Raw genomic sequence first — 60,948 nt, 5'->3', positions numbered from 1 at the left:
GTGAAAAGATACCTAAGCATTTCCAAGGGATGCCTTGTTGATGACTTGTAATTTTGTTTTATATCTATAGAAATTTTCCACTTTACCCAGAAAAAAAAAAAAAAAAAGATACCTAAGCAAATGGATGGAAAATGCACGAGGATAAAGAATATAAAGGTTGATTGCTTGGATTTGCTTTAACTATTCAAAAGATTACAAAAATGGTTCTTAAAAAATCATAAAAATACTTTTACAAAATTAGACATTTTTAATTCAACTTTTGGCATGTGCTCAAATGGGCCAATGAATATTTAACATATATATATATATATATATATATTTTCTAATAATTTGGTAACAAAAACTGTTTTACAGACAAGCATGCTATAAAAAATAAAAAAAAAACTTTCATCAGTCAATTTATGTTCTATAAATAGTATGCCATTAGAGATTGATAGAGATGTATAACTGGGCAAATTAGGCTGACGACAAATGTTTCGCAACCCTCTTTCCTAAAACACCATTAGGTCGAATTGTTTGGTCCCAACCTCAAGCTGGGTTGAGTTAGCATCAACCAAAATATAGAACTTTGTTTTTTTGGTTTGATAAAAAAAGTAATGGTACATCATTCGAATCCGAAGAATGCTGTATTCACTATGATAAGTCGGTGCAAGTATCACTACTCTTTGATTAATTAAGAACATGAGCTAAAAATGAAAAAGTTTATTATATAGCTGGTCGAACATGTATGTCTTGAAATTAGAATCCTCCCTAATAATATTTTTTGCTATTTTTTACCTCCGTTACTAGGCACGGACTACCCACTGAATTTTTTATATTTTCATTTTATATCTTAATTTCTTTAAAATTTAAGAAGATGACCCCACTAAAATTATAATTCGCCCCATTGAATTCATTTTTTTTTTTCATTTTATACTTTAAACTTTGAGAATTTATAAAAATGCCCTCACTAAAATTACAAATCACCCCACTGAATTTTATTTTTTTGCATTTTATACTTTAAAATTTTAAAAATTTATGAAGAAAACCTCATTGAAATTATAAAAATAGATCCACTATATAAGTTTGCCCCTACAAATTAAAAGGCAACCCCCTCATAAAATTTTCTAGGTCCGTTATTGCTAGTGAATTTTACCACTTTCAATTGTGACTTTCACTATTATAATACTGAAATTTTACAAATAAATACATATAAATTAGTAAAATTTCAATTTATTATTATAGTTGTAAAATTCATCATGATAAATGTGGTGAGGAATACCTCATAGGATCTTTGCTCCTAGTCCACACATTATTCCAATATTCCTCATTTCCTCCTCAGTCCATACATTTGAAAACCTTTGGTTTAAACCAAAAAATAAATAAATAAATAAAACAAAAATAGTCTTCAAAGCTCAAGTAGCCCTTCCTTAAAATTAATCAACTTTAATATTGTCTCTCACAATGTTCGTCAATGGCGGGCCTTTGAAAAGACAAGTCAGCTTCTCTTCTAATAAAATTCATCTCTGAATCGTCTCAAAACCCTAAAAAAATTCGACCCGAAAAAACCGATATCCGATGGCGAAACGCACCGTACCAATCCTGAAACAACTCCTCCGGTCATCGGAAAACCCAGCCAATCTAGGGTTTAAGAGATCCGTGACCTACATGCCCCGACCCGGGGACGGGACTCCGAGACCTGTAACCCTAATCCCCGGCGACGGAATCGGGCCTCTTGTCACTGGCGCCGTCGAGCAGGTCATGACGGCGATGCACGCTCCGGTGTACTTCGAGCGGTATGAAGTCCATGGTGATATGAAGAAGGTTCCGGAGGAGGTGATCGAGTCGATCAAGAAGAACAAGGTGTGTTTGAAGGGAGGGTTGATGACTCCGGTCGGTGGAGGAGTGAGTTCGTTGAATGTTCAGCTCAGGAAGGAGCTTGATCTGTACGCTTCCCTAGTCAATTGCTTCAATTTGCCCGGTTTGCCGACGAGGCACGAGAACGTCGATATCGTGGTGATCAGGGAGAACACCGAGGGTGAGTATTCCGGGCTCGAGCACGAGGTCGTTCCCGGTGTGGTCGAAAGTCTTAAGGTATCTTTGTTATTGCGTTTTGAGTCTGTTTGATCATTTCATGCTAGTTTATATTGATATGCTTGTGGTTCATTTGACTGAATTTTGGGTAGTTTGAAATACTATATAGGTTGAATTTTCTCAGAAAGCTCTTAATTTGGAGTACTTTAGAGTATAATTGCATGTTTCAATGTCATGTGATGATGAATTGGGTGAATGTGTAGTATTTGGTTTTTGCGGAGGTCAAATTGCTTACAACTAACCCTCCCCAGATCCTGCAATGGTGGAGTCTCGTGCACTGGGTTTTCCCCTTCTTAGTATTTGCTTTTGGCAATGAGAACCATAATGCAATATATATTGGCTTCTACTTAGTTTGTGTGTCAGACTTGGACAGTAACATAGCGGACCTTGCCAATTGCTACATTTCTGGCAATATGTTATGGTGTCTGATCGTGCTATAAAAATGCAACTCTGAAATTGCTTACATTAGCATGTTAAATCCTGCAATGTGACCGAGTAATAAAATTCAAATCTTAAATACTTCAGTTGGGTACATCATTAATCAATTAATTATTTATTTTTTTGTTTTTTGTATTTGTTTTCATCCAACTATGTATTGACAATCTACATGTTGCAAGGAAATGACAACAATTAATTAAGTTATGATATTACTACTTTAATAGTGCCTGTTGTGTATATAGCCAAAATGAAAGGTTGATTTCATTTCTTTCTATCGATCTGAGGTTCTTTTATTTATCTGTCTAGAGAGAATATCTTGAAGAAGTTCTATTTTAATTTTCTAATCTCATTGTTTTCTGGAATGAGAAGGGCTTTTTTAATAAATTTATTTTTGTTTATTTATTTATTTTTTTTTTCTGTACTGCATGGTGTTGTTTCTCTAATAACACTACTTTGCTAGGTGATAACAAAGTTCTGTTCGGAGCGTATTGCTAAATATGCTTTCGAGTATGCTTATCTCAACAATAGAAAGACAGTGACAGCTGTGCACAAAGCAAATATTATGAAGCTTGCAGATGGTCTATTTCTAGAATCTTGCCGAGAGGTTGCGACAAAATATCCTAGTATCAAGTACAATGAAATTATTGTGGACAACTGCTGCATGCAACTTGTTTCAAAGCCTGAGCAATTTGATGTCATGGTACGTGAGTTAGCTGACGTTTAGTTTGCTTTGCAATTATTTTTCCATTTGTACTTTTATTTATTTATTTATTTTTTATAAGTATTTGTACTATTTATTTATTAAGTTACCTTATAGTATAACGACACCTGGGTGCTGAGAGTTTTGTCTGCTTTTTATCAATCTAATGCTTATTGATTTCTGTGAAGTACTTTATCTGTGACCACATAAATTGATGAAGGTGAAAAAGTGTAAGATGATAAAATGTTGTTTAATAATCACTTACTCATCACTACTCAACCAATAATTAGTTCCCAACTACTTTGGTTCACATACAGAATTGCTTTTAGGTGTATCCAAGACACCCAAAATAAGAAGGACTCATATATTTTCTCACTAACTTGGCTAATTTTCCCATTGGCATTCCCATTGTCCTCGTGACACCTTTAACATGAATCAGTCACTCCTTAGTGGTGATCTCATTAGTTCTTGCTACATACGACTACAAAATCTTGGACAACTTCCTTCAATTGTACTTGTTACTTCTCATGCTTCTATTTGTTTCCATCTTCTAAGTATTGCCCCTTAGCATCTTATCATTTTTGTTCCAGCTTCAGTCATTCATTGAAAGTATAGTCACTTGACTAGTCAACATTGAAAAATATTCTACAATCACATATCTGATATATATATTAAATAAGTGCTTTTTACCCCCCCACCCCCAGCACACACACACAACCACACCCACAAACAAGGAGAAAAAAGACTTTCTATTATGTAAAAATGAGATGATTTTTGAAGGATAACATAACTCTGTCATGAACGATGTGACACATAATTAGCTTGGGAAGGTTTAAATTTGGTCAGCATGGGTTCTAATAAGAGAAAGGTAATACAGGAAGTGTGCCTACTGCCTGCATAACTTCTGTGGTGGTGGTGTGCAGCTTCACTCCCTGGCTTTACACTATGATATTTTTTTCTTCTTTATTTTACCAAAAAAAAAAGAAAAAGAAAGAAGATTCTTAGCTGATGACTACTGGTTCAAATATTGCAGGTCACTCCCAATCTTTATGGAAATTTAGTTGCAAATACTGCTGCTGGTATAGCTGGGGGCACTGGAGTTATGCCAGGAGGTACATCAGTTAACATATTCCAATTTAAACTTCCTCTTTATTTTATTTATTTTTAAATTTTTTTTTGGCTATATTTTAGAAGTTAGGTCTGTAATGTAGTGATTCAACTTGTTTCTAACCCTTGAAAATCGACTACCACCATCAACATGGCTGGATCAAGCTAATTCAATAGAATTTAAGTGCCTGATATGTAATTCAAGTTAGTGCACCTCAATATTAATTTAAACCATTACTGGATGAAGCTATGGTTCGATGGAAGTGGTCGATGAGATTCAAAATACTTAACTGCCCCCCATGTTCCTATTTTAGGTTCAAGATTTTTTATCTTTAATATTTTTTATTTTATAAATTAAACTATTTTAACTGTCATCCTACTGAATCAGCATCAACCTGATGTAATAATAGCTATTAGATGTGCTTGGGAAATGAAGCATCCTTGCCAAGGCATTTTTACAAGATATTTGAATTGTGGTGTCGGCACAAAGGCATATTTAGCATACAAAGTGATATCTTTGCAATATGACGCACAATATTTCAACACAGTAAAATCTCATAAAAAAAAAAAATGTAAGACTGTCACACCATTCATCCAAGATATGTTGCACTGTTTATTTGTCAGAGCAAGTCAGATGACGCAACCTCTATTTTATGGATCATTGCTGACCTAGAGTACAACACTCACATTAACTGGAAGTGATTGGTGTTTGTTTTGTGGATGTTGGTGCATGGGCGGATGTATCAAGGGGGCCTATAGAAATGAAACAAACGTGAAGTTGAGGAAAGTTCCCTGAAGTGACACTAAGGGGTGGAGCCCGGGGGGGCCATGGGCCATCTTCTCCCCACTTCCTCCCCACCCCCCAAAAAAAAAAAGCCCCTCTTTATATATGGCCCAAAAATAGTTTGTTTTGTAAATGTGTAGACTTTGGCCCCAAAATAAAATTGACTTCCATTGGATCTTAGTTGGCTTTAGTTTACTAAGGTCAACACAGATCAAAATATACAATATCATCATCTTCTTTTTTTTTTTTTTTTTAAATAATACTGTCATAGTTGCAATTGTTAAAATCTTGTTTACTTGGTTTTATTTTTTATGTTTACTATATATGTATTCAACACCTTTTATAATGCTCTTGATCACATACAATATAACACTTTTTTTTATAAATATTTTTCTCCCTCTTTCTCACTTCTTTAGTTTTCCTTGTTCACAAATCCCAAAGGTGCATTGCATTGTTGTTCTCTTAATATACAACATACAATAGGATGAGCAGTTATTTACTAGATGTTCTCCAGTTAATTTTTCTTTTTTCTCTTATAGTATACCGCATTATTGTACGCTGCACTTTCACATATTTATATTTGTTGTTTATATACATATTTAAAACTATATTGTATGTTTTTGTTATGAATATATGCTATAACTGTTATTAATAATTGATAATTGGTATGAATCTTATGATAAAATTGTTATCTTATAATTCTCAACTTTTCAATAATTGATATTAGGGATAGTCTTGTTCTCCTATATATATATATATATATATATATTTTGCCTCTTCTTCACAAACAAGTCTATTTTCATTAATTTTTACGAGCTTACATGAATTCAGTGTTCTCAAGCCTATTTACCTACATGTGAACCGTTACATGTTAATTTTCTTGCCTCTTCTTCGCAAATATGAACTGTTACACATTAGTATTTTAGTATGTATATATATATATATATTTTTATAAATGAAAATCAATATTCTTTTTGTTTTTTAGGAAAATTTGATTAAAGACCTTTTTCAATGATTAAAGTAATTAATAAATAATTTTTCGTTGGCTCCCTAGTTATAGAATCCTGTATTTCTCTCCCTAGTTATTAAGTACATGATCGGGGTGTTTACACTGTTCTAGGATTTTGTCTATTCCATCATGTGGGTATTGTTTAATGTTCCTTACAAGGCTGCAAATGAAATGAACCAAGCGTCAAGTCTGTTTGGGCTCTGTTCATTTGTTTGTGGCCTTAGCTCAATCTCGGCTCATGATCGTGACAAGCTCAAAAAGGTGAGCTTGAGCTCGGCTGGCCAGGATTTTGAAAAGCTTGGACCCCGGGGCAACTTGGGTCGGGTCCACTCATTTCATAAAACGAGCCGAGCTTGATCTGATGTTCGTGTTCAAGCTTGGTGCTTGTGTTCAAAATGCTTGGCTTATCTATTAACATAATATTTGCAATAACAAAATTACAGATTTTAATTTTTTTACTTCTCATGAAGATATGACAAAATTAGAAAAAAATATTAGATGAGTCTATTTACCTACAAGAGTCGAGCCAAACAGTGTTCAAGATCAACGTGTTTAAATGGGCTTAGTAATCAAAATTGAGTTTGGCTTGTTTCCTTGACAGAGGGCTTGAACCAAGCTTAAAACGGGTTAATTCTGAGTTGTTCATTAACAGCTCGGTTCAGCTCTAGTCCCTTATAAGGTTGGTTTGTTTTTAAATTTGTAGGGATTATGAAGACTGAATTTGGGTTTTACTTGTGACCATCTAAACATGCAGAGAAAGAATTGTTAAGACTAAAAGTAGATGGTTGAGTGTTCAAGTCCCCATAATGGGAAAGTGGTGTGAGTTTCAAAAGGAAGAAAAAAATTTATTTAGCAACATAGTGAGGACGGAGTTCTTTTTCTTTCATTAAAAAAAAAATTGTTCATTGAAAACTGTCTGGTTGATACATTATTATTGGTATAATATGAGATAATACAAATTGATGGTCCCTATAATCAACTAATTATCTGGATTTGTTGCAGGAAATGTCGGGGCTGATCATGCTATTTTTGAGCAAGGTGCTTCGGCAGGGAATGTGGGGCACACGAAACTGGTGGAACAGAAGAAAGCAAACCCAGTGGCCCTACTTCTCTCATCGGCCATGATGCTGAGACATCTCCAATTTCCATCTTTTGCTGATAGATTAGAAACTGCTGTGAAACGGGTTATATCAGAGGGCAAGTACATGACAAAAGACCTTGGAGGAACCAGTCACACCCAAGAGGTTATTGACGCAGTTATAGCTGCTTTGGACTGATAGCTGCTCTCCCTACCGATCAGGCTTTGTATACCTGGCATATTTTTTTCCCGCAGATATTTTCATTTATTGTTGCTAAATTTTCTTCCCACCAAGATAAAGAACGCTTTGTTGATTAAAATGAAACCTGTAAAGGCATATGGTCCATTTCTATGATCGATGCTATTCTGAAGTTCCCATCTTTCATGCATAATGTTCGTGGAACAGTGTTATACCGGGAAAATTTGGATTTTTGAGACCTTAAGGGCCTGTTCACCAAGGCTTTTATTTTCTTCGAAAGTAAAATCATGATTTTCATTTATGAAGCTGAAATAAAGAAGAATCATGTTCACTAATTTTTTATGCTTCAAATATTTTGGAAGCAAGAATTTAGAAAGCATGTTCAATAATTATAATTTTTATTTTGTAGGTACAAAATTTCTTCAACCCTTCTCTCTCTCATTTTTGTAACTCGCCTGAGTTGAACCCAATTCACTATTAGTATGGCCCTGCCCATCATCACTGCTCAAATATATACACAAATGATTACACACACGTACAACCTCTGTAAATAGGTGTCATTCTGGTTGAATTGACTCCTAAAAAGTTCTATGCATCAATTTCATTCACTCCACCCACCTCTGGGCAAGTCAAAAGCCCATGTTATGTGATCCTTACGATTGAACTTTAGGAAGCCCCTTATAAGATCACTTAACCTCACTGACTTGGTTTGGTTGGTGCAAGATGGGATCTTGATGCTATCTCCATGGGTGTATAGAAAAAGTATAGAGAGAGACTGAGGCCACTGGTATTCACCTCCTAGAGACAAGTAGAGAGAGAAACTAGAGAGAGAGAGTGTTTCTGTCTTCTCTCCTCTCATCGGATGCGACTCGAACTCCATTGGTGGTGGCGGTTTGTGGTGGTAGAGAGAAGAAGAGAGGAAAAAGATGGTGGTGGTTTGCGGTGGCCAGGGGAGGAGGCAGCGTGTAGAGATGGGTGTTGATTTTAGAGTTTTTTTTAATAATGCTACAATGGAGAAAGTAATTCATGTGAACAGTGTAGAAATTAGAGAAAACACAGTTTTCTCACTTTCTTTTCCAATCACAAAATTAGAAAGTACTTTCATAAAATTAAAAAGTGAAAGTATTTTATTAAACATGATTTTTACTTTTGATTCTCAATTTTAAGAATTGACAATAGAAATCAGGAATCCTTCCAATTAGTGAATAGGCCCTAATAAACTCTCTTTCCTACTTTCTTTGCGTCTCTGTATAGTATATTCATTGACAAAAACTAATCCTTAAAATGGAGGAAATTGCAAGAAATAAGCTGGTACTTTGTTGATATTATGATAATATCCTGTAATGTCGAGAATATCTACATGTGAAATTTTGAATACGATCATTTAAATACACCTAAAAGAAAACAAAAGGGTTGTTGAAGAGTTGGGAAGCCCTCTTGTGCCTCATTTCTTCATCCAACCAAGGTACTTTCTCCTCCGTTTCTTTTCCTTTGTTCCCCACACCAATCCTAAGAAATTGTTAGAGATGTAACTTTAGAAACAAGTGCTAGTAATTTTTTTATGCAGTTTATATTTACATCACTTCAATTTGGGCCTGTTTGGGGATCTTTTGCGTTTTTGTTTTCATTTGACAAAGAAACATCGTTTTTATTGTAAAGTGTGTTCAATAGTGATTGGAAGCGTGTTTGGTAACGTAAAATTTGTTGTAAGATTTTTGGAAGCAAAAATATGAAAACGTGTTTGGTAAAAGTGTTGCGAAATTGAGAAACATGATAGGCTAGTTCAAAAATGGAGAGTTTTTTTTTTTTTAGAGAGACTGTTTACCACTACATTGTTTTTGCTGTAATTTGAAAACATTAGGAAATACTAATTTCATGTTTCGGATTGGAGCCTCTTTTCAGCAATTCAAATTGCAACAAAAGTTACCATGCAATACTATTCAAATTGCAACAAAAGTTACCAAGGGCCTCAGTGTTTTGACCCAAAACACAAAAGACAAAACAAAAGTGGTTGCCAAACACAACCAATCTATTTATAAAGGGAGTCATCTGAAATGTGACTAGTAATTTCTATACCCTCCTCAATTCACTTGGAGTAATATTTTATTATCAACATATGCAATTATTTGCTTCACATCCCTGCACCATAAAATGCATCAAGCAAAACAAATCCAATACAACGAATGCTGTCAATGATATAAACATCACTATCTTAAGGGCATGGCATAAATTCCTTCCATGACCAACTGCAACTGCAACAAGCCATGCTACCAAGCACATGTTTGGCCTTTTTTTCCTTTCAAAAGATCATATGGTAATTATCACAGCATTTCAGTAATACCTGGACTTGCATGTTCATTGAGTTCTCACGAACTTGAGCATTTCGGGGGAACAGCGATGGGCCGCCTCAAGGAAACAGAAACAATTAACTTTTACAACAACAACATTCGACGGTTTAGTTTTAGATAAATTTCTAGGTTGAATACATATGGTCTTTATCTTCTAGTTCTTATATCCAAGTCTGATAATTACATATAAATCCATGATTCTCATGTTCATTAGAATAACTACACAAGAATTAATGTGCTGTGAAAAACACTTCACTAAACAATGCATTGGAAATAAGTAGCGGTGGGCACACCAAGAAAATGCATAAAGAAAGAAGTCTGACTCCTGGAAATACTATTCGCAGCAAACTGTTGTGGGAATATTGCCACGTCGCTCATTGCCATTATTAGTATTCAAGTGAGCCCAAAGATGGTAGTCCTGAAACAAGATCTCGAACATCATTGCCACTGGCATTCATCATCCCACCGGCATTATGGTTGAATGAGTCAAACTCTTCCTTTCCCAGTTTGTGCATATCCTCGGGAGAGAGTATCTTGATGTACCAGACGTTATTCACGAATGCGCTGCAGACCGGATTTTGCATAGTGAGTATACAAAAACAAGAACACAAGTGTGTTTTTGGACAAGGAGGTGACATTGTTCCAAGAAAATGTCAATGAAATACTAATAACACCACTCAAATTTTAAAGTGGCTTTTTGTAGAAAGGAGAAAAAAATTATTCAAATAATTGCCATGAAAAAGAGTGGACTAAAAATGAAATTTGCATGAAAAAGAGTGGACTAATTTATAAAGTTGGCCCATATTTTTCAAAGAAGGGCAAGTTACTTGGTTGAGTTGGTAGTACGGTTATAAGAAATTAACCCAAAGCACCAGAAATACCACATTAAAAGCACTCAACACCATTGAAAGGTAAAAAAAATCCATAAAGAAGCTGACACCATGCAGAAAATAAGTTAAACAGATAATTAGGCTGTGTTTATAAATGAGTACTTACTCCCACGGGTCATCTCCAAGGAGAAGCACATCGTTCTCCCTATCAACGAATACAAGCTGCCAGCCTGATCTTTGAGGGTCTTGCAGTAATCCCTCAATCCCAAACATCCTTCCCAGCTCCTCTCGCAGCTCATGATAGCTGTTGAACCGAGATATGTCCAGTGACCGTCCAACCGATCCTGATTTGTAAACCTGCACATAAACAAAGAGCATCACTCACCAATAAATCTAATTCATAAAATGCCACTAACATAAGCACAATTTCACCATCTGCGATTTGCACCTTCACAAATGTACATGAGGGGTTTGGTGGGTCAACTTGCAATGCAGCATTCAACAACTCAGAAGAGTCTTGCGTGCAACCATACAGAGGACTCTGAAAACCTGCAGCCCCTAATCTCATCGAGGAAACATCAGTATCGATTGAAGTGCCAGTATTTGATACTGTAGTTGGAAGTAGGAGTCCACATGAGTCAATATTAGCACCGAAAAGAGCATGATTTGGGGAGTCCAAGTTACAATTTTCCTGCTCCACAGTACCACCGTTCCCAGGATAAGGGGGGAGTGACACTGAGTTGGCAGAAATATTGGACTGTGAACGTGCAAATTTTGATGCCCAGGGTTGTTGGGATGGCTGCTCACTGATCATGGACTGACCAGTTCTAGAGAATTTCGAAAGATTACCACTCCCCTCAAGACACTGTGAACCCAGCATGTTTTGTACAGAAGGACTCATAGACGCTAAATGTTTTGGGCTTGAATTTGGGAAATCAGTTTTTGGAAATGGAGATAAGGAATCGGTATGCTGCCTCTGCTGCAGCTGATCACTTCGACTGAGAAATGCCTCTTGATTAATATGGTGCTGCGAACGTTCTTCAGGTGGATTGTTAACTTGTTGCTGGAGATGTCTAGGCAGGTTCTCTGATGACAGCATTTGGTTTTGTGTTGGAAGAATATGCGGAGGGATTGACGGCTGCATTAATTGCTGCTGCTGCAACATTGGAAGGTTGCCTGAATGCTGAAGATATTGGAAAGGCTGCTGAAGCTGCATAAAGTGCTGTTTCGCAGAATCCCCGCTTCCTAAATTCTGCAAATTAGCTGCCAACATGGCCTGGTACTGCTGATTGAGATCGTTTCCGAGAAAGGTTGAATCCACTCTCTGCTGCATCCAGGGTAACATACCAACAGACTGAAAATTCATGGGGTGGAGTCCTTGCTCTCCAGTTTCTCCTCTGAACCACATCATGCCATTAGCTGCTTCATCTCTTCTATCTGTAAAAGCAGCACAAGGGAAGGAAAAAAGAAGAGAAAAAATGAAAAAAAGAAGAGCCTTCTATCCCAAAAAACCAAGCAATTACTGTGCCTATGGAGACATAGATATCATCAATGACAAAAAATCAGAGAGGGGCTAAGAAGATCTAGCATAAGAAAAAAAAAAAAAAAAATAGAGGAAAATTATGTTTGGATAGGGCTATTTAATTAAGCAAGTACCAGTTCATGTACCGAACACGAGCAATTGTTGGATCATAGGGCTATTAAAAGAAATAGTAAGGCCAATTTAGATATGCAATATAGCAAGAAAGGGACCATATTTACTATTGCAATTTCATATTGAATCACACAGCTACGGAAAAGGAGAAATTGACGGGATCAAGTTTAGTTTTATATTTTCTCAGTTGAAGCAATAAATAAATTTTAAGTTCAGGAACCAATAAAGACTTTCAACAAATGAAGAACAACCCTGGGGAGACTTCGTTTCCTCTGGTTTAAATGTCCATATTATTTTCTGTCACAACAAAGTGCTCTATCATCATGATAACCAGCTCAAAATCCCTTCAAAGAAAGGGCATGTTTGTACTTAGTACGCATGCAAGTAACCGCCAACTCATGAAACAGTAATTTAAACAAACGCCCTCCTTTAGACATAGACTATTTTTTTTTTTTTCAAAGAGGAGGTATCCCCACATTTAGACAGAGACTTCAATCATGTACAAATGGTATCCCATGCCTTCAAAGGATAATCTTGACCATCAACTTCAGACTCTCAAAACTTCACCGTAAACAAGTTTGAAAATTTGAGAGGCATCTAAAATAAAGGTCAGAAAATATAAATGTCAATCATCTGGTGAATCAACGTACTTAAAAGTATATTATTTCAATGCACTGCAACGTTCGTGCTGCCTAAACATGAGTATGAGATAGGAAGCATCACACGCTGAAAAGATCCCATTGGAGTGCCTAGCTTGCGGACATGCTATTGGACACGATGACTTTCCACCATATATGCAATGGAAAGACTGGGGGACTGGGGAATAGCAGAACTACATCTCTACAGTGATCACAACCCTCTACAGAGGAACTACTACTTCTTGAACCTCAATTTTTTACGGACGAGTTCATCTACAGAAAGCTGTGAGGTAACCCAATCCAAAACATTTTTCATTTTTTTTTTTTTTTTTTTCTCCTTTCAAGTTGGTAGGATTAATTAGTGTTATTTGAAATTGAAAGTTGTTAGGGTTTTTCAAAGTTGGAAACAAATGGGGATTTTTAAACTTAGGAATAAAGGGCTTTCTGAAAATGGGATTATTTGAAATCATAACTGAGGCTTCTTGTAATTATGAAACAATGGCTTTTGAAGTTGAAAATAATAAAGGGCTTTGAAATTGAGAAAATCAGAGACTAAAGAACCATTCTCTTGATTCCTCAGCCCACCAACTTGAATGTTGATTCATTGAGGAAAAGGGTGCACGCCAATAAGAAATATATCACAGTTAAATGATTAAATACTTTTTCATTTTTTTTTTCATTTTTTTCTTTTATTTATTTTTTACATTTCGTCTTCAATGTATCTTATGTTGTTTCTTTCTCTGCTTGTGAGGAGATCCTTTGATTCACTGTTTTGTGTCTTCTCATCAATTAAGATCCTACCTTCTATTTGAAAAGGAAAAATAAATCCTAAAAAATATGATGCCATATGAGATCAACCACTTCTTTTGTACATTACTTCAAGCATTTAAGACATTGTTCGCTTTAATTTTTATAACTTTGACTAGATCGTTGAAGACAAAAGGCCCAAACGACTATTGCCAATTTACTCAAAAGCTCAATTTTATCAAGGAAGGTATTATTCTTAACCTAAACTAAAGTTCAGTTATATCAAGTATACCAAAACTAGATACATCACCTGGTATACCCCAGCTTAACGGAAGAAAAAATTGTAATGTCCAACTACGGGGCTGAAGAAATAAGGCAGCAATATGTTAGCATAACATTTTAACAGGGCACATACCTTGAAAAGATGAGGCTCCAGGATACCAAGGCCGTTTCAGCCGGAGGGGAAACAATGATGGGTACATGGGAAAAGTGGTCAAAGGCTCAATTTCCCACAATGACACCCTTGGCTGCTTCTCACCTGCAGTTGATTCATCCCAGCCAACCTACATTTAAAAAAGGAATGAACATAAAATATAAATAGAACTAATTACAAGTGTTAAGCAAAGCAACAAATTTGTGAGGCATGCAATCATGATGCTAAAATTAAATTTCCTGACAACTATATGCAAGCATACGATAAGAAAAATATTTGATGAAGATACAGGAATTTGACTTCTAAATATGTCGCATAAAAAAGTCTACACCTATAATTGTCAACAAATATAAATCAATACTCAGAAACCTTTAGCCTTGGAATGCAGCCTTAACAGTTTAAAAGTTTCACAAACCTTGTAAATGAATCAAAGTTATAGGGCATAACTCAAGTTATGTAATTGGCATAGCTATGACACCCGTGGAACAAGGATGTATCGTCTAACAATGCTTTATCTACACATGATCCAGAAGTTAGCGGACAAACAAGTCATGGGTGTACCATGTGCCAATAAGTTGGTCAAACTTAGACCCCATTTCAACAGTCACTGCACCAGAAAAGTGCACTTTGTAAATAATTTTCCAGCAAAACTAGCAACTGTAAGCATGGGTCGTATCTTCCGCCAGTCCCAATGGAGACGTGTAGGGTTCAAGTCACAGTTGGAACATGAGTGTCTTGTTTTAAAAAAAAAGGAATTTGGATTTAGAGTTTCCTTACCAAGTTTTTTTTTCCTTAGTTGGTACTCACACACACATGCCTCCACTGAGGCTCGAACCCCTAACCTCCCTTTGGGAAGTAGGATCCTGGTACTGCTAGGCCACTGGCCTGTTGGTCTTAATTCCAGACCTAAAATGGCCTAATCTGGCTTCTTTCAACATATGAACACATTTATCAAGATTTGTATTTCTGACAAAATTTTTAGATAATTGATACAACTAATGAAGAAATTGTTTCCTCCTTTGCCACAAGATCAAATATACACTTGAGTACTAGAATGTAGAGGTGCATAATGTAAAGACAAATAAACTACATGCAAACATAAAGGCACCATATTCATGAGCAGGTTTACCTTGACAGATCTCCAATAAGAGTTTGGCCAACGTACAGGATCTAAGTCGCCAATGCCAGTTATTGTACCCATGTACCTGGATAATGCAAATCATCCGCATATAAGAAAACAAAATTTCCCAAATATTAAATATGGGATGCACGGGCAGAATCAAATGAATCCCACACCTTTTTAAGGGTATTTCAGATTTAATTGGGTTGAACTTGGGCAAACTACATTTTCATGCTCCAATACCCATTTACTATTGTGTCACCACGATAACAAATAATAATATAATATCAAAGCACAAAATGCAAGATCAATGGTTTTGAGTACATGAAGAACCAGCCACAGACCAAAAAGTAGGGCGCATACGCATACCACCTGTCCCTCAATAGTGTGACATGCAGGAAATATTGCAATAAATCAGAATTTCTTCTGGGGATGTTTGACTATCCTAGCAATAAATACTATTATAGCATATGTCAGGCAACAACTTATTAAGTATTATCAAACCAAAAAGAAATGAGTCCAATGTAAGCACAGTGAGATTTTGATGCAGTACTATGAGGTGATTAAAAAACAATTACCAATAACATACTAAAAAATAAAGAGGAATGAGTACAACGTAATGCACAGTAAAATTACAATGCAGTGCTAAGAAGTTCAAAAAAAAAAAAACTAACTTATCACTATGCTAGATGTAATACCAATTATAAAACTTTTGTTATGTTAATGCAAGAGATTCACAGAACATTTATCTATGTCTAAAAAAATGAATGGCATACAGAATAATCAATTACTGAAATACCTGCGGACACTTGATTCTTCAGTTTCAAAAAGCATCCTAAAGCGCATCCCAACAGAAACACGTGTATGAAATACAGCTTTCACATACTTCGAAAGGGGTATGACAAACTCAGATGGACTGGCCCTGATATGATAAATGTGTGAGTAAAAATAAAAGGGAGAAGCTATAAAAGATAGTAATTCAGTTGCCACCTTGGATTATAAAAAATGGTGAAACAGCTATTAGTTGCAGCAGCATGAGCTGCGGCTGCAAGTAGTCCAATGTGCATGCTATCACTTGATAGAACAGACGACGGCATCACAGTTTGTGGACGAGTAGCACGGCGAATTCCCAAAAGAAGCTGATTTTTCTCATTCCTATGATGGGAAAAAATAAAAAAATATCAGATAATAACCAATACTCAGGTATTCACACACAACTACAATATCTATAAAAAAAGAAGAAGGTAAAAGTAAAAGATAATCCATACCAGATAAAAAGAACGGAATCCCCAGCAACAAGTCTCTTGGCACTGACAAACACACTCCAGCCTGTAGTAAGAAGATGCCGTTTTGGCTGTCCTGCATGATGAATACAAAAAAAGGACATGTCAGCATGTGCAGAAAAAAGTTTTTACACAACTTACAACATTATTATTTTATTTCATTTAATAATCAAAAGTAAAAAGACACTGCATTTGAAGATCAACAAAGCAGTTCTAGTCGTCCTTTAAGTATTCCACAGGACTAAGTCCCACATAATTACACATGGGAGCAATAGGCAGAATGAAAAATACCAAACATATCTGCCAAGAAATGTCTCAAAAATCAAAATACATGAACCATCAATCAGCCAAGCAAATAAACGAAGCATCTACCAGTCCCCTTAATTAAACAAAACACTATTTAATGAAGGGGAAACTTAGGACTAGGCACATGCTGAAGATGAGACGTCATCAGTGACCGAGATGCAAGGTTCACAGGAAGATTCTGGATGGTATTACTATTATTCAATATCAAGATGCAACATTTCTCAACAGGAAATGCTTTCTTGCACTAGGAACTAGGAAGTGGGACACAGGTTACAACTGTTCAGATGCATATGTTAATTGTGTTACGGCACATTGGGATTTTTGTTTTATTGTGTGTGCGCGCACATGCGTGCTTGCATGTGTGAAAGAGTAAAATGAGTCAAGGCAAGAGAAACCAATCACAAAAATTTCCTCTCGTATCTTTTGTTCTTAGATCTTTCTACTTCCCATTCATATCACAACTTTTACACCCCATTAGTCACATTATCTCTTTAGCAAACATTTCACAACTCATTCGAAAGATAAATCATGGAACATTCCAAAAAAAGTAACATTCCAGATTTGAAGTTCTTCCAATCAGGCAGAATTCCTTGTCAAGTGTCCACCCATTCCACTTATGGCTAACACGAAAATTTCCTCAAAACCTGGTGTGCAAATAATATTTTATACTAACCACCACTATTCTCCACTGCTTCCAGTAAAGTTTCAACCTCCTCAAAAACATCAAATCCCGATCGCCTTGTAAAATGCCCCCATAAAGTTTCAACAGATCAAAAATCTCACCAGGTTCCTCATTCACTCAACTCATTTATATTTGTTGCCCAGTGCAATTCAACTTCTCACTTCCCTAAATTGAAAAGCAACCCAACAGATATTTTTTACAGGTTTATTTTGATACACGTACTAGGACCCCTACTTATGGTGCCCCTCATCAAACATTGAGAATCTGAACTATACTTGAAACTAAATTTGCACTTCATATTCTATACTATCAAGTTCATCAATCATCATAACGAACCACAAGCACTAGTGAACAGCTATATTGCCCCAGCGGCCAGCATCAGAATGGTTACTGGAAATGTGCCCCAAGACTACCTCAACATTGAAAATTAAATCTCCGAGGCTTCAGCTTAAACTTAAAGCACCTATAGGATAATGGTTTTCTTCTTGTGAGTACGCTACAATCTCACATATAAAACAGGGGCAATCCACGGAGGCCAAGTCCTGCCCCCAAATATCAATGTTTGCTCAACTTATTTAAAATTTCCTTGTAAATATATTGCTTTGCTATCATAATGCAATGATCTCACTATTATTCGTGAATGGTCAGGTTCCTCCTAGCAACGAATTGTCAATTGAGAGATCCTTTCTGTGACTAACTACTTTGAAGGTATCCCAAATGTTAAATCCACTTCAGCAGCGATTAACCAAGGTTGATTTGTTAAACTATAATATAAAGGCCTTAGCCATCAATCTCGACCAAACAAAGAAGCTCTCAAAAAAAGTCCTTCAGGCTTGTATTATTTTAACTTGACCATTCCTAACTTCATCACATTTTGGACCTTCTTCCCATACCATTTCCATCTAGTTTCTTATGACTGCTAAATTCAGTCAGCAAGCCACCATAAAGTTTCCTACTAAATTAGACTTGTTACTTTCCCTACGAATTATGTTTGCTACTTTCTCAAAGATATGGGAAGAAAAGAGGAGGATAAAGAAGGAAAGTAGAAAGACAAAGATGAAGATAAGGAAGACGAGTTCCAAGGAGGATGGTGCAAGATCAATCAATTTCAGACCTCTTGACCAAATCGGACAAAAGACCAAAAGGACAAAGTGAGGAGGAGGAGGCAAAGAATAAGAAGAAGAGGGGAGAGAAAGAGACCACAGAAACATCTACACCAATACCATATATGGCATGTCCTAGGAACATAACCACTCAGCCAAATCCCTTCTAAAATTAGACTCTAATCCCCTTCATTTACAAAACATCTAAAATATAAAAAAGTTTATAGTGACAGTAAAGTTTACATTCTTCCTAATAAATAAGACTATTACGATTCCAAACATCAACAATTTGATTAAATGTATTTTTATTAAGTAATACAACCTATCATCCATGCTTTACACATTGATATTCACACATTTTTTCGCACATTGATATTCACACATTTTTTCATAAAGCACCTTGGAAAGCCTATCTATCTTACATCTCCATGACTCCCCTTCATTTTTGGTACACTCACACAAGAGCTTTAAGGGTTTCCTGCTTTTGATGCGTGAACTTGTCTTTTAGCAAAATGGATTGGAGATGATAGAGAAACATAAAAGAAACGCGTTTCCTCACATTGAATAGTTCATTTATGTGGAACATATTATATGAATTCAACACTGGATAAAGTTACAACAACAAAGTAATTAATAATAAAAGCTAAATAAAAAAATATTAGATTTCCTTTCACGGTCAGACAGATAATGTGAGTTTAAGACGACACTTATTTCATGCTATAAAATATCTAAAACAAAAACTTCAAGTTAAACTTCAATAACTAAAGAAGAGGAGTTGATGCACAAAGACATATAGAAGTTAAAAGGGATGTCAGACTATGAAAGTGTGAAACAACACAGTGCTACAAGCTACAATTATACCTCAACACCAACTAAAAAATAAATGAAGGTAAGATAATCATTATATAATGTTCTCAAGTTGGCAAATTCCAAGAGGTTTTTGCTCTTAATAGATAGATATGTGGTTCGGGATGTAGTAAGACATTGCAATTGAGTCATTCAAAGTATCCCCATTTACAAACTACAACAAACCACCCAGTCCACAAGTCAAATATTTTTTTGCAGTTATTACAATTGTGTAGTCCAAAGGCTATATTAGTGGCTCAAGGTTTCTTGAAAGATTAAAATGTTTTACACAGGATGAAAGAAAACACCTACCGCGGAAAATATGCCTAAACTTCCACTCAGAATCATGAAGATCCCTTGCTATAAGCTCCTGAGCAGGTGGTTGCTGAGAGAAATCCTGAGGGGGCCAAGAAAAAGCACTTTCCATCAGCACAAGATATGTATCAGAACAAGCATAACACACAATCGGACATCACCAGAGGAGGGAAAACTTTCTCTGCAGCACGACGAGGAACAGAGAACCCTCCATGGGTACTAGTATCACTTGCTGTTAATGTCTTGCAGAAATAATTTGTTGGTTGCTTGCTTGGAATCCCCAGCTCGACAGGAATATATGTATCTTTTTGTTCTTGCTGCATATTCACCACAAAAAATCAATTTTGTTCTTCATTTCACAAGAATTAACCAAACAGCATTTTAATTAATTAAAATAAATAAAAAAAATAAAACTTAGGACTACCGATGTCAAGGGCTGTAAGGTCATTTGAGCATATACTTCATCTGTTTCCACGTCTGCCTGAAATTCCAGAAATGAGCAATTATTTCTTAATGGTCTATATGACATTCACAAGTAGTAGCTCAATTTGTAGAAAGGTAAATAATCACACAGAACAGACTCACATGCATTGTCACATTGTGGAGTTGACATATCAACTGGGGCGGCAAATTCGGGTAGTTGGGTATGTGCGCATCAATTTCTTTGTTAGTTGTAGCAGCAACCTGGCTTCCAATTCTAATTGGGGTTATTACAGATGGATGAAAATTGTTTTATTTCATCATCTAAATGCATGCATATGAATTTAGAAAAGAGAAAGATATACAGAGAGAGAGAGAGAGAGAGAGAGAGAGTCTATCATAAACAACAGAAAAAACCTGCTCACTGTGACCCTGAGGGAAGTAGACCACGCGACTACCAACTGTTGGTAAAGACACAAGAGGGCCAGCGCAGGCATGCCATAGCTCTGAATTGAGACATTTCTTCTCCCCTTCCATAACCAAAACACAAATTAACAAATTTCAGCTATTTTAAAAGTAGTCTTTTGAAGGCAATGAACAAAAGGAAAAAAAAAAAAATAATAATGCAATGCAAAGGCAAATATAAAATAGGAAAATAATAAAAATGATTAATGACAAAGACAGAGATACAGACATATGTAAAAGACTACAAAGAAGAAAAGGAGCTTAAAAAAAGGTGGGGATAAAGAATAATATACCTTCATGAGCTTGCTGACCAAACCCTGATGTTGAAAGCTTCATATTTCTTTATTTATATATATATTACAATCAATTATAGTATAAAAATTTCAGCTCAAAAACCCACACTTATGGCTGTCATGATCTCAAGCCCTAAACTTTTGTCTTCCTTGTCTTCAGCAAGCTCCTCCTCTCTTCAATTAAGCTCCGCTCTGCTAGTCCGAGCAATTCACATACATTTGATATATAACAGCGAAAAACACCAACTCAGGCCCTACAATTGGAAATCCCAAGCCACATGCAAAGCCTAAGCCATTGGGGATTCCCAATTTCAGTACTTGCTCAGCTTTATTCAGCAAATCAAAACCCTAAAAAGCGAAAGGGAGTGAGTGATGATGACATCAGCCGAGCTCTGAACACCACACGTCCTCCGACACCGCCATGACCGAGCTCGAAGCTTTTGCTGTGGCCAATCACTGTCGACGACGAGAGAAAAAGATAGATGCACAAGGTCTACACCTTTTTCTTTTTATAGGGAACACAGACCAAGCTAAGCTCGACCTGGTAGCAAACAGTGGAAGTTAGAGAGAGAAAGAGAGAGAGGGTAGAGAGAGAAAGAGGTGTGTGTCACTGTGGAACTAGGCTCCTCTCTCTCTCTCTCTCACTATTATATGTGTAATGTATATATCTATCGGCGTAAGGTATTGGAAAGGTGGAATCCGGGCCGTTCGGAGATCCGTACCCAGGAATCGTGGCCGTCCATTTCAGAGTGAAATGACAGCAGGCATGTGCCACCATCCTTCAGTGGTCGTTGTCAGAGTACGGAGCTTTCAATATAAATATATATACATACATAAAAGAAGGAGAGAGAAAGTGAAAGTGTGTCATATGAGAGAGAGGTGCTTTTAAATTTATTTATTAAATAAAAAATTAGTTGGACCAAAATCACTTAAAATGGGAGCTGATATGTATATGTATATATATATATATATATAATTAAGTTATATAGAGTGAAAATAGAAGAGGCAAATTACCCTCGAAGCCTGATAATTGCACCCATTGAGAATAATTGTGACTTAAAATCTGACTTACTATGTTACACGTGTATTATTTACAAATTTTGAATCTCGCAACATCCATCTTATAAAGCAATCCATTTCAAAATATACATATCATTTTAAATTTCAAAATTTGAAGTTATAAAAATTAAATCCGATCCGATTATACGGTTCACTTGAAGAGACTCATTATGGATAGGGTTGCAAATGAATTGTGCTATTTATTAACAGCTCAAGCTCGGCTCGAACACGTTCGTTAAATAAATGAGTCAAGTTCAAACTCAATTTCTAAACTTATTTAGTAAATGAGCCGATCTTGAGCAATACTGGACTCAGCTCGTGTAAGCTCGTGAATATGAGTTCGTATAAACTCATTTATATTCATGAACATAAGCTCATTTATGTTCATAAACCGTAGGCTCATTATACGGCTCGTTTCCATTTAATTTTATTTTTTAATAAAATTCTTCAAATTTTGAAAATATAAGATAAATATACAATAATTTACGAAATGAGTTAGTAAGCTTGAAAACGAGCTTGAAATTTTTTTGACTATAAATTCAATTTATTTTATTAAATAAGCCGAGCTTGAACTTTTGAACACCATGATAAGCCCGAGCCAAACTATAAACAAACGAGTCAAAGTAGCCTAAGGCTCGACTCATTTGTGGCCCTAATTGTGATTCCTCTTTATAATTTTTATTTTATATTTATATTTATTTATTAAATTATTATTATTTTTTGTTGTTGAGGATTTTGTATATTTTATTTCGCATGCTTTTGCATGCTGGTACTGTACCTTTTACCGGAAATAAGTAGTCTCTCTCACTCTCTCTCTTTCGGGTAATTTTCCCGCCAATAATTGTGGGTGGGTCCGGTCCGGTCCAGTTTGACAGAACAATGCTTCCGCTGAATTTCATGGAAATAGTTGGCCCCAAAAGATAAAAGTTACTACTTAATTCAGCCTTATTTTATGTATGTTATGTGAACAATTTGGATAATTTTCAGATAGTTTCAAAAATCAGTTTCATTAAATAAAGGCTTTTTTAAAACCGTCTTCAACAAATCAAATTTGAAAAATTATCAAATTTTAAAGTGTTTTCATCTTAAAAAGCTGAATTAAATAGCTTTTTAATTCTTTATATATATATATATATATTTTTTTTTTTCCTTCATAATTCTCTATAAAATTATCCATCACTAGTTGAAAGTAGTTTTGTAATTAATGATTTATGTTAACATTAGATTATATTTTATTTTCCTTTTTTTGTAATTTTATATATATATTTCTTTTCCCAACAAATAAGCTAATAAAAGGTCAAGTTAATTAAATCATTTTCAAATCTATGGTTGAGATTGAACAATATCTAATTTGAATTTGTAGTTTAAGTTTGTGACACGTGACTAATTAAAGAGTTTGAATGTAATAGTATAGTAATTGAACAAGACTTTTAATCAAAATTTTGGAATTTTGGAATATATTGGAGTTTAATTGTTAAATTAAATAAACTGCTTAATACCACCAAATTTAGGTTCAAATGATGTTTTATGAAAAATATAATGTGCATGAGTAGCTTATTTATTTATTAAAAAAAGAGAGGAAAATAAAATAGTTTAATGACTTGAGCTAAAATACTTTGAACTAAACTTGAATTTAAGTCAAATTTGAACAAATTCCATATTCCAAATTTTGAAAGCTCATGTAATAATCAGTTCGACTTTAATTCATTTACAACCTTAAGCATGACTAAGGGCTATTTATTTACGAATTCAAATATTCCTAAGATTTTTTTATCACCATTGAAAATTAATTTTAAAGCATCAAGCCATTTAAAAAAAAAAAAAAAAACAGAAATATTTGAATTCAACATAAGAATTTGTTTGTTTTTATTTTAAAAATTTTCAGAATAAGCAAAATAAAAACATACAAATATTTGAATTCAACAAAGAATATAAATTTATGAGTGTCAAAGTTTCATTCAAAAAAAAAAAAAAAAAAAAATTTGAACTTTGGACAAACTGGATATAAAAAGTTGCTTCTCCCTTAGGCAGTTTGAATAATTTGGACCGTTAATGTTATGGTGATTGCTTGTGCCTCCAAATACTTGACATCAAGATCAAGTCGCAGAGTTCTCTCTCTATTGGACCAACAATGGCTCACAATGACACAAATCAAGCAAATCCAGTCCAACCTCATCGTCTCCGGCACCATTTCCGACCCTTTCGCCGCCGGCAAGCTCATTGCCTTCTGCGCAATCTCCGACCGCGGCGACCTCCATCACGCTCACTGCCTCTTTCGCCTCCTTCCTCATCGCTCCGCTTTCCTGTGGAACACAATGATCAGATCTTTCACCGAAAGAAATGAAGGTTTCAAAGCTCTGTCTATGTACAAAGAGATGCTCAAAAATGGGGTTTTACCCAACAATTACACATTCTCTTTCGTTCTCAGAGCTTGTTCTGAATTGGGATTGGGGTTTATGTACCATGCCCAAGTGATTAGATTGGGTTGGGAAGCTTATGATTTTGTACAAAATGGGTTGATTCATTTGTATGCTACTTGTAATTGCATTGATTCTGCTCGTAAATTGTTTGATGGTTGTTTGAACCGTGATGTTATTACTTGGACCTCTGTGATTAATGGGTATTTAAAGTCTGGGCAGGTTGTGATTGCACGAGAGCTGTTCGATCAAATGCCGGAGAAGAATGTGGTTTCTTGGAGTGCAATGATTACTGGGTATGTGCAGATTGGGTTGTCTGAAGAGGCGCTTGAGCTCTTTAATGATATGTTGGTTGCTGGGTTTCGGCCTAATCACGCTGGGGTTGTAGGAGCACTGTCTGCTTGTGCATTTCTTGGTGCTTTGGATCAAGGTAGATGGATTCATGCGTATGTTGATAAAAACAAAATGGAGCTAGATAGAGTTTTGGGCACCGCGCTTGTGGACATGTATGCAAAGTGTGGGTGTATAGAAACTGCGTATCGTGTCTTTGATCAGATGCCATGTAGAGATGTGTTTGCTTTTACTTCTTTGATCTCTGGTCTATCAGATCACGGTCAGAGTGCAAGTGCAATTGAATTGCTCACAAGGATGGAAAATGAAGGGATTAAGCCGAATGAAGTCACATTTATATGTATTCTAAGCGCTTGTAGTCGAATGGGGCTGGTAGAAGAAGGGTTGAAAATCTTTGAAAGCATGAATAATGTTTACGGGATTAAGCCAGGGGTTGAGCACTATGGCTGCTTGGTAGATCTATTAGGTAGAGCAGGGGTCTTAGACTACGCAAAGAAGGTTGTTAGAGAGATGCCCATGGAACCAGATTCTTATGTTTTAGGCGCACTACTCAATGCTTGTAGAGTTCACGGTGAGGTTGACATGGGTAGGGAAACCGTTAGGGGTTTGATCGAGAAGAAGCTTGACCATAGTGGGATTCATGTTCTTCTCTCAAACATCTATGCCTCGGCCAACAAATGGGATGCGGTGGAAAATGTAAGGAAGGGAATGGAAGAAAAGAATGTGAAGAAGGTTCCTGGTTGTAGCTTGATTGAAGTCAATGGGGTGGTTTGTGAATTTATAGCAGGAGATAGGTCTCATGTGCTTATGGAGGATATCATACCATTTTCACTTGCTATTGAAACTCACTTGAAATCTCTGTGCTTTGATGATGATTTTATCGCTACTGAACAAGTTAATTTGTAACCTGAAGCGGGTCCACAATTCACTCTTAGAAGGACCAGTCTTTGAGAGAAACAAGCTTTTGGTCTAATCAGAGGACCTTCTTCTCCACCCACATCGCTCTCAACATGGTACATTTTTTAGGTAACATGCATTTACTTAAATAAATTATACATTGTATATGTGAAATTACTGGGTCCTCAGTGTTTTCTTTGAACTTATAAATTTGTGGCATTATGGACTAGAGCCTTCCGTATATAAATTATATATGTAAAAAATATTTCATCCTGTTATTATGATGACATGAGTAAACTACTATGATTTAGATTTACTTACAGAAGATTTTCAAATTTTATTTTTCAAGGAGATCTAGTGAGAAGATGAGTACATCTGCTATTGTTTGTTAAAGAATTGAAAAGAATACCTAATTTTTTTCCCCAAGAAGAAATGCAACAAGCTTCTGAAATTCTCCTTGTCATCACATTGTTCCTATGTCCTTCACGACTTGGTTTTTAGATTCACATCCACAGATGGAAGGGGTGACCTACTTTGAAGTATTTGTTCGTGTTGAAACGTAGAAGAAGGAAAGAAAAGCCTAATTCAAAGCGACCAAGACCGTTTTCTTTATGAAAAATAGATTATAAAAAGTTTTCTTTAGTCAATTTAAATAGACTTTGTACTCTAGCCCTACTACTAATTTTTATTGTCAGTGATACGACTGCCTTCTGGAATATTTTGCAAAATTTCTTGTGTCAAGTTACATTTTCTTTCTTTGATTCCACTGTTCTGTTTTAGATGATAGAGGCAAAGGGTTAACCTCTTAATGTGGATGAGAGGAGATACTAGAAGCCAATGCCAGCACTTCCTTAATATTTGGACGGCTGAAATATTTCGGTAGACGTGGCAGAAAATCAATCAGAACTACAAAGAATCGAACATAATCAGTACTAGGCGATATTTACAGCTTATTTCAGGATATGGGTGGTAATATTGATTTGCATGGTTTCATAACAAGTTGCTCCATTTTTGACCTGGAGGTCACGGATTCGAAACAAGAAACAGCCTCTCCACGTGCGGAGGTAAGACTGCGTGCATCTAACCTTTCCCATCCCCGCAGTGGCGGGAGCCTCGTGCACTTAGGCTAGCCTCTTATTATTTATTTATGGTTTCATAACCTTTTAAGTATCTTCAGCAATCATGCAGGGAAGATAATAAGCTGCTGCAGAGACATAAATGATTCAACCACCAGAAATGTATATTGGCATCTCACAGTAACACCAACAATATATCAAGAGCCATATCAAATCGAAATAGATGGCAGACTCAAGAGCTAAGTTTCCAGCATCAGTCTGTCCTCTCCCGTCAGAAATGTGGGATTTTCCATTGAACTATGTTCAGTCAGAAAATTGCACATTCACCAGCCAGTAAATTCACCAATCCAAGCAGTCACCAACTCGGGAAAAAAAAATGCAGGGGAGCTTGAAAGTTGCAGCTGCTTGGATTCCTCAATGTTAGCACGGACTTATTTCGCTGCATACTCTCATTAGAGTGCTCAATGCTGACACCTCTTCAATTGAATGCTGATTTCTCACCATTGTCTTGAGTTTCGAGGTTCTAGAGGTCTTTTTGATTCCAGCATGAGCTGTTGCTGCAACTGCCATGCATTCAAGATGGCCAATGTTTATAAACTAGTACATGTTCATATATTGAGTTTTTTTTTCCCCCTACAATGGTGGTGTCCAGCGTCTTAAAACACGTCGTAATCCACCACCGAACACGTGTGGAGTCTTCCATCCCACATGCAACAAGCAATTACCGGAAAACTTCCATTAGGTCACAAGATATTAAGGAGTTGGGCAGCAGTGGAGAGCCTTTTAAATCAGGTGACAACATGTCCCTGTTGATAGAAAGAAGCCTCAGAAGGTTGTGGTCCCCCAGGGGCCAGAGATACCTCATGCACATGGCATGTATTCCTCTGTTTACACACACACACACACACACGTATCTATAGAGAGAGAGGGAGTCTTTTTGGATACGATTCCATTTCTTTTACTCAAATCTGTTGAGATGATTGCAAGTGTCCTCTGGCTTTTGAATCATTCGAAAGCTTCATTTTTGTTGTCTAATTGTGAACGAAACAACAAAATGAATGGAATGTGCTCATTGTGTCACAGCCTAATCATGGAACACTTATTGGACCATATCAATTTGTTCACGACTGCGATGGATTCATGAGCAATGTGTACGTTTTTCACGCTGTTTTTATTATGAACTTTTCGAGATTCCATTTAATGTTGTGATTCAAGCTTTAGGTACATTATGCGTATTGTCACTTGACAAAAATTTATCACATTCCACAAGAATACACCAGATTTGTTGCTCTCTCTTGGTTCTTCATTTATTTCTTTTTCAGTTCTTTTTCAATTTTCAAAAGAATTATACTTTAATTTTCCAAGAACAAGACACGGTGATTTATTAAAATTTAATGGCTGGGTTTAAAGACGCAAAAGTAGTTATAAATTGATCAACTATTAACGAAACTTAGGACTTCATCCATTAACAAAAATAGAAGAGGTCACCACTTGAAGATTTCTTGATCTTTTCTGTTCATTATTCTATATATATTTTGAAATTTGATTTTCATGGTGTGCAATTTTTTTTCACAAGTCAACAAGCATGGTTTGCAAACACAACTTATTTTCATTTTATTTGTCATTTGTGTTTCTAATAAACAAATTAGAAAAGCTATGGTTTGCAAAAACAACTTATTTTCATTTTGTTTGTCATTTTTGTTTCTAATAAACAAATTAGAAAAGCTATGCACATAATCTGTGATGTTCTTTGTACTTGTATATATTTAAATGCTTAATTTTAAAAAATATATATTCTCCTGGCCAAAACGAGTTTGGGGTTAGGTCCACCACATCCTAAAACTGCCTCATTGCAAACCCCATATACAGCACATATGGTGCCAAAAAGAAAAGAATAATGCTACTCATGTAAAACATGAGCCTCGACAACAACAATAAGGTAGTTCCGTTCTAACAAGGTTGTCGATTCTGACCTCAGGGTTATAGGTTCAAAAAAAAGAAACAACCTCTCTACAGAGGTAACTTTGCCCACATTTAACCCTCCTAGGTCCGGCAACGGCAACGGCAACGAAGCCTTGTGCACCGGGTGAACTCGGACGTGAGACGTTCACATCGATGCCCTCATCGTAGCACTGCTCTAAAGATTCTCCCATACCAATACCAAGGGACTCTTGGGGCTGTGGGGGCATAAGCAGAAGGATGCTTTGTTGCTCTGATACAACCCTAACCTAATTGGATAAAGGACAATGTGCAGAACTCCAGAAGCCACCATGAAAAGCAACAAAGCCATCCAGGCTAGCATTGTATGGTTGGTATATAATCTACACATCAAAAAGTGGTCATGCGAAGTGTATCGTGTTAAAGATGAGCCCAAGTCATCTACATAGTACGATTCTGGATGCTACTCAATAAAGAACAAATTGGTGGACACCACCATTCAATTATCATCCTGAAAATGGTAGTACCACCTTGGCGGATTCACTTAAATTCAGAGAAAAAGATCAAAACTGACATACCAACAGACACGGTTAAAAGCGCTTCAAAACCGACAGTACCATTAAAAGCGCTTCAAAACCGACAATACCAACAGACATACAATATAGTAAGCAATATGGCATTTAATAGAAAAGAGTAGAGACTGCGGCCAACCCTAATCATGTGGGCATTAAGGCAAGGATGATGATAATGATGATGAAAACCGACATACCAACATAACAAAAGTCTGCTTTTAAACAAGCATCACGGGATAAAATGCTCCTAAAATCACCCAAATCAAACTATTTCCCAGTGAATTTTGGGGCTGATGCTTGGTCTGATATGAGCATGCTATTTTTAATTTAGTGTGCTAAAAAGTATTACAGGCCAATAACCAGTGCACACAGACATGCCATAACCAATCCCATGATTAAAAATCCACAACACAAGAAATTCAATGACAAACCTTAACCAATAAGGTGGTCAGTCCAGACAACACAACTATGACTCAGATATAAGCAAAACCAAATACCTGCTGATCTGCATTTTTAAAGATGGACTTGGCAGATACACATACAGATCACATAGACTAAACTGAAAATGCAACATAAGAAGAAAAGGATAGGCAAAAAGACCACAACTGTAACCGCAAAATGTTTTCCTCACCCGTAACCTCAGAAATCGACCACCCCTAACTCCTCTGTCTCGTATTTCCATTGTAAGGAACTCAAGAGTAGGGTTTCCAAGTGAAACTCACATTCATGGATAGAAGAAAAGGATAAGAAAAAAGACCACAACTGTAACCGCAAAATGTTTTCCTCTGTAAGGAGAGAAAATTTCAAGTTTTCACCTGAAATTTTTCTTCACCGAAACCAAAGTTTTGGAGAGTATAATCTGAATTCGAACAAGAAAAATGGGGGAAAACGTGTATCCAGAATATTTATTTCCTTTGATAAGTAAATCCACTGAAACAAAAGAGTATTAATGCATACAAATGAAATAAAGATAATAGCTTATAGAATTAATCAATATATACGCGCAACTTTAAAAGAAGTTGGGAAGCCTCAACTCCCCTGATGTTGATTATAATCATCATACAAAACTATATTAGGAGCTTGTAGCAAAATGGGTTATAAAATAAAACTTACGCTTGGTGAGCCTGAGCCTAGCCATGTTTAAATTGTCAAGTATGCATAAATGTACATCATTAAGAACTGACAAACCTCAGCAACATTTATACTGGAACTGTTCATTTTTCAAGTTCATATCTACAAGAAGACATTATTGCAGTGACTTCCAAACAGATCGAAACTAATGTCCAGCAATTTCAGATTACAATAAAGCCCTCATATAAACCTATTATTTTGAAGGTGTTCGATTTGCTGCCACAACTAGAACAGGGAAAAATCCAATGTTGCTCCTATAATATATAGTTGAGAGAAATCTTCAGTGCCATACTACTCTGTTAATTTTTTTTCCCCTAATGACAAAACTACGCGTCACAAAACGAAAAAATTCTGCAAAAGGGAGAGATTTAAATCCTTTTGGTAGGGTATAGCCAAGGTTCATAATCTATCAGAAATCTTAAAAGCAAACTACTCAAGTATTCTACAAAACCTTTAATTTTTTTTTTAAAGTGAAGATGTAATAGAAAGTGCGCATCCCATAGAATACACAAAGGCGGAAGCCAAAACAAAAGATCCTATGGGCCCAAGGAAACCAAACAATCAACATAGAGATTCTATTTGAATTGAGATATCCATCATCAATTATTGAGTCAAAAAACCTGCAACAATATCTAAAAAATCATCTCTTTCAAATATGGTCATCAGTGAAGTTAGGCAAAGAAGAGACGCAAATCTTCCAAGAAACATGGAAATCAAGTGGGTAAACATGTATGAAGTGGGTTAAAGAGGTTTCACAAGGGAAATCACATCAAATGAACTGAAGAGAGCACAAATATATTTATGATGGAGATCTACTTGACTTCTGTATACTAGAAAAACCACAAGGAAAAGCCTTCATTTTTATGACTCCCAAACAGCATAAGGTTGATTGTAATCTTTTTCAGAAATGGGGCTCACAGCAGATCACATCAAGGTTACCAGGATACGTAGGATCGTTGTGGGCTCCGTATAATAGGATCGAGAATCGTAAGATTCTACTAAACTAGTAGAAAAATAATTCAAAAAATAACTTCTCAAACAATAATATCTCTAATAGCAAGAATAAGCCCAAAACACAAAAAAGAAAAAAAGAAAAAAATGTATAAAAGCACCATTTCAAATTTTGTTACATACTTCTATCTAAGAGAATATAGCTTAAAAGGTAGAGCTCTCATGATAACTACACAACATCAATTCAATTAGAATTGCGAGAGACCGTACTAACTTGAAATAGATGCTAGGTAGTAGGTCCAAGAGGAATCGACCAATGTTTGTTAAAAAGTGAATCCAAAAATAATAATAATTAACAAATAACTAACAATATTTATATAAAAATTGGGTGATAGACGCTTCTATTTTTGTGTATAAAAAATATCTGCATTGTATTTAAGGAATGAATGAACAAATTTTCATCATATGAACATCAAAATTGAACCAAAGTCTACAAATTTCAATTCCAAGACTCCAATTCCATGCAACCGAACACACCCTAATAGTAAATAGTCTAATACCAAGTAAGAATTTACTAAATCAAAACTAAAGAAAATTAAAACCAAGAAGTCAAGAAAATAAAGTTAGAAACAGAACAAGAAGCCCACAAAACCCTTCCCCTATATTCACTACAAAATCACAATCAACCATGCATATCAAAACTCCAAGAAATCAAAAACAAATACAAAATATATATATATATATATATATATATATATATATATATATCAATTCTACCAACGATTCTACTGATTCTACCAAAGACATGATTTATGTGCGATTCAGATCAACTTGGGGTGTTAGGATATTAGAATCATGCGATTCTACAATCTAAAATCACAATTTTAACAACCTTAGCTCACATCAGTTAAAGTTCTGGAATAAGGTGCTACTAGTAGACAATTTTTTTTTTGGTGGATTGGTTATCAGTAGAGCTAGTTACTGATATTAGAAGAGGAATATGAACTGATGGTGTTAAAAACTACAGGAATGTAGCTAATATGTTATTCATATTTGTTGCTAAGGATATCTTAGTGTCTTGCTTTGCAGGAAAGCAGGTATTGCTAGGCAAAAATTTCAAAGGCTCGTGCCTTGAGTTGTGTGCACCAGAATAAAGCAGCCTCACTTATGGCAGGATGAGGTGCTTTGATTGATCCTTGACGAGCCTAATGGTTTTTGGGACTTATTTCAACGACTTACAAGTCTACAAAAGTCGTAATATTCTATATTAAAAAATGAAATATTAATTGAGAATTCGCAGCTTTGAAGCTCCTAATTAGAGGGTTAACATATTTTCTTCTTAATGACAAGTCAGGTTTTCCACATGCTATTTCACCTATTCCAATAACCCATAAACTATTTTACAGTCAAACATTACCCCTAGGACATCGATACAGTGCGGTATTCATAACTTCCCACATACACCAAAAATATTGCTACCTATGTCAACCAACATAGCAGAGACAAAATGGAAAATCCTTGCTTTAAGACCCCCAAAACCATGAGCAGAACCCTAATGCTCAACTAATAAGTAGGAAAGGCAAATTGGCCCGGCCCCTAATTGAATGGGTACAATGAGCCATTAAACAGAAAATGCGCAGGCATGGGTTAAATAGTGAAAATCTGATTCCGATTTGAGCTGGAAACAGGTATGTGAGTTTTCCGCCCTGCCAGACCTGATCATGTAATAATATTACCACTATACCCTTGTTTAGATTTTATATTTTTTAAATACCCCCAAGTATATATATGTCCTATGGTTTCTTCTCTAATATCCACCTTTCTCTCGAAAGCTGTCAGTGGCCACAAACACAGCCCCCCACCCCTGAAGCTGCCATCCACTTGTTGCACTCACTTCGGCACAGGCAATGACAATCAAGTCTTCTAGTCACTACATCTCATTCTCTCGGCAGCTTTGAGTTGTTTCTCTCTCTTTGAGATCGAATCTCACGATGCCAAAAAAGTCTTATTGGTCCTCCACAGCTTTGCCACTCTTTGATCTGCAGTAATAAACCTCAGTCGTTCAATTGGCAATCCTCTCTCTTCTAGGTTAGTACTTCATTTTAGATCTATATTTATATAAATCTCCAGACAAGTTTCTGTGTGTACAAACATAACTTAGGTTTCTGTATGTGTGTGTGTGATGGGACGGGCCAGGACGCGACAAGAACAAGAACAGCCCCGGATTTGGATGGGTATGGGACAGTTTATTGTTAAAAGGGCAGTGTAGGGCTTAGGCAACCCGTATCATAGTTAGTAAAATATGGTGAAAAAAATATGTGTCTGTAAAGGTATAGATATAATTCACTTTTCTTGTTTTTAAAAAAATTGGCGTAAAAAAAAAAGTAAAAATATAAATACATATATGCTCGAGAATAATACCTTTTTTTGTTTAAAAATTCGATCACATATACACTAATATTCTTCACTTATGCCTTATACATTTTCATTTCAATAATATATAAAAGACTAAATATAATAAGGAAGTATGGAGTGTTGTAGAGAGATGGAAGTTTCTACAACATTGAAGAATTTGTATAAATTGATAGATTGGAGAAGATTTTAGAAGTTGTAGGGAGTTTGTAAATATGTATATATTTAGGTGGAGAGTTCTGAATCTCCTAATACCATCCATTGTAATGTATCCTATCCGTTTATTAATCTATATATAGGTAGAGTGATCACCTAAGAGTTAAGTAGAGTCATTTTGAAACGTGTAGGTGTAGGTTTTGTGTAATGTTGGAGAAAGGTTTGGTGCCATTCCTACCCGTGAGAACTCAAAACCCTCCTCATAAGAATTGAAAATTAAAGAGATGTGGATCCACATACCAATGGGTGAATGTGTGAATGCTCGTGAAGATTCCGATTGCAGCAAGAAGCCGACTACCAAGGTTGATTAGGAGCTTCCAACGAGTATTACGATGGCCCGATTATTAGAAATGTCTTAAATCAAGCCGAACAATATTGTCCCTCCCTAATTTGTGATTAAAAAACCTTTCCATTATACAATTTATGAAACTTATATAAAAAAATAAATCAATCAAAGATAATCATAAACCAGATACAATCTAAAATAGGAATCAACACTCAAGAACATGTCACAAGATTCTAGACATATATAAATTCACGTGACAAGATTCCAGACATATATAAATCAATCCTAAACATCTCACAAGATTTTAGACCTATATAAATCAATGACAAGGTATTCATCCCTCCTGCCTTATTTGACCCAGAGCCGTAATAGCTCACTTCTCACACTCGGAGGAACTAGGAAAGGAAGGCAAACAAGCCAAGTCTTAGGTGGGGCACTTACAAATTGAAATTGCTGGCCTTATTTACTCCATGACATATTTTTTATCAAGTGGGAGCAAGGAATCCAACCTATGCCCCAAGATTGGTTTGAGATAACCAAGTGAGGTATGAGAGAGATTAGAGCGCTCACAGTAGTTCTACCTATAGAAAGGATCATGAAAGAGGCTATCAGAATGGTACTTGGCAGAGGGCAGGCATTCCATTCCATTCCATTCCAAAGCCCAAACCTTAACTAGAACCAAAGGGTTGAGCCCGTCACACTGCTGGACTGTATTGAAGTGGAATCTATAAATTTTCTTATGACAAAAGTGGGAGAATATAAGTGGGATGACAGATAAAAGCTAGGAGCTTTTCTTAATGAGCTCAACTTTGCAAGATTACAACATTGTATCCATAAATCCAATTAATATCAGCAATCTATACCCAACACCATATAATAGCATCATCAACTACAACACATCAGATGACATTATAACAGAATCATCAATAGCTTCAAATAACAACAGAAATAAAATGTGTGATATAGAAGTGTGAATACAGGCGATTTTAATGTATTTAATAACAATACTTAGAGATTTATAAGTTGATTAACACGGATAAAAGCAAAACTAGTATAATAACGGACGCTTACGAGAACAAACTTTTGAGAAACCAAATACCAAATCAATCCACCCCAATTCTCATCAATCATGCCACTTCTTTTGCAGGCTTCAGGGGAGCCTCAGCAGGAATCGCGACGTAGCCCATCTTCGGCTTGACATCGTCATCGTCATTGTCATCATCATCAAACTCATCATCGGAATCACGGAACTCGAAGCGATTGGGAACAATGGCGGACCAGAAAATGTAGATGGTCACGGCGGTGAGAGTGCCGCAGCCGACGCCTAACAGCAGAGCCCAGACGGCGCTGAGGACGTCCTTGGAGCGATCGCGGAAGGAAGCGCCGACGGAGGAGTAGAACCCCAAAGGCAAGGGGCGTTTCTCGATGTCGGCGTCAGCGTCGGAGGCGCGATCGACGATGGTGGTGTCGTACAAGGGGAGGTGGGGTAGGTGGGAGGGGAGGCGGGGTTTGGGGTCGAGTTCTCTGACCTCGGTGAAGAAGAAGGTGAGGAATCGACCTTGATTCTCTTGGATTGGGAAATTAGGGTTTTGATGGAGGGGAGTGGAGGAGGATGTGGTGGTGGTGGTGGTGGTGGTGAAGAAGATTAGGGTTTTACAGGGGTGGAAGCGGCCGGGTCTGGCGTTGGCGGCGATCGCGAGGAGGCCGAGGAGGATGGAGAGGCGGAGGAGGAGATGGTGTTGCGTTGACGCCATTGTAGAGAGAGAAAGTCAGAGAGAGAGAGAGAGAGTGTGTGTGTGTGTGATTGGTAATGGATTCTTTGCGGAGGAAAGAGGAAAACTACCAATGGATATGTAGAATTGTGAACCACTGAAATAATCTAGTGTAACAGACCCATGAGAACTCCCTAATTCCCAATAACTAGTTTTGTTTTTTAAATCGGATTACATATATATTTAAATTATTGTATCATCGTATTTAATATTGTTCTTATCTATATTAAATTTCTTATTTATATCAATCAAACTTAAAAATAAATAACTAATAGATATTTGGGTGGAGAGAAAGGAGAAAAAAAAGAGAGAATTACAAAAAAAAAAAAAAAAAAAAAAAAGTGATTTTATTAATAAAGTGTTAAAAATTTGCGATGTATTTGGTGACACATTACTTCTCATAATTTAACTAATTATTAATTTTTTTTTAACAATATTTTTTAAACATTTCTATTACTAATTTTACAATAAAATTCTTTAATAAGATGTTATCTATTTGATAAGAGTAACTTTACTATGAGATGAGTGTAATTTTCTTTATAAAAAATAAAAATAACATAATTGACTAATGAACAAAAGTTATTTAAAATATTCAACCTTTACTCGTAAGGTAGTTTTAAAAATTCCAATTCAAACTCCGTTCAAACGCTTTAATGACCTTAAATTGGTAACTATTTCATGGTTACTAAGCAAATCTAAACTCAATTTTTTAAAAATAAATATACTTAAAAACAATTTTAAAAAATCCCAAACGGGCTCTTTATTTGATATTAGTGAAACTACAATGCAAATTCAAGAGTTAATTCATGAGACATTCATTAAATTGATATTCATGATAATTTATTCAATAGGAATAACATTTTTTTTTTTTCTTTTTGGTCTTATGAAAAGAGATATTTTATTAGAAAGAAATACTTTATTTGATAGAGTAATTTTATTTTTTAAAATTTCTTTTTCGTTGTTTTTTTTTTTTTTTTTTTTGTATTATAAAAAATAAATTTCTTTTTTCGTTGTTGTATTTTTTTGTATTATAAAAAATAAAGTTCTTTTTTCTTGTCAAAAGCGACCTAAAATATTAAACATTAAAGATAAGGAAAGAAAACTTGACATGACAGTTATGTCATTTTAAAGTAATCATTATTTAAAATTATAATATAAAAAAAACTAATCTTTTTTTTAAATTATACTCCCTATGTCCCAAAAAAAAATGTCTTTCATTTTTGGTCTGTTATAACATAATTGTCTATTTTTCTTTTTTAAACAATATTTTTTACATCTTTCCATATATGTTTTTAGAATTTAAAATTTCAAACTTGAATATAAGGATTAGTAAATTTTCAGGGAGACAAAACATGTCTGCTTAAAAATTCCTACTTCCTAAAAGCAACATCTAAATTTGGACAGAGTAATATATAAAAAAACATCCTTTTTTGAAATAAATTTAATGGTCCTCTCTTTCAAAAAAAGCCGTCTTTTGGCCCGACTTTATAAAAACCTACTCCGGCACTTAGGAGGCCAGGGCGTGCTAACCTTCCATCTCAACTCTTCACCTCTTATATTTTATTTTTTTGCTTTTAATTTTTTTTTTTTTCAGCCTTTCCCTTATTTAAACTTCCATGAAAACAAATCAGAAACTTCAAACACGTGGAAGACATCAAATTATTTCCACCATTAAAAAGCAAAATAAACAAAAGAAAACAAGGAAAAAGTAACATATAAGAGACAAGAAAAATAAATAAAAAGAATAGTATTTATGTGTGAAAATTAGTTAATTTGTTGTTTTGATTGGATGATACTATTGAAGGTAATTTACATTTCCTAATCCGACATTCATATATGGGAATGGTCGAGCCAAGTTCGGACACCTTTGTTGTATGTTTGAGAGAAGTCTGAATCAGGCTCAGCTCGAGTGTCATCGTCCTCATGAACCCTTGATTCTTTATTCTTCAATAATTAATTACTGTTTAATTTTCAAAAACTTTAAATGAAATTTTTGTTTTAGATTATGGACAAATCAATTTCTTATATTGGTATTTTACCTACATCAATTCTGGTATGCATGCATGCTTATAGTTGTATAATTCAATTTATTCTCTCTCTCTATATCAATCCCCCAATCTATCCATCCAACCATCTATCTAAAAATAAATGGATAATTCACTTCATTTTAGCATAAAAGTTTAATAGCATAAAAAATTGTTTCTTGCCGTCTAATTTTGCCACAACTACACATTTAGAAGAGGCTTGTACAACCTCCCTCGTATAACACCTGTCACGACATGCTCCACCATCTAAATATTATCCATTTAACATAATATTTTGTTTAAAGTGCTCCATTGAAATTTTAAAACGTGTTTACATGATTATGAGTATGGGTGACAATTCATATTCGTGAATCATAATCGTGTCGTGTTGACTTAAGATTATTGTACTAAATAGCTCAACCTTAACACGACTTATTTAAAATTCGTGTCAGGAACCCTCAACACTAACCCGATTTATTTATTAAACGAGTTATACATGTAACTCGTTCAATGACCTATTTGCTAAAACAAAAAATTATATTATTTAAATTATTAAATAGTCTATAGTATACAAAAGAATAAATTTATAAGGTACAAGTTTATATAGTTATTTTAAAACTTAAATATAAATTTATTTATGATTTATAGTTAGGGGTGGCAAAATTTTCCAACCCCCAACCTATTTAAAGCGGGTTTGGAGAATCATTTACTTAAATAGGGTGGGGATGGGGGTTTAAAAAAAAATCGACCGGTTTTGGGGCTGGGGCTGGGGCTGGGGTGGGGGCAGGGAACTCAGATCCCCGCCCTGAAACCGCCCCGATTAATATGTCAAATTACTAGCTTACCCTGCCATGTTCATATATTTATCAAATTAACCTTCATTATATATATATATTGTAAACCCTAGACTTCACTTTCAGACTTTCTTTTCAAACGCTATATTCTGATAGTGAGGCGGCAGCCGCGGCAATCTGACGAAAACAACAACCATATAGATAAATTGAAATATATGGGTTTTGACCTTCTGATTCTTGTAGATAGATTGGGGCGATTGGGGAGGCTGAAATATATGGGTTTTAACCTTCTGATTCTTTTAGATTTTGTAGTTTGCAGTTGTAGAGAGAGAGAGAGAGAGGGCAAGTTCAGAGTTGAGAATGAGAATAGAGATGGAGGTGATTGGGGAGGCTAAAATATATGGGTTTTGACCTTCTGATTCTTGTAGATTTTGTAGTTTGCAGTTAGAGAGAGAGAGAGAGAGCAAGTTCAGAGTTGAGAATGAGAATAGAGATGGAGTCGATTGGGGAGGCTAAAATGATTTTCCCTAATCGGTTATGGGCAAGGGGGGATGGGGCGATTATGGGGATTAGATGTAAAAAATTAATTAATCGGTTATGGGGCAAGGGGGGATGGGGCGATTATGGGGATTAGATGGAAAAAATTAATTAATCGGTTATGTGGCGGTTTTTGGGTACCAAAATTAAACGGGGGCGGGGTTGGGGAATGGGAAACCCACCCCAAACTGCCCCATTACCATCCCTATTTATAGTTAAATAGATTACACGTGTTGAACCACCTTAATCTAAACACAACACGATTAACTAAATGAGTTAATTATGTCGACTCGATTACAATCCAAATCCGTTTAAGATCAATCCAAACTTATTTAATTTGTGTCGTGTTCGAATCGTGTCAAATTTTGCCACCCTAATTATGAGATACTTACTCGTCCGGCACACGCTCAAACGCATTCCGAAAAAACTTTTCCTTCGACAAACACATCATCCATTATGACACAAAACCCCTAAAGTCCACTAACACACTCAAAACACATTTCACCACTTTTCTTTGTGCTTGCTCTCTCCTTTCACTCAGAAAATATATATGCTGAGCGCACTAAGAATAAATCAGTACGTGTGTAACACCATGTAAATCACATCTTCAACTTGTGACATTGTTGTACCAACTTGTGAAATTCTTTTCACATCTTCTGAAAGAAATAGTTGTTGATTTGACTCCCGATGATATAAACTGGATCTATGATCTCCACTAGTATTGATGAAATAAACGGGATCTGTAAATTAATAATCTCACAAAATGCCACCTTTTCAAATTTCAATTACATCACTTATATCAACATCCACCAATTTCATTACTGCACTAAGACTATGATTGATTTGATTTATCTACAAATAAAGTTGTGTATAGCACTGGATCAAGTTTATTTTATTTTTGTCACCACCAGGCTAATAAGTTCTCTAAGAAAGAGAGCTCTCAAGTTATCACGTACCATGATCATTCATGTATAATTGTAAAGGAGGTTGTTAGATGCTCATAACTCTCGAAAAAGGCCTTGTTGTTTTTTGAAAGATCTATCTCGTGTCTGGTATTGCATGGTTCCACTTTGCAAACAATTCGATCACCATATTCCATAAGAGTTCAAATACTCCGTGTATTTTCTGAGGTTTTTGTTTGTTTTGTTGTGTGTGCCCAAAAAGGGATCCTCTACAGTGCACTAGTTTTCAATGTATTGGGGGCAAAGGCTACATTACCGGCATCCAAGTCGAGAAAATCTTTCTTGCACACGAGTACCATGTCAGCATTGTCGTCAACCAAATTATATCTTATCACATAAGTAAATTGCATCTATTTCAACGGGCCACCACGCACGTGTTGTGTTTAATTAAGTTTTTACCATCAAAATGGGTATTATGATTATCCAGCAAGCCATACCTATGTAATGACCAAGTGTTACAAGTGAAACTTGTCCCACATCGAATTTGGATGGGGGTTGAAGGGGGTATAAATAAGTGGGTATGCAGTACTACCCAATAGTTTGAGCTTTTGGGTAAATGGGTAAGTATCCACTCGTTACAGTTGGCATCAGAGCCAGACCCAGTCCCTAATCCTGTGTCACGCCATGTGCCCGGCCTGGAAGGCATCTGGGTCTGTCCTCGGGTAGGCATGGTGGTCCTACCGCAACGAGGGCTTTGCGTGGGTTCGGGTGGGGGAGAATGTTACAAGTGGAACTTGTCCCACATCGGATTTGGATCGGGGTTGAAGGGGGTATAAATGGGTGGGTCTGTAGCACTACCCAATAGTTCGAACTTTTGAGTAAATGGGTAAGCGTCTACCCGTTACACCAAAGAAGATAAACTAGTTTATACAACAATTGCATGCCCTCTCTATGAAGAGTTAGCATAGTCGTTCTATTCCTAGCCAACAAGCCATGGCAGGCTTGTATCAACACACAATTGAAACAATTATCTGTAATACCTCCAATCAAAATTTTCAACCCATAAAGAAGCCTAGCTCGATCTGTCTTCACCACTAACAATCGTTGGCTTCAGAACACCCTTCGATCTCAGTTTACTAGTTAAGATATTAGGGATAATCCAATAGATAGAAATTTCAGTTCTTTATTTCTTAAAAGGAACATCATGGAGCCTCTTTCAAGTTCAGCAGACTCATGATCGATCAAGATAATCATCAAAATGATTAGAATTACAAATTGTGCTATTTCTTCATTTCCATAACCTAGCTCCAACAGACCAAATGGAAAAACTTTCGCCTGAGTAATAATTAATTGAATTCTAGCAAGTTGATGTTTCTATATTTTTTATTATTTGATGATGTGGGAACCCTCGCAACCACCCATCCTTTGGACTTGTAGCTGTTAGGTAAACCCCCGATTGCCGACGCCGACCCCACATTATAAGCAACAAGGTAAGTCAAGAGTAATAAAGGAGGTGGGAAGACTCGAACCCTGGCCATTGATAACCAAAGCCCCTCACCTTACCAACTTATCCAAGCCCCCGGGAGCTCAGCAAGTTGATGATCCTATTAATCCCAGCATTTTACTCTTCCAGTATCATCTTCCCCTAGACATTCTTATTTTGCGGACAATCCCTCAAAACAATATTAGATTACAGTTCGCGTTATTTGAAGATCACGACCAACCTTGTGAACTTAGCAAATAGAATTTTATTCCCTCCTTACTAAACGAAGAAAAATAAAATAAACTAGGGATAGTTCTAGTTTTCAAACTGATTACCTATGAAAAAGTCTTATGGCCATCTAGCTGCACAAAATATATATGTTTCACATTGCTATACACAATGAATGAACTAGTATATATATAATGTTACTTTATAGTATTCCGAGATTACGTACATGCATCAAAATTTGCAAACCTCCTGTACATTCAATGTACTATAGTAATTCATAATTCCAATTACATTTAAGATATATGACATTGTCTGCTGTCTGCAAGTAATTTAGACATTGTCATTTGTTTGGCATCATGAGAAAGTAAGCAATGCATAAGAGACTTGCATAAAATCATGCTTAGAAAAGCAGAGCCAGCAGACTAGAACAAGCACAAACTTATGACTTTATGCTTAATTGTCAAGATTTTAAATACAAAAAAATTGAAAAAAATAATCCTAACTAATTTATTCAATGTATTCATGTCCCTAATGAAGAAAAAGGAAGAAAATATATGCCTAAACTGAAATATATATTGTTCAAATAAAAAAATAAATAAGAACCATTTTCTGAATTTGCAAATACCTTGTGCACCATATACCTAAACAATCAACTCCCACTCATCTTCTTCATCTTCATCTTCATCTCCCTCATGATTAAGTAAAATAAACTCGTCGGAGTTGCCATCTAATTCTTCAACACGCGAAGAAACTTTAGTTTCGTGACAGCTGATAGTCATTGATGCAATATTACCCTTTTCCTTTTCAATATTCAATAGCTTCTTTTCTTCTATTCTGGGTAACAATTTATATGCATCATTACCCTTCTGGTTGCTCTCTTTTGCCAAGGTGGACAACACCGGTCCAGACTTATCCGATACACATTGCATTTGAGTACTCTCTCTACCATTACCATAAAATCTATAATCAACCCTAGAGTTGATCATCTTCTTCCCGCCAAAATTCCCCAAATTCTTAACTTTTGTATTTCCATGATTGAATAATTTCGACAGCCTCGAAAGCCCATTGTTCACGGGCACAAGCTGATACTCCATGTGCTTCAAAACCTCCATTTGGGGATCACCAGGTATATACCCTACGAAGAGAGGGCTCATCCGGCGAATAACGTCATACATCAAGGCCAACCCGTCATCCCCTTTCTCCTTCCCAATGACTGAAATATGAGCATGCAGTGTTTCCATAGCGGGACCAGCTAGGGTTTCCAGAACGGAAACCCTATTCTTTGGGCAGATGAAGTATATCCTTTTCTGGGTAAAAATGGCGGTTGTGTCAGGAAGGTCATGACCCACCAACCAGAAGTAGAAGAAGGAGGACATGGCGGGTGGGTGAGAAGGTGGTGTGTGGATCACAAGAAGGTCTGAGTTTCCCCATAGGTTTTCCTTGTGTTTCTTCCAACATGAGTATAACTCATTCAGTCTCTTTTTGAATAAATTCAGATCCATCTTGTTGTTGCTTTGATTTCTATCTGCTTTAGGGTTTTTGGGATCTGAAAATTTAACACAAACTGATCAAATAATACCAGTGTGTATGAATATATGAAGAAAAATTAGGGTTAGGGTTTTATGGTAACCGTAACAATCTAATATTCTCTCTTATATGTGTTGTTACCAAGGTCGGTCCTTCGAGAAAGTATTGGGTAACCGGGGTACAGACCACATGTGCCCCTAACTAAACCAAGGGGTTCTCTAATGGTTCGGTTTGGTCTGTTTCATTAGTTTCACAATTTGATTAAGTTCGGATTTTTTTAAAACTGTTAAAATCGATGTGGTTTCAAAATATTCTAAAATTGATCCAATCCAAATTATGGATGTGCATCCTACCTAGGGGCGGGGACTTAAACATAGGTACACTCGCTTTGAGAATTGAAATTTTTCCAAGTATACCTCTGAGGAATGTTCGTTGAAAATTTTATTGGTTCCATGTGATAATTAATATTTTAGAAATGCATTATTAATATTATTTATTAATTATGAAAAATAGTAGGAGTGCCTCTTGTAAAATTACTCCTAAGATATTTTTAAAAAAAATCTCACCAAAAAATTAATATACAATAAATAAATGTTAAAAAAAAAAAAACAAAAAAAAAAAACAAAACAGAAATGGATAAAAAGAGCTGAAGCAATTTGTAATGTTGTTGTCCCAGTAAGATATTAAAAACTCCTATATTGATAACATTGAATTTAATATGTATGCACGTGAGATATGCTTATAAAGTTATAATGCTTTGAGGAAGAAAAAGTGGTGAACGTACCAATTAAGCATTGGGTCTATATGGGCCATGGTTCTCTCTGTGGTATCTTTGGGTCCTTTTGGGCCTGTTTGTGTGTTTCTTCTGGTCTATGTGTGGGGGTTGCTCTGTGCCATTGCAAATATCTATTTATTGTACAAAAGAAAATTCTTACATTTTTTTCAATTTGAGCAAATAAAAATATTTAAAATTCCCTTAAGACAGAAAATAAAAATATATATATAAAAAAAAAAAAACACTGAGAGAGAGCATTAATGTTTTTTGGTGGTTTTATAAAAATATTTGGTCAAAATTGATAGACAAGTGATATTAGGGGATAATTTGTATTTTTTTTTCAAATATCAGATATTTATATACACACTAAATATCAGCAGTATTTTTTGCATATTTTTTATAAATATTTTTTTGTATGTGTGTGCGCGCGAGCACTTTACCCTTTAATATAATTTCATTTACCTCAAAAATAAAATAAGAGATTAGGTTATAATCCAACAATTCATCCATGAACCTCTTGCCTTCCAAGGAACCTCCATTCGTTATCATGGACTACATCAAAAATCTTTTTGATGATCTAAAAGACGACCTAAAACAGTTTCACTTTAGATCATCAATGTCCATAATTATTTAGACAAGTAAACTTACTACTTAGTAGACTTAAATATCATTTTTCAATGGTGTTCTAATAAGTCATCCTTACTAACATATCAACTCGATTCATTAAAATAAGAATTCAGTGACTCATTGTTTGGCCTAATGGACTTCTTTTTGTCACAAGGATATTTGGAGAAGAGTTTTGATACATCGCAAATATTGATACTGCAACATTATTAGTTTTAAGAATTGAAAATGCAAATATAAAGGCGGGAAAAGATCTGAACCCTCGAAGGAATCGAGCTGCAGAGCAAAAGAAAATGTAATAGAAAATCATTTCCATTCCACTTTTGTCACCATGTGAGATGGACGCTGTAGGATTTGACTTGTGGGGTCCAGGTGTCTGATTATGAGAGGAATAAATGCATGAATAATGGAGTAGGGGTTATAAAGGTAACTGTTCTCATTATTTCAAAGCAGTTTTTGAAATGCGATTTAATTATATTAAATATAAATTTTAATATTATATACTTTTCAAGCAGATTAACACTGAAGTAAAAATAGCATTAAAATTAAAAATAATAGTGTTTAATAAAGTTTTCAATACAATTAAATCGTGTTTTTATTGTTACAAAAAATGAAAGCAAATATATTCAAATAAAGTTTTGACTTTATTTGTAAGGGGTACTGTAATCAACAATAATATCCCCTAATCTTATCATTTGGTTGAGAAATTCATGAGATTCATAAAACAAAAATGGATAAATTCTCTATTTTGCGTATCTATTTTTTAGGTCTTAATGCATTAAACTCTCTTTAGTTTCGAAACGTTTCACAATATTTCCTTCTTATTTTTTCTTGTGACAAAAATAAAAAAAATAAAATAATTCTCTTGTTGGAGCTTACCTGGATCATATTTGTCACAATTGAACGAAAGATAATGATTCCGTTGATAATTTATTCTTTCATTGTGATCTTGCTCGGCAAAATGTGAAGGATCTCATTGACCATTTGTTTGCGCATTGTTCTTTTAGGGCTCCCGCACTAAAGAAGTTATCTCCGAACACACTAGTAATGTTATGTTTGTTGATTTACATGTTCATTTATGAGATATAATCTATCTTTTGTAGGGAATGTAGCCCATGAATCCGTGTGGCATGCCCCACATGTTTGTTCCTTTATTGGGCTCGAACCCAGCATCACAGATGATGTTATATGCCTCAACAACAAAGCTTGTAAGAAGAAACGGCCCCACGGCCTATTTTTGCCTAGCCCATAGGCTTGGTCAAAATAATGATGAATTCATGTACCTCGACTGTAATATTGATAATTACATTAATGAGTTTCAACTACCGCTGTTGTCAAAAGGATATACATTTAATACAATAGCACCCGTTTCAAACCAAAGGACCAAAATGTCCCTATTCAAATTTGTGGGGTCATGATAACTACCCTAGGAGGGAGGAATCTCGAAGAGCCTCGAGAGTCATGTAAAGGTCTGAGACTATAAATAAGAGCCTTCGTGCACGAAAGAGGATGACTTTTTGGTTGATGTTCCATCATATCTTGTATTTAGTATCACTCTTTGTCACTTGTAATATTGACATATAATTAAGAATCCCCACATAAAAATTAAAAAAAATAAATAAACTTTTAAGACAAAAATGTCATTTAACCCTTTCTTATCTCTCTTAGTTCATTGCGTATAAATACAAATATAAACATATATATATATATATATATATATATATATATATATATATATATCAATAACATTTTTATCTCAAAAGTTTAAGACATCTCGTAAATAAAGGTGTAAATATATGAATTGTGATCAATTAGGAAAATGACCATAGAGGCACAGTTCCTAGCATGACTGTCCTTAACACTCCTCTTCAAAGAATTTTAGTACAAATTTTAAATTAAATTTTTTCAATTCTAAATTCAACGTATCAATTCGATGCCCACAAAAATAACATAACTAAAAACAACATAACTGCATTAATAACCAACTTATCAACAGCCCATTAGAAAGTCATCTCCGAGGATATTTGTGTACAAACAAACAATTTAATGACATCAGAGTTTCGATTAACTTCAATCATTTCTAATACGTCTTCATCAACAAAGATTCTCTTAAATCCTCCATCGGTATTTTCTGCACCTAAAATTAACAAAACAGAAGTCAAAAAAACCTACAAAATCTCATTTTGGGATTGTGTTGAAAACAAACGCATGACAATGAAACAACTCAATACTGCTAGATGTGGGGGCCACACAAGATAAAGACATATATGCATTAAAAACATGGTGAAGCAAAAAACATAATAATGTTTATACATGGGGCCATGCATTATGCTATATGGATTATGGGGTAGAAAAAGAATTCTCCATATTATATGCTTATTAGACAAAAAAAAAATAAAAATAAAAATAAAAAAAATAATAAATAAAGTTGCAAAAAAGTGGTAGGAAAAGCAGCATCCATGTGTAAAAGACACAGAACATCGAGTCTGAAGATTCTGAACAAATTATAGGAGTATACTACATCATATATATATATATAGATCTAAAATCCTTTTCACATAAATATATGTAAATATTACGGTTTTATTTTCGGTTTGAATTAAAATAGATTTTTTCAAATATATATATTGACAAATTGAAAGTCCTAAAACCCTTTTAACAAGCATAAATGTATGCACATAATATTAAATTGAAAAATGATTTTTTTTTAAAAAAAAAAGGAAAAACACATATTGACAAATTGAAAACGCTAAAACCGTTTTCATAAACATAAATGTATGTACATATATTTAAAAATCAATTAGATAGGAAAAAAATAATAAAAAAAATTAAAATATGACCATTAGAGATTGAGGTAACCGAATTGAATATAATCGATTCACCTCAATACGGTTTGATTAGACACAATTCCTCTTTGATCTCAACTAACTGCTACTCAATTAGGTTTTTCTATATATATATATATATATATTTAAACAATACTTAGGCCAATCCAATTTGGATGAATTTTATCCTATTGCTGATATGACTTAAAAAATTTAAAACACATGTCAAAACAAGAGTTAACATTTAAAATATATGTCCAAAAACAAAAATTAAACAATATCAATTTAATTTTATATTTAATTTTACCACTTATCCCAATTTTATTCGGTGACTCCACTCTCTCCCACTGATACATAAATAACTCTGTGACGAGTCGACTCGACTCGACTCAACTCAGCTCAGTTTCCTACATACGACTCGTCCTCGACGATCCCATTTTCTTGGCGATCTCTCTCAGTACGAACTTCTTAATCTTGCCGGTGGACGTCTTTGGAAGCTCCTCCTTCAACACCACCGTTTTTGGCACCATGTAGTGCGGCAATCTCGCCCTGCAGAACTCCATCACCTCCTTCTCCGTCGGCTTCTTCGTAGCCGTCGTCTCCGCCTTCAGGCTTATGAAAGCACACGGCGTCTCGCCCCAGAATTCGTCCGGTCGCGCCACCACAGCCGCCTCACTAACCGTCGGGTGCGTATACAGAACCGATTCCACCTCCACGCTGCTCACATTCTCGCCGCCGCTGATGATTACATCCTTCGATCGGTCTTTGATTTCTATATACCCATCTGGGTGCATCACTCCCACATCTCCGGTATAGAACCAACCATTGTTTCCCATCGATTTGGACGTCCCTTCTGGGTCTTTGAGATAACCCAGCATGATACACCCACCACTTAACACAATCTCACCCACTGTTGACCCGTCCCGAGTCACACTCGCTCCTGACTCGGGATCTATCACGTCCAACTCACTCATCCCGAGTGCCCTCACTCCCTGTCTCGCCTTCAGCCTCGCCCTCTCCGTCGCCGGAAGCCGATTCCACTGCGGCTTCCATTCGCACGACACCACTGATCCGCCTGTTTCCGTCAAACCGTAAGCGTGAGTAACTACAAAACCCAACGACTCGGTCCGAAGTAGCACCGACGCAGGCGGTGGCGCTCCGGCGGTGAGGATGTGAACCGGGTTTTTCAGAGGCTCGCCGTCGGGGGAGTTGGACAACATGTTCAGCACAACAGGAGCTCCGCACATGTGGGTCACATTGTGCCGCCGTAACGCGTCGTAGATGAGCGGAGCGTCGAATTTGCGGAGGCAGATGTTAGTGCCGCCCACGGCGGCGATTCCCCACGGGAAGCTCCATCCATTTGCGTGGAACATGGGTAGGGTCCACAAGTACACCACTTGCTTGGGAACGGACCATTCGATCAATGTATTGACGGCCACGATGAAAATCCCACGGTGGCAATGAACCACTCCCTTCGGAGACGAGGTGGTGCCCGATGTGTAATTCAACGCAATTGGGTCCCACTCGCTTTTGGGTCGGATCCAGTTGAACTCTGGATCACCTCCATCAACCAAACCCTCGTAAGTAGTATGAAAATCGTCGGTGGGTTGTGATGAAGCTTCATTGTCCGTGATGAGGACGAGAGTAGGACGGTTGATGTTTGGTGGGAAGAGGCAGAGTGCTTCTAGAACTAGAGAGGTTGAGAGATAATCGACGAAGATGAGCTTTGATTCGCTGTGGCGGAGGAGTATGGAGACGGTGCGGGCGTCGAGGCGGGTGTTGACGGTGTTCAGGATCGCTCCGGCCATGGGCACGGCGAAGTGGAGCTCGTACATGGCGGGGACATTGGGGGCCAGCACCGAGACCACGTGGCCTCTTGTGATGCCGAGCGATGAGATTGATGAAGCGACTCGGAGGCATCGACGGTGGGTTTCCGACCACGTGTAAGTTTTTTCGTTGTACACGATGGATGTGCACTCGCCGTATACTGTAGCAGCTCTCTCTAGGAAGCCCAGAGGAGTGAGAGGACTGGAGTTTGCAGCACTTGGCTTCAATTGATCCATTTCACACACACCGTGTGTTGCTTCTTTGCTGAGTGGATTAGAAATTTAGAATATAAAAGTTGTTATGATGAGGCTATATATCGTGTGCGTTCCTGAACCACATGAAACTTACCATGGTACATCTTGTCCGACAATGGATTATGGGCCCCTTGAAAATGTTACTACAATGATACATATTGTAGATTCTTATGGTACTTCGACGCACAATAATGGACCATGTGAAAATGTTGCTACTTCGGGTGCTATTCGTCTCACAGTGACATCCACGTGAAACATTGAAAGGAACAATGATTGTCATTTAAATTACCAAGTGTTATGTATTGAATCTATATATTCTGAGGTGCCTATATATATATATAGGTTGATTGGACATGGAGGCCAAGTATATATACTGTATGCCTCAAACTCATGATGGGTTATGAAACAAACTTAAGTTCCGACACAATGTCACGAAATCGGCTAGGGGATGAGATTTAGTGAAGATATCGGCCAACTGATCTCATTACAGGAAAATTGGGTATTAATCACGGGTAAAATAGTTTTCTTTCACCAGCTTTTCTATCACAGTGTCAACTTGGAAAGTTTGTGAAGAAAAACTTCCTCGCACCCGTTGCATCATGTAACGGGCGCATCCAAACCATCCGTGTAATACGCACGCCAATGAACAATTGGATGCATCAGTTGCATAGTATAATGGACGCAAGAAAATTTTTCTCGTAGTAGATTTGTTTTTTGTAATACCACTGGTTACAAGCTGAAACTGTGGTAGTAACAACAAAAAATTGGTTGACCTTGTACCACGGGCTAAATATCCCGTGGTAGATATAAAGCCCTCTTAGTACATGAACAAGCAGAAACATTAGCATACCCTTTTTGGTTGTACAACACGTACAGCTATACAAGATAGCCCCACAAGAAGCCAACAGAAGCCAGACCATCAACAAAAAATTGTAGCAAACAAAAAATGCAACAAAATGATCGAACCCGAATCCACATAAAATGGACCAATAACATCATAACCATCCGGGCATGAGCTACAAAAATCAGAAACCAATATACATGATCCACCTCATACATCTTTTTTTCCCCCGCTAAATAATATGATTGCATTTCACAAAGCATCACAAGGACACTGTCACAACAGACTACAAGCAAATTTTAGAAAATCCCTATGTTCAGTATTGGCCAAAAATCATAGAAGACGTAACCAACCACCTAAGCCAACTCAACAAAAAATGCATCTAAAAAAAAAAATAAATAAATAAAATAAAAATAAAAAAGCCTTTCCCTTGATATTTACTTGCCAAAAAAGGCTTCCCCTTACATCTGTAACTTGTTTTCGGTGCAGCAGCAAAAACTACATAGAGCAGCAACAAAAAAATAGCAGCAACTGCAGACCTGGATAACCACCCCATGTCCTACAAAGACGAGAAATTCATTGGAAGCATCAGAATCTCCATTTTCCTATTAGATGGCACCATGTGTGTAAAGTTTCTTCATATTTAAAAACAAAATTGATAGCTATGAAAAAATTACGACTGCTGTGAGAAAAGCTGCCCGATCAAAACAAGCAGTCTAAGCAAAGGATGGGGACACTGCTACCTGAAAATGCAGGACCAATGTTCTTTAGCCCTCCACTGGTGAATACTCAAATCAGGTCCATCACATAAATCATGTTCCATCAGTTCATTCTAACTAAATTATAATCATAGGCTACTTGTGCTGCCTAAATTTACTGCTTTGTCATCACTTCAAGCATAAGTTGTAGTCAATGAGTTGCCAACGTAGAGATCAAAATTCATTAAGTTTAACCGGTAAAAAAGCATTGTAAGACATCAAAAATATATAAAGAATCTCATGTTTCATTTTTTCCTCTGCTTTATAGCCTTGTAGGCAACCATGTGAAGCATAACATCAGTCGATGATAATTTTTCGATTACATGTTGGGCTAACTGTTGAAATTGTTACAATCTGCAGATCATTATCCTACGCATCAGGGGGGGCAATTAATCCTGTCCTGACTCCTAACACGAGCACAAAAAGGAGATGAGTCATTACATTTACCTTCATCAAGTACAATTCATAATCAATCCCATTAATCTTTTAGAAAATTCAGAAGTGTTGAACTGTTACCTAAACTACTAGAATGTTTGCCAATGGGGAATCCACATAGAGGACCACGGCACCATGATTGGCTAGAGAATGAGATTTGGGAGTTAAAATTATTGAGATATGGAAATAAACTTCCATATTAAAGCAAATTTTATGATATGGAATTAAAAACTTCCATATTAAAGCACATTTGGACTTTAACTTCCCAAAAGAACAATGGAATTCGGACCAGCTCGGGATTTTTTTGGGGCTTAAATTCTAAATTAATTTCATGCTCAAGCAATCTCTTAAAGATGAAAAATACTTAAAACCAAATGACACAAACTCATTAAATCTAATCTTTTTCTTAATAACAAAGTTTTTTGTCATGTGGTACTTCTTGTCCTTTGCTCACTGGGAGGGCTATATTATTTTAACTTGTGCATGAAGGCTGTTAAGAATGTTACAATTGTTTCCGAGGGGTTATTCACAGCCAGGGGAGAAGAGTCATTTACTATAACATAGCCTGTATAAAGAGTAAATGAGCTCGGAAGCTGCCACGACTTTAACATTAGCATCTCTGATGAGTTAGTGTTAGATTCCGATCAACATTTTTTGCCCAATTCAGTTTTGGATAGAACTCGTCAGGTTTTTAATCATCAAAACAGACACTAACATCGGAGAACTGAGTAACATCAGGTTTTTTTCACTTTCTTAGTCTAATGATAACTAAGTAACAAAGGGTCAAGTGCAGAAAACACCCCTATAGTATGCTGATAGTGCATATTGCATCCCTCACGTGCAAAAAACACCCCCAAGCTATGACATTTGTGCAAATAGGTCCTACTCACATTTATGACTAAAATGCCCTTAGCTACACATTTAATAATATATATAAAAAATTAATATTTTGTGAAATTACTAAAAACCCACAATGCCAACACCAACCCCATACAAACAACCCACAAGCGAGACCCAATTAAACCATGGCCGGAAAGGACCGAAGACTAGAAGGAAACCACGCCTAGTTCGCCGAAGGAAGAAAAGATGACAACCCAATTTACCAATTCGGCCTACTGTAATCAAGAACCCAGAAAATTCATCAGCAAATTGATAAACCAAACAATAACCAACCACCAATACCCGCAAGACCGCCAGAGCCTTCGAGGATAGACGAGAAGCTGAATTTGGCAGCGGTGGAGGAGGTGGTGATGAAGCAGAAGCCTTCGGAGCCGATGAAGGACTCTTCCTGGGAAGAGAGCGGTGGGCAATTTGATCCACTCATTGGCTTTAGGGTCGAAAGCGAAGGCTTGGTTGTTCTTCAAGAAGATGTTGTTTTGGCCGTAGAGGAAAAACCAGGGCTTTTTCGCAGCGGAGACGCGAGTGGAGAAAGATACAGAGGTGATGATCGAGTGCCAAAGCTTGCAAATTGTAGAGGCACGAACAATTGACAGAATTGGGAGGTAAGAGAGAATCATTTCCATTACATCATAACTCACATAATCCCAGTTAAATGAATCTGTTTGAGAATTGGGTTTTTCCATTATCAGATCGTTACAGTTCCACATATGTTTTGGATTCGGTGGAGTTAAAGACGGTGGTTGGGTTGGTTTCATCATGTGGGGGATGGGTTTTGTGGATAATTTCGATTCAAATACCAACTAATAAGGCAAATAAATAGAGGAATTGTGGTTGAGAACGATTGGTTTTGTGTTGAAATGCCACTGTGATAGACCCAAAATGCTAGAGCGAGAGAATCTCAACTTTCAACATTTTTGAAATTCATCAACCTTGTGAACGCAGACCTCTCTGGCAACCTCTTCCCAGCCGTTTGCAACCTCCACCGCGAGAAGATGGCTACCTAAGCACCGATACCCGCAAGACTGCCGGAGCCGATCAAGACCCAGTTTCATGGTCGGTGCTTGCCAGGTGGTTACGGTTTTGGGGTGGAGAGTAAGGTTAGGGCATTTTTTGAAAAGTAAAAGGGTAAAATGGGCATTATATAAATTGAGGGGTGTTTTTGCACAAATTGAAAAGAATAGGGGTGTTTTTTGCACACTTTTTTAAATAGGGGATAAAAATGCTATGAAAAGTATACTTCAAGGGTGTTTTTTGCACTTACCCCAAGTAACAAACATACGAGAATTTCAAAAAAAAGAAAAGAAAAGCATTAAAACGATATATTAAAAACAATGAACTACCTAGTACGCTTAATCACAAAAACCTCTTGAAGCATCATATTCACCAAGCAAAAAGTGTGATCCCATAGCACTTGAAAATTCATAATTCATAAGGCTTTGAACTCATCCTCTCTACTTCCAGCAGTAGGTTCTGTAGCAGTGTTGTCTGCACCATCAAAATATGCATCTCTAAACATATTATACGATTCAGGCATTTCCATACCATCCTCATCACCATTATTTTCAACCTCTGTACTTCGATTCTCTCCATGAATGACCCATACAGTGTAGGTTAGAATCCATTCCGATTATCTCGTAAACCATTTTGAAGTGTTGATATAATGAATTTAAACATTTCAGGCAGGGGCATAAAATACTATCTTGAGTCCCTGCATTAGCTTGAGCCCACTCAACAAAACTTTGTGCTCCAGTTCTATACTCAATTGAAGCTGTACAGTTGAAAACTCAAAATTTTAATTATGACAAAATGACAAGTACAATGTCTAAACTTTTATGGGTAAGGTTATTTAGGTTATAATAACCTGTCATCAAGGTGAATCCAGACTTTATCCATGACTCCTTGCTGACTTGTTAAATGATAAGTGACTACTTCTTGTAGAAGTGATCAATAACCTAAGCCAAGTTCATTGTAAGTACACACTAATACAATTGCGATTATGTATAGCTTAAAGATCATGTGGCACATCCATTTTTTTTTAAAAAAATTATGCTACCTAAAAGTAAAATCAGAATGTCAATTAACTATGTAGCAAGCATTCACAATTGCCTGGTAAAATATACATATATAAACTACTTCTAAAAGAAAATAAAATTTAGGGTTAATTACACTCACACCCCCTAAGGTTTGCTATATTGACAACTAGATGAAAGTTAACGCTTTGCTGAACAATAACACCCCCTCAATTTTGATAAACTTAACAAAGGCATCCCAATAGTCATCTCCCACATCTGACCCATTGTTAATTGACATTATTACCCTTTCACCTATTTCATTGGACCAAATTAACCCTCACTTTCTCTCTCTTTCCCCACAACTACCCACCCTATTTCTCTTCCTCTCTATATCCACCTCTACCACCATAGCCGCCGCCACCACAATCACAATCCACCATTGTTACGCTTTCTCTCTCTTTCCATTTTTAGAAACAAAACAATAAAAAACTAAAGGTTGTCTTTGTTTGCTTTTATGAAATAAATTAGTGTCTTTGATTTAATTGGTGTTTCTCTCTCTACACTAGTGAACCCAACAGCCTCCTCAAATTATTCGTCCTCCAACAACAAATTCACATGTTGGAACCCTTACACTCCATACGCACGTTCATATATATATTGACACATTCTTTTTTCATTTGTTTGTCAAGGTATACATATATATATATACACACACATAACACATATACATCCGGATAGAAAATTCAATCACCTGAATATCCATTCATATATTTTATTTTTTTTGGATCATTAATTTGGGTCTTCAACTCCATTCATATACATTTACATAGAGATGAGCATATTTACGGTGATATGAACTTGTATCAATTTCACACTATTTACATACGATTATTTAATTAATTTCACATTCCCAGAGGAATTGAAGCACTGAGTGCAAGAAAATTAAGTGATTCGGGTTTGGGTTGTTGTTCCTGGATTTGTGACATCCGGCTCCCCATCAAACCCCCACCACCACTTCATCCACCACCAACCCCCACCACCTATGGAGGAGTGGATTTGAGAGCAGTGGGTGCGGTTTGGGTTTGGGTTCCAGTTGGTGCTAGATTTGGGAAACCCACATCGTCATGTACACCTCATTGTAACTACTTTGAGGGGTTCGATTACTGACTGTGAGGTGTACTAGATCAAAAATTGGTTACGGTAATTACGATGCCCGATCATGGCTGTAAGGTAGAATCAGTTGTTGAATCGGTGATGGAGAATATCATGGAGACTTTTCACGGCCATCATTCGTCGTTGGACTCCCACAATGAGAAGTTATCGCTGTTGTCGTCTTGCCAAGATCAGAGATGCTTGTGCACAAGGTCTTGAAAGAGACTGGTTGAATTTCCAGATAGTGTTGTAAATTCAAGGGTGTTTTAGTCTTTTAAAATTTATGATATTTTACAATTAAAATTAATTAAAATATTGAAGGGCAATTTTGTCTTTTCTCACCTTTTAAGGGCATGTTTGGATTAAATTTCTAACAAGGGGTGTGAGCGTTCAAAAATAAGCCAAGTTTCATCTGCCTGTCAATAAGGCAAACCTCAGGGGGTGTGAATGTAATTAACCCTAAAATTTAAAAACATATCACATGCCTTAAACCTAACATGGACAAAATAGCCTGACAAGAAAATGAGTATGCCACATTACCTATATAACAAGAATTCACAATTTCCACATGCATACGCATATATGAACTACCTCTAACAGGTAATAATAATAATAATAAGAGCAACTAAATGAACCTATATATATAAAGCATGTGTGGCCACTATATTATTTCAAATAAGGAATTTAACTCAAATTGAAAAGCGCCTAGATCACTTTCAGCATCTTCAATGTCATTGATCCAAGCTCAAATGCTGCATTCATAAAATATATATATATATATATATATATATATATATATATATATTTAAAAGTAACATAAAGTATACTTAAATGAAGCATCCTTAATATCACAAAATTATAAAAAGAAGTCAAATTGTTGTTAACAGGTGTTATATGTGCAAGAAGACGGGAGAATCTGTCAACCATCTCCTTATTCATTGCTCGGTGGCTAGGGATGTTTGGTCTATGTTTTTGGTTGTGTTTGGTCTTCCATGGGTGTTCTCAGAATCCACGGTTGACTTGTTAGAGACTTGGAAAGGGTGTATAGTGGAGAGCCGAGTCAACGATGCTTGGAGGGCCACTCCCCTTTGTATTTGGTGGGGTTTGTGGCGCGCTAAGAAGCACAGACGCTGACATAGGTACGACACAACACAGACACGGCGACAAGCTAAATTTCAAAATAATAGGACACGGATAAGGCAGGGATACGCCAATAAATAATATTAGAATTTTTTATTATAGGTGAAGACATAAGAGTTGCCCCTACACAGGAATAAGGGTGCTTTTTATTACATTAGCTAAAACTTATTTGTTCTTGTTCATTTCTATCACAAGAAGATGCACTTTACCGAGGCTGAGAATGGACCAATATAGAAAATGAACTTTTATTCAATTTCTAATTTATATTACTAATAAACATAGCTTATTTTAATTAAACCCATCAAATAGTTCACGCTTTCTTTGAAAAAAAAAAAAGAGGTAAAAATTTTATTAACATATACAATATATAAAAGATAATATATATATATATATATATATGTTCAAGACACAGCTCCCTATTTTTATAACCAAACAGGGACGAAATCCTATTCTTATAACCAAACAGGGACGAATTCCTATTCTTATAACCAAACAGGGACGAAAACATGATAGTAAGATTTTGTTCTTATCCCCTTCACTCTTCCCCAACCTCTTCTTTCTGATGCTCTGGTTCCAACATCTTGTCCATCTCTTCCTCATCTTCTCGGCTTCCAGTCTCTCTCACAGCGATTCTCTCATCGCCTCGTCAATCCTTATCTTTCTTATCTCAAATTTATACATGATACACTCGTACACACACACACACACACACACACATATATATATATATACATATATCATCTTCATCTTCTCTCCAACAAAACTCCAATCAGTCAACCAGGTATATTATTTGTATATCATCTGCATCTTCTCTTCCAAACAGCCGTGTCCGGTGAAGTGTCCCTAACGTGTCCGGCAACGTGTCGATCAAAATAATAATAATAAAATAAACGGACACTACTATTGCGTATCGGACATGTGTCCAACACCGGTGCGGCATCCCTTTGTGCCGTGTCAGTGCTTCTTAGGTGGCGTGAGAGAAATAGGAGATATTTTGAGGGAGAGGAGTCTCCCATTTGGACTATTAAATACAGTATTCTTACTTCTTTATTGTTTTGGGTAAATGGGCAGGATTGTAATTCAATGGATTGTCTTTTGGATTTTGTGGATGGATTAAAGCTATAGTGTCCATTTTGGTCGCCTTTTATAAAATCTTACTTACCAAATTTTTTTTAAAAGAATCGGTGAGAGCATACGTTACAACCATAAGAAAAAATAAAGTAAGAATTCTCATATGCATCAAGAATTTGCTACAGGTGTGGTTTTCCTATCCCATTCAGGAATTGCATAATCTGCATCACAGTGAATTGCTCAAATGCTACATTCCAATTCTAAGAAAATTTCAGTAGCACCTCCCCTTGGTTCTGCAAGTACACAAGATAAACTCGATGCACATATACCAGTTAGTTGTGACCAACAACGTATGACACAAAGTCTAAATATGTACCCAGAGAAACATTGAGAAACACTGGCAAAATTTTCTTACAACAGAACATAACACGAGTAACACACTGCAATGAAGATCTATGCATTCCCAAACTGTCAAACGGGACAATTCAAGAACCATTGCACCAAGCAATGATCCTTGAACGGGTCTAAGTTTACATGAAGAATAAATATATGACTTTTAACAGCGCTCTAAACTAGTGTTGTTAAAAGTTATCACTAAATTAGCAATCAGAACAGTTAGAGCAGAGCTTATAAATCCTCCAATTCACACTTTTTTAATTAGCTTAATCCCATGAGTGTGGATACATTTTGTCTCTCTAGTATGAATACCCCTAAACATATTCTATTTCTAGCTAACACATTGTTCCAGTCCAAAAAATGAGCCACTAAGAATGAACTTGTTAACATTAAGAATGAAGGACTTTCCCAAGCCTTATTCACAGACCAGTCACCAACAGGCCAAACTAGATAAACCATAGTCTTTGAAGTTAGAAACAATGATTTACCAATGAGAACTCCAGCTACTAAATATATTCCCAAGGAAAATAAGTCAACATAACACTACAATAGGTCAAAACCTAGAAAATAATAGGCATAAATTGAGCTGGAATTATGGAAAATAGATTTCTATCTTAAATATAATTCAATAAAAGGTATTACTCCCTCTGTCCAAAAAAAAATGTCATGCTTTCCTTTTTGGTCTGTCCCAAAATACTTGTCACTTTCCTTTTTCAAACAATATATTTTACATCTTTCCATATATGTCATTGGAGTTTAAAATTTCAATCTTGAATATTCAAAACTTAGAAGGGCAAATTAGTAACTTTTCAGGGAGACAAGGCATGTCCCACATGTCCCCTTAAAAATTCCTACACCCCAAAAGCAACATCTAAAATGGGATAGAGGGAGTATTACATTAATTATAAATTTCACTATATATTATAAAGTTCAAAAGTAAAATTTAGTCTTAAATGTAATTCTCAATCCCAATTGTAACTCCTAATTAACTATAATTCTCAATAAAAAAAATCTTCAGAATAAAATTTAGAAATAAAAGGGAAAAACTAAACCGGTAATTAAGAAAGAGAAGTTATCAATCAGCACAAGTGACATATAAAAAAAAAACAAACAAACACACAGTTTTGAACTCAGATAAGAATGGTATAAATAGCATCATTTCAATTGTGATGCATAGCCTCATTTCAATTGCTGCAGGAAACAAAATCAACTAATCTAATATTCCATACCAAGACTGCAATGATTTTATACTGAAAGAACTACATGCAGTCAAGGGCAAGCCCATAACATTTAAGCGAAGGGGCTGAATTAACAGAACGAAAATAAAATTCTCAAACAATTTTGCAGTATAAAATGCAGTCATTGGGATGCATGTAAGGTCAACGGTTAGTTATTTGGCAAGAGAGGAGATTCTGATAACATACCCGACAGGCAAAGGTATCGAGACAAAACCCGCGAACTCTCCCGGATTAAGAATCTTCAGATTTGGACCAAAGATTGCACTCTGTTAAGAATGATTCATATAAATGAAATTTTTGCATCCCAAATTTAATTCTTAGCAAAATAAATAAAGGTTCTTAATTAAGTAATTTTCATTTTAGAAACTAAAACATGGCGAGATAAAATCGTGACCCCTGATTACCAAGGCACCCATAAAAAAATAATGCTTCTTAAAATCGTGATTCAGTGCTCTTTAAACAAGTTTTGTACATCTAAACCGACAGTAAATATGATCCATAACATGGGTGAAAAAATAGATAAATGAACAAATAAATAAAAGGAACTCTTCTTTGCTTTTTCACGTAAAACTCTGCTCTTACGAGAACACACAACTTTACATAATATAATCCTAGGTTGGGTATCGATTTCAAGAACAGAGATCAATATTTCCAATAATTTTGGCACATGAACAACATGAATTGTAAAGTCAATACAACAAACCCCAACATATATTTTCAGAAAAATTAAACCCTTTGCACAAATGACAATAATATATCAAAAACAATATACACTAACAGTTTCGGAACTTTTGGATACTACATGCATCAAGGGACTTCAATTCTCAGTAAATTTTTAGAAGAATTTTCAACCCACAACTTCAAATCAAGGGCAGTCACAAGGCTAAAGAAGTGCATAAAACATAGAATTTCAAGTCAACTCAACTAATCCAGTAGATGAGAGAGAGAGAGAGAGAGAGAGACTTACAATTAAATAGGAATAGTAAACTAGAAGATGAGATGTTGGGTGTGAGTGTGGTTCTTGTCAATGAAAAAAAGATGTGATGTTAGCTCAAAGTAGCCAGGGATTATAAAGTAGCAGAGCAAAGTTGGGCCAGGAAATACCTCTGCAATTGACACAATCAATTTCACTCAAATGTTTTGTTTTGTTTTTTTTCATTTATCAATTAAAATCAAAGTAAAGCCATGTGAGAAACCATATATAGGATCGTAGTAGGATTCCAAATTTAGAGGTTTAAAAGAATTTTCGGGAATAC

General features: G+C 36.0%; 5 protein-coding genes and 1 long non-coding RNA gene across 10 annotated transcripts in view; 2 read left to right on the top strand and 4 right to left on the bottom strand.

The window, feature by feature from the left end:
- Positions 1-1,379: 1,379 nt before the first annotated feature.
- LOC132266463 (isocitrate dehydrogenase [NAD] regulatory subunit 1, mitochondrial) lies at positions 1,380-7,560 on the top strand. Its single transcript, XM_059767340.1, has 4 exons — positions 1,380-2,073; positions 2,972-3,211; positions 4,245-4,323; positions 7,114-7,560. Exons 1-4 carry the CDS (start codon positions 1,558-1,560, stop codon positions 7,386-7,388), a joined length of 1,110 nt encoding a protein of 369 aa, XP_059623323.1. The 5' UTR covers positions 1,380-1,557; the 3' UTR covers positions 7,389-7,560.
- A 2,258-nt stretch (positions 7,561-9,818) lies between these two features.
- On the bottom strand, positions 9,819-21,510 carry LOC132266462 (auxin response factor 8-like). Of its 2 annotated transcripts, none has more exons than XM_059767339.1 (14): positions 20,872-21,510; positions 20,531-20,643; positions 20,279-20,390; positions 20,118-20,174; positions 19,855-20,010; positions 19,691-19,775; positions 16,427-16,517; positions 16,149-16,313; positions 15,958-16,080; positions 15,168-15,243; positions 14,021-14,168; positions 11,015-12,003; positions 10,733-10,923; positions 9,819-10,300 (listed from the first exon to the last, which is right to left on the bottom strand). In XM_059767339.1, exons 1-14 carry the CDS (start codon positions 20,875-20,877, stop codon positions 10,123-10,125), a joined length of 2,490 nt encoding a protein of 829 aa, XP_059623322.1. In that variant the 5' UTR covers positions 20,878-21,510; the 3' UTR covers positions 9,819-10,122. The 2 variants fall into 2 exon arrangements, with proteins under 2 accessions (XP_059623322.1, XP_059623320.1); XM_059767337.1 differs by having other exon boundaries at positions 20,279-20,377; positions 20,872-21,509.
- A 2,137-nt stretch (positions 21,511-23,647) lies between these two features.
- LOC132266461 (pentatricopeptide repeat-containing protein At5g66520-like) lies at positions 23,648-27,923 on the top strand. 3 transcript variants are annotated; one of them, XM_059767336.1, is made up of 3 exons: positions 23,648-25,724; positions 26,376-26,659; positions 26,784-27,922. In XM_059767336.1, the coding sequence occupies exon 1, from the start codon at positions 23,988-23,990 to the stop codon at positions 25,602-25,604; it is 1,617 nt and encodes a 538-aa protein (XP_059623319.1). In that variant the 5' UTR covers positions 23,648-23,987; the 3' UTR covers positions 25,605-25,724; positions 26,376-26,659; positions 26,784-27,922. The 3 variants fall into 3 exon arrangements, with proteins under 3 accessions (XP_059623319.1, XP_059623318.1, XP_059623317.1); XM_059767335.1 differs by having other exon boundaries at positions 26,773-27,922; XM_059767334.1 differs by having other exon boundaries at positions 26,376-27,923.
- Positions 27,924-35,081: 7,158 nt separating this feature from the next.
- On the bottom strand, positions 35,082-36,022 carry LOC132266459 (uncharacterized). Its single transcript, XM_059767333.1, has one exon. The coding sequence runs from the start codon at positions 35,929-35,931 to the stop codon at positions 35,305-35,307; it is 627 nt and encodes a 208-aa protein (XP_059623316.1). The 5' UTR covers positions 35,932-36,022; the 3' UTR covers positions 35,082-35,304.
- A 10,688-nt stretch (positions 36,023-46,710) lies between these two features.
- LOC132266458 (2-methylpropanoate--CoA ligase CCL4-like) lies at positions 46,711-49,783 on the bottom strand. The gene has a single exon (XM_059767332.1). It carries the CDS (start codon positions 49,729-49,731, stop codon positions 48,076-48,078), a length of 1,656 nt encoding a protein of 551 aa, XP_059623315.1. The 5' UTR covers positions 49,732-49,783; the 3' UTR covers positions 46,711-48,075.
- A 923-nt stretch (positions 49,784-50,706) lies between these two features.
- LOC132266457 (uncharacterized) overlaps positions 50,707-60,948 on the bottom strand; it is a 10,792-nt gene continuing 550 nt past the window's right edge. Inside the window, exons 2-4 of one of the 2 annotated variants that reach the window (XR_009468635.1) lie at positions 60,660-60,798; positions 59,879-59,958; positions 50,707-51,149 (exon numbers count right to left, since the gene is read on the bottom strand). This is a non-coding gene — a long non-coding RNA (uncharacterized LOC132266457). The remainder of the gene's footprint in view (positions 51,150-59,878; positions 59,959-60,659; positions 60,799-60,948) is intronic. The other variant, XR_009468634.1, reaches the window with a different exon arrangement.

The sequence above is a fragment of the Cornus florida genome, unplaced genomic scaffold (genome assembly GCF_030987335.1).
Source record: "Cornus florida cultivar Cherokee Brave unplaced genomic scaffold, ASM3098733v1 CherokeeBrave_3.0.0_Hap2_Chr07, whole genome shotgun sequence".
NCBI lineage: Eukaryota > Viridiplantae > Streptophyta > Magnoliopsida > Cornales > Cornaceae > Cornus > Cornus florida.
Note: the sequence above shows the minus strand (reverse complement) of the source record. Positions and strands in the feature narration are given on the sequence as shown.

Coding starts and splice junctions, on each gene's coding strand:
- LOC132266463 (XM_059767340.1), top strand. CDS start 1,558: ATGGCGAAACGCACCGTACCAATCCTGAAACAACTCCTCCGGTCATCG. Junction 3,212..4,244: donor CTGAGCAATTTGATGTCATG/GTACGTGAGTTA, acceptor CAAATATTGCAG/GTCACTCCCAATCTTTATGG. Junction 4,324..7,113: donor CACTGGAGTTATGCCAGGAG/GTACATCAGTTA, acceptor GATTTGTTGCAG/GAAATGTCGGGGCTGATCAT.
- LOC132266462 (XM_059767337.1), bottom strand. CDS start 20,914: ATGAAGCTTTCAACATCAGGGTTTGGTCAGCAAGCTCATGAAG. Junction 16,314..16,426: donor GATTCCGTTCTTTTTATCTG/GTATGGATTATC, acceptor TTCCCATCATAG/GAATGAGAAAAATCAGCTTC. Junction 10,924..11,014: donor CCTCATGTACATTTGTGAAG/GTGCAAATCGCA, acceptor GTTTATGTGCAG/GTTTACAAATCAGGATCGGT.
- LOC132266461 (XM_059767334.1), top strand. CDS start 23,988: ATGGTGATTGCTTGTGCCTCCAAATACTTGACATCAAGATCAAGTCGC.
- LOC132266459 (XM_059767333.1), bottom strand. CDS start 35,931: ATGGCGTCAACGCAACACCATCTCCTCCTCCGCCTCTCCATCCTCCTC.
- LOC132266458 (XM_059767332.1), bottom strand. CDS start 49,731: ATGGATCAATTGAAGCCAAGTGCTGCAAACTCCAGTCCTCTCACTCCT.